The sequence below is a fragment of the Hylobates moloch genome, unplaced genomic scaffold (assembly GCF_009828535.3).
Source record: "Hylobates moloch isolate HMO894 unplaced genomic scaffold, HMol_V3 SCAFFOLD_15, whole genome shotgun sequence".
In the NCBI taxonomy this organism is placed as follows: Eukaryota; Metazoa; Chordata; class Mammalia; order Primates; family Hylobatidae; genus Hylobates; species Hylobates moloch.
This window is the reverse complement of record NW_026652290.1, coordinates 70,540,708-70,601,655: the sequence shown is the minus strand read 5'-3', so window position 1 is coordinate 70,601,655 and position 60,948 is coordinate 70,540,708. Positions and strand designations below refer to the sequence as shown.

General features: G+C 39.4%; 1 protein-coding gene across 1 annotated transcript; it reads left to right on the top strand.

Moving 5' to 3' along the window:
- Nucleotides 1-2,692: 2,692 nt before the first annotated feature.
- CUNH2orf73 (chromosome unknown C2orf73 homolog) lies at nt 2,693-32,196 on the top strand. The gene is made up of 5 exons (XM_032177922.2): nt 2,693-2,810; nt 6,618-6,825; nt 15,826-15,979; nt 30,615-30,730; nt 31,836-32,196. Exons 1-5 carry the CDS (start codon nt 2,785-2,787, stop codon nt 32,193-32,195), a joined length of 864 nt encoding a protein of 287 aa, XP_032033813.1. The 5' UTR covers nt 2,693-2,784; the 3' UTR covers nt 32,196.
- The last annotated feature ends 28,752 nt before the right edge of the window (nt 32,197-60,948 follow it).

The window sequence follows — 60,948 nt, the reverse complement described above, 5'->3', positions numbered from 1 at the left end:
TGCTCAAAGAGCATTGGTATTTTTAACTTGCACAATATTAGTAACTACTTTGAGTTATTCTTCATTGACAAGTATCCAAATATCTATCACAAATTAGAAAATTACATGTATTATTTAGTAATGTGTTCATTGATTTTTCAGACAAATTTTCCAGTAGAATTACTGTATTTTACATTTGGAAGAGATCATGAAGACAATTTAATATGAAGTTATCTTTTTACAAGTGAAAATCTATAGCACAGAGAGGTTTAAATGTCTCTCCTAGGTCAATGCTTAGTAGTAAAAACCACTAATGGCAGCCCAGTGTTTCTCCTGTATAAAAAACATCAAGTTATTATAAAATTCATATTTTTATGCAGCACCCTGCAGAGGATGCGCCAGGAATAAATAATTGGCACATTATTGTACTATTAGTACTGCAATGTAATACCTTTGTCTATCAGTTACATAATGTGTTCTTATATCATTGATGTTCTGGTCACAGTTTTTTTTTTTTACTGTATGTCTTATGTCTCTAACTAGATTGTGACTTCCCTGGGTTGGCACAATTTCTTTCCTTTTTTTTTTTTTTTTTGAGACCGAGTCTTGCTCTGTTGCCCAGGCTGGAGTGCAATGGTGCAATCTTGGCTCACTGCAACCTCTGCCTCCTGGGTTCAAGTGATTCTCAGCCTCCCGAGTAGCTAGGACTACAGGCGCGTGCCACCACGCCTGGCTAATTTTTGTATTTTTAGTAGAGACGGGGTTTCACTATGTTAGCCAGGATGGTCTCAATCTCCTGACCTCGTGATCTGCCCGCCTTGGCCTCCCAAAGTGCTGGGATTACAGGCGTGAGCCACTGCACCCGGCCCACAATTTCTTTTTTAAATGTTTCTCATAGCTTTTAATAAGTCCTAGACATATGCAAACTACTTAACAGAGATTGACATAAATATATTTAAAACTAATACCATACTGCTCAAAAGAGAGGCAAATGACCCTAATCCTGTAGGGATGCAGGTGAACTTGTCAGTCTGAAAGGATCAAGTTGAGAAAATGCCCTCATTTCTTTAAGCCCTGAGATTGTTCCTGAGGGTAAGTGGTTTTAGGACTTGAAGAGATTGGTGAAGGTTGAAACAGAAATTAGAGGGAATGATGAGGGAGTTGACTAACCCTCAAGGACATGTGGCAGCATAAGCAGATCCAATTGATCAATAAAAACAATGACAAGGCACTTACTAAGCATCAGGCCCTGCTCTCAGTACTCTGCCTGTATTAAATCATCCACATCTCACAACAACCCTAGGTATTTTCCCCATTTTGTGGATGAAAAAAATTGAGGCTCAGAGAGGTTAGGTCATTTGCCCAAGTGAACTAGCTAGTAAGTGGTAGAGCCAGGTTTCAAACACTGACTGCTCCCAGACCCTAAGCTCCTAAACACAGTGTGATGGTCAGGATAAGACCAGACAAGCAAGCGGTGTTTAATACAATGCCTAACAAATGCCTGGTCCCCCAGTGGAAGCTCAATTGATATTAGTTCCCCCTGCTTTCTGGTTTTCAACCCACTTGCCCCCTATTTATTTACTCATCCACTCCTTACTCACCGAACACACACACACACACACAATGGCACATTCACACACATTCAAAGTCCACACTCAGGTATTTAGGTCACTAGGTGTCAAATCTATACATATATTCTTCTTCCTGATAGAATTTCAGGTCACATACATAAAATGAGTCCTAGGACCAACCTCTGCTCTCCCATCACCCTCCAAGGTGAACGTAAATATACACACGAACACTGACTCTGGATTCCAAACATATGCCTATGCATAGCCTGATATAAGGCAGAATTCAACTCTGGACTTTTCTTTTTCCGTTATCCAGGGAAATGCATGAGTTACTATGACAGATGCCAAAGACTTCTGGCTTTGGTAGTGGAAATTGGGAGGCAATGGTGAAATGAAGTAAGAAATTCCAGGCCAGAAGGTGGATGCAAGTCAGCAACGGCTTTTCCCAGGAGCTTGCTCTTTTTGGGTAAGTGCTACACGTACAAGCCCCAACCCGCTGCCTAAGCTACCCTATTCTGAACCCCGCTCAGGCTGCAACAGATGACACACCGCAGGGAGCCTCATTTGCAGGAGATGAGTGTTCCCTTGCTCTATTTTAATCCTGGCAGCCCAGCCGGGGAAGGTTTTTTCAGAAATGGTGGGTAACAGTGACAACCAAGCTTTCCGGAGTAAAGGCTAGGCAGCTCAGGAGCAACGAATCACGACTCGCACAGTATTTAACAATAAAAGGGAAAACAAGTATCCTTCCCGCCGGCCCGCACTTTTGCAGCCAGCTTGGGCGGCCGTGGCAGCGCCTTGGCGACGACCTGCGGGGCTCCGTAGGGCGGGCGCGGCGGAGACGCGAGCAGCGCTGCCCCACAGCTCCGGAAACAGCCCTTCCCCTATCCTCAAGGACCAAATCAGCCCTGATAAACACCCGTCCTAGCCCTACAGTGGTAAGGGCAAGTTCAAACGCAGGGCGTCGAGCCCACACACCTAGAGACCCGGCCAGGCACCCTCGCCCTCTTCGCCGAGCAGTCGCGCACGGTGAGCGACAGTCCAGCACCAACCCGGCTTACTGCGCCTGCGCACTCCAGGAGTGCCCCCTCTCCCCCACGCCCCTTTCCGAGGCCGAGCGCCCGTCGCTTAGCAACGCGCGAGTCACAGTCGCCGCGCTTTGCGTGCCCTTTTCCCGGCAGGGCTTCGTCCCTGTTCTTCCCAGGAGGCTCCTCGCTGCCTGGTGCCGTAGAGGCCCATGGAGGGAAAGGAAGATAAGCATCAGTAAGTGCTGGGGTTGGGTGTCTTATTTCCCCTTCCAAAAACTATTTCCCTCCTTCAGGGGAAGGCCGGGGTCCAGCATGGACAGTCCAGGCCAAGCTCAGACAGCCCCCTTGCTTCTCTGATTTCCAGTTGGCTGAGCGGTTACAACAATAATTTTTAAAACGCACCGTTTACTGAGCACATACTGTGTGTCAGGGACTTGACTTACATTACCAGGTGTAAAATTCTTGAAGTCATCCACTCCTCCTAACAATTATTAGCAGATTCTGTAGGCTTTACCTTTAAAATTATCCAGAATCTACCACTGTTCATCACTTTCAGTACTGTCCCCACCCAGTCCCAAGTACCAGCTTCTCTTGCCAGGATGCTGCAACAGCCCTCCAGTTGGTGGCTTTGCTTTTCCCTTACCCCTCTGCAGCCTCCTCAACACAGCAGTCAGAGCGGTCCGTTTACAGCCCAGGTTACATCGCCGTTCTCCATCGGACATCGTAGAGTAAAAGCCAAGGCACCTCCAGTGGCCTTTAGAGTTCACACAACACGCCCCTTCCCGTTTCTTGCCTCCCTCTGACAGGACTCTGCTACAGCAAACAGGCCTTTCTGCTATCATCTGCAGTGATAAAGACCAGCATCAGCAGCACCTGGTTGTTAGGAATGCAAATTTTGGGGACTTCCCACACTGAATCAGAAACTCTATGGCTGGGGCTCAATAATCTGGCTTCAACCAAGGCATCCAGGTGATTCTGATGTACCTTAAATTGAGACTATTAATCAAGGTAGTACATACAGCTAGTTAGGAATGATGTGGAGCCAGGGATACCTTCTTCCAAAGCCTGTATTTTTTTCCTGGAACAATGGTTCTCACACTTGAAGGTGCATAAGAATCAGCGAAACAGCTGGTTAAAACACGTTCCTGGGAACCAGCCCCAGAGATTCTGAGTTTGCAGTGCTTACTAAAAACAAGTAAACAAAAAACTAGGTGCATAAAGGAAATGGGCCCCATAAATTTGTATTTCTAACAAGGTCACAATTGATGCCAATGCTGCTACTCCAATGCCCATACTTTTAGAAGCAGTGCGCTAAGGATGGTTACACTTCTGCTGGGAAGCTTTGGCAGTTACAGTTCACTCTGCTAGAATGCTTTTCCCACAAATATCCACTTAGCTCCCTCCTCCCCTCTTTTTTCAATTGCCACCTTCACAATGCAGCCTCCACCCTACCTGAAAATGCAAACCTACCTCCCACGTACATACACTCCCTTTTCCCATTCTCTGTTTTATTATTGTCCTTAGCACTTAACAGACTCTGTAATTTACTTTTTCATCCGCCTTTCCCCATTAGAATGTAAGCTCTATGAGGGCAGGAATTTTTGTTTTTGTCACTGCTTTATCATCTCAGTGCCTCCAACAGCACCTGGCACGCAACTCAATAAATATCTGTTGAAACAATGAATTATTCAATGTTATTCTCATATCTCTTACAATAGGTATTGTTTCTATCATGCAAATGAGACAAAGGCTCAGCTATGGCAGAACTGGGATTCCAGTCCCTGTCTGACTCACTTCAGAGCCCATCAGTGTTTTTATCTGTGCTTTTCTTCTAGCAAGAGATTGCTAGAGTCATATATTTCACACTTATTTATCAACCCACAGGCATTCATACCACAAGTGCTTAATCAAATGAACTTAACTATATAAGCAAATAGCCCTAGTCCTTTTCTTCAAGGACTTGATCACTACAAGTGTATATTGTTGGGTGATAACTATGAGAAACAGGTGGAAAAAACTGATGCCAGGAGTCTACAATAATAAATTAATTGACCCCAAAGACTCTACCTTTAAATAAATAATTGTATCTCTGGAAAGGTAATAGAAAAAGGTTTAGAAGTTTTTTACACTTTACCAGTAATCAGTTTTTCCAAATCCTTTGCAGAAAGTAATTTTGGGGAAGCAGGGAACTAGAATCCAAGGATTCTGAATGTTGTCTTTATGTGTACTGGAGAGGTGGTTGAGGGTATTCAAACAAAGCTGGAGTAAACAACTCCAGCAGATTCACCAGAAATGTAAATATTATAATGGCAGTCCATTTACCTTGGATGAACAGGACACTTTTCCTGATGTTGGGCACATGGTGAATTCAACAATCTACACCTTCATGGAACTTACTGACTAGTAAAGGATATTTGTAGTGCTTACCAAAAACAAGTAAACAAAAAACTAGGTACCTAAAAAATTGTGGTGTTAATAAAAGAAATGAACAAAGTACTAAAATAGAGAATACATGTGGTAGAGGAAGGAAATCTAGGAAAAGCTGCTGAGGAGATAGTTTTAAGCTGAGACCCAAATATCCTGAGCCAGCTGTGCTGGGAGTTGGGGAAGAGCTGTCCAGGCAGAGGGAACAGCATGTGCAGTTGCCGTGAGGGAAAAGAGATTGATGTGTCCCTGGAACTGACAGAAGGCAGTCTGGTTGGAGGGTCTTGAGTGAGGTCGAAGAGATTCACTGGGGCAAGTCACACAGGACCTTAGAGCTGCAATTAGGAGGCAGTATTTTATTGTAAATGAATGGAAAACTACTTGAGGATTTTAATTGAAAAATGATGTGGGCCAGGCACAGCGGTTCATGCCTGTAATCCCACCACTTTGGGAGGCCGAGGCTGGCCGATCACCTGAGGTGAGGAGTTAAAGACCACACTGGCCAACATAGCGAAACCCCGTCTCTACTAAAAAAAAACACAAAAATTAGCCGGGTGTGGTGGTGCATGCGCCTGTAACCCCAGCTACTCAGGAGGCTGAGGCAGGAGAATCACTTGAACCTGGGAGGCAGAGGTTGCAGTGAGCAGAAATTGCACCACTGCACTCCTGCCTGGGACAGAGTAAGACTCCGTCTCAAAAAGGAAAAAAAGAAAAATGATGTGGTAGAAGAGATGGACCTGGCATTCGTTTGAAGGAAGGCAGATGTTATACTTTAAGGGCTGTGTATAACGTTAAATGGTGCTACCTGCTTTCTCTGTGAATTTGGAGTTTCATTGACTCACCTGCTGTGGGATCACAGCTTTGATTTTAAAAGCTTCTGTGTAAAAAGTATTCAAATTCATGTATTTCATTCTTTATTTTTCAAGTATGTGAATTTTAAAAATACTGCCTTTTATAATTTCAATTTCTCCTTATTTGAAAGGAGAAAAATCTGATAAGCTGTTTCTTCCTATACATTTTTAAAATATTTTATTTTAGTAATTTTCATATTTATGAGAGTACTTATTAGAGGCAAAAAATGAAGAGATTTATTTTGACTGCCACATAGTGTTCTTTTCTTGAAAAGATAAATAATGGTGCTCCTTTGGTAGCTTTAAGTTTGCCAGACAAACTTTTAAAATTAGTTGGTTTATCCTTGTCCAGATAGCTGTTTACTAGGTAAACGGGAGAATAAAGCCATTCTCTTGGTAATAAAACTTTTAAAGAAGATGAGTTAACTATTGCGTGTAACTTATCCACACATGTAAGTACTGCAAACATGATATGGAAGCATAATCTAATCACTACTCTTTCTTTACTCCAAGCAAATAAGAGTTGGTGCACTGCACTGGTATATTATAATGAGTAATCATTATTAACACAAAGCCCTTTATCGCTTATATGATTTAGAATTAGAAAATGGCCTCCCAAATTTTAATAGCACAAACCCTTATAGCTATTAATACAGCCTAAATTGTCTTGACTGATGTTTGTAATATATTTAAATCTTATTTTACATAATTTGGCTAAATGTTTTAATGCTTACTGGGGTAAATGGTTTACTATTTATGTTTTTCAGACAGCATAAAATAGAGGATGCTGCTATAGCATATGTAACTGAAAATGAAGAAATTACACACGAAAAAAAACCTGGAAAAAGCATACAACATTCAAAACCACGTGTCGGAAGAGGACGTATATATTATGCTAAATTCATTAACACAAATGCAAGAACATACAATGAACCAGTTCCCTACATAGATCCCAAAAAAGGGCCAGAAATACAGGTTGGACAGATGTTCATTGTATACACATAGAGATTTAGATTCAGATGCTGTTTTGCAGAATAATTGGGTCACAGACTATAAAGGATGAGACACATCTCAGAGTAGTACTTATCATAATCCAATAGTTAAAAGCAGCAACCTGAAACTATTTTGGCAGCTGACTTTTACATATAAACAATACAGATACAGGGAGGGAATCTAAGTAATTGTTTCCCTAGATTGGGTCAGATTATTGCCACAAAGTAGTGCTTTGGGGTTACTACAGAAATTTCATGTATTTATGATATATATTCTAATATAAAAATGTCCCATGTTACTCAGTAATTCACATACCTTCTGTAAAATAATAATCACTTATTGAAAGCATATGAAGTTCTAGGAATGAGCTGTTTTATATAAATTATATTCTTTAATCTCTACAACAATTTCTATGAAGTCTTACTGGAAATAGTTTACAAATAACACATATTCCTTTGAGGTTAATTAACATATCTGAGATTAAGTAATAAGCAAATGTCACAGTCATATTTCTGACCCAGGGCTGTTGGTTTAGCCAAACCACACTTCATTGACTATCCCATGCTAAAAATATTCCATTATCTTTTTTATAAAGTCAGGTTTGTTGCGGTACAATTTATTGTATTAGTTTCCTATTGCTGATGTTACAAATTTTCACAAACTTGAAAGCTGGTTTAAAGCAGCACATATTTATTATCTAGCTTAGAAGTCCAAAATCCGTCTCACTGGCTGTTGCCAGGCCTAGTTCTTTCTGTAGGCTCTAAGGGTGGATCAGTTTCCTTGCCTTTCCCAGCTTCTAGAGACTGCCTACGTTCCTTGGTTTATGGCGCCTTTTTCTTTGAAGCCAGCAACACAGCGTCTTCAAATCTTTCTCTGACCCACTCTCCTGACTCTCTAAGGACCCTTGTGATTAGATTGCACCCACCCAGATAATTCAAGATAATCTCCCCATCTCAAGAACCTTAATCGCATCTGCAAAGTCCCTTTGCTATGCAAGGTAACATTCACAGATTTGGGGCTTAAATCATGAACATCTTTAGGGACAGAGAGAGGGAGCATTATTCTACCTACGCTTACGCAGTACATTAGTTACCCTTGTAATGTATAATTCTCTGAATTTTGGCAAAGGTGTAGTCATGTTACTCCATCACAATCAAGCTATGAATCATTTCTATCACCCTCAAAAGTTCCCCTATGCCCTTTTGTGGTCATCCCCTTCCTCTACTCCAACAGCCACTGATCTGTTTTCCATAGTTTTGCCCTTTCCAGAAAGTCATGTTAATGGAATTACACAGTATGTAGCTTATTGAACCAGTCTTTCAGAATAAAGCATCTGGGATTTGTCCATGTTGCTGCAGCATGTCACTAGTTCATTCCATTTTGTTGCTGCTACACACTTGCCATGTGACTTTGGGCAAGTCACGCCAAGCTTCAATTTCCTTATTTATATAAGGATAGTAACTGTCCCTCTCATAGGGTTTTTATGAGAATTAAAATATTTTTCTCAGTTACTGTTCTAGACACTAGAGATACAGCAGTGAACAAAGTAAATGGGGGAAAAAATCCTGTCCTTACATAGCTTACATTTTAGTGAGGGAATAGATCAAACAAGTAAGCTGTATTGGAATGTTACATGGTAGTAAGGGCGGCATGCAAGGCAGGATAAGGAATGCCGCAGGCAGAGCTGCAATTTTAAATTGGTGGTCAGAGAAGGCTTCACAGAGTGACATCTGAGTGAAGACCTGAGGGAGAGTGAGGGAGTGAGCATGTAGGAACCTGGCAGAAGAGCATTCATAATGCACAAAGGAAGCACTCACTAAACATTAGCTCTTAGTAGCAGCAGAATCCTAGTCTACTGCTCTCTGCACAGTGATGGGGACTCATTTGCAGCTGAAAGCAGGATTCTATGAGAGAAGACCTAGTACAGTGCTGAGCTAGGCAAGTGTTCAACAGATGGGATTCAAAATATGTCACAGCAAAGGTAATAATTTCTCATGTAGGTTTTTTCCAGCATATTTGGAAAAGGAAATGTGTACCATCTAAATGGTCTCAGGCCACTGTGCCAACGTCAGCCTCCTCCTACTCCACTTCTTTCCTCATCTCTCTGTGTGTTAGGTATAGTGATTTAACATTTAGATGGAGATTGCTTTTTGTGAGCTCTCTTCGTACTGATAACATCTGTTCTTGTCATAGACGGCACACCATGACTGTGAATGTGAGATCTTCTTGGGGCAGGAATTCCTGTGGTTAAATGTTCTTTGATTTCGTGAACTAAACCCCTTTAAGGGCCATATTGAGGGTACTTCATTTTGTACACTTGCTTATGCTCTCGTACCAATTATTTCAGAAAGAAATCAATTGTTATTGTTAGACCAGACCTACACTGGGGAAATTAATTTGGTACCAAAATCCAGATTAGTGAAGTTCTTACATTTCTTAAAAGGCTCATGAATGACTCTGAGCTCTAGTTCAGGGCTGAATTTAAAACTGTTCACTGAACTCATCCTTACATTGGCAATACTAAGAAAAAGAAGCTGGTTTGAGAATAGAAATATGAAACATAAAAGTTTAAAAACTTAATCCCAACTAATTTTCTCTTACTCCTACTCTATAGGTATGTTGGAAAAAAAGTGAACAAAGGTGTTAAGAGCTGCTATCATCAAGACTAGATGACAGAGTAGTAGCAGAATCATTATTAGTGCTGGACCTTTAAGAGATGGTGAAAGTGAGTTTGAGATGAAATAAGAGCTCAGATAAGGGAAGCTGTCAGTGAATATGAATGAGGAGAGTTACAGAGAAAGACTGAAGATACATCACTGAGTTACAAGCATGTCTGATTTGGGTGTGGCAGGAAGGGAGTGTGTATATTTTTAAAACATAGCCTGGGCAACATGGTGAGACCCCATTTATACAAAAAAATAAAAATAAAAGAGCTGGGTGTAGTGGTGTACGCCTGTGGTCCCAGCTACTTGAGAGGCTGAGGCAGGAAGATTGCTTGCACCTGGGAGGTCAAGGCTGCAGTGAGCAATGTTCATGCCATTGCACTCCAGCCTGGGTGACAGAGTGAGACCCTGCTCAAAAAGAAATAAAATTGGCTGGGCACAGTGGCTCATACCAGTAATCCCAACACTTTGGAAGGCCGAGGCAGGAGGGTAACTTGAGCCCAGGAGCTTGAAAGCTGCCTGGGCAACATAGTGAGACTAAGCTCTACAAAAATAAATAAATAAATAGCCAGGTGTGGTGGCAAGCCTCCGTAGTCCCAGCTACTTAGGAGGCTGAGGCAGGAGGATGGCTTGAGCTCAGGAGTTCAAGGCTGCAGTGAGCAATGATCATGCCACTGTGCTCCAGCCTGAGCAACACAGCAAGACCCCATCTCTAAAGACAAATTTTAAAATAATAAAGTAAAAAACAAAAACAATGAACTTCAATGTACTCATTTCTAACTATCCAAGGAATAATAATGTATATTTCACATATTTGTAAACTGTTCCTTTAAGATGACAGGTTTCTTTTTAAAGGTTAGCTTGGTTAAGAAAAAAACTGGTTGACAGTAATGCTGTCTTTATAATAAGAGTAAAGAAAATAAACTTGCCTAAATATTTTAAATGACACCTGTTGTTTTATGTGTTTTGCTAAGATAATATCTTTAGGATGCAACACGAGATTCGTTGGTTTTATTTACAAGATTTTTAAGATTTCTTACATTTCCACCTAGGAACATAAAATTGGGGATGCTAGAAAAAGTAAGAAGTTGTTTTAGCTCAGTCACTTCCAAAGAAAACTGGTTTGATTGTCTTATATTTTTGGCTGGGTGCGGTGGCTCATGCCTGCTATCCCAGCACTTTGGGAGGCTGAGGTGGGCAGATCATGAGGTCAGGAGTTCGAGACCAGCCTGGCCGACATGGTGAGAACCCCCGATCTCTACTAAAAATACAAAAAATTAGCTGGGCATGGTCGTGCGTGCCTGTAGTCCTAGCTATTTGGGAGGCTGAGGCAGGAGACTTGCTTGAACCTGGCAGGCAGAGGTTGCGGTGAGCCAAGATCATGCCACTGGACTCCAGCCTGGGCAACAGAACGAGACTCCGTCTCAAGAAAAAATAAAATAAAATAAAATAAAAATATTTTTAAATATTGGTACTTTAAAAGAGATTATACTAGGTTGCTATTTTCAAAAGTTTATTTTTCAGAGCACTGATCCTTGCCTACATGCTTAACAAAATAAATTTGCAAAGTCAAATATGTTTTGGAAAAGCTGTACTTTTATAAACCTTTCTCAGAGCTTCACAATTCACATTGGTATATAAAGGTTCTGAGAAATCTTGTGTGATAAACTTATTTAACTTTGCTTTTCTCACTATTTTCCAGAGTTATTTAACTGTGGACACCTCCTTTGTATAACACCTATTAATATGCTGGAGAACTAGTGTTCAACAGAACACAATTTTGGAATTTTTTTATGGGGGGGTGCATTATGAACTGCTTAAAAACAGATTTTTTTAAGCACTCATAGCATCTATAGCAAAATAGAGATGAATTTAGGTACAGTGTAACCAATGTGACCTTAGCTGCCCTAGTGTTTGCGATAGCACTTCAATTTTTTTAAAGCCACTGAGCTCTACCAACAAAATGCGATTGTTTATGTGTAGGTTTTGTCAAAAGGCCATATTTCCTTGGGAATCCACAAAGTATGATTTTATGTCCACAGATGACCACCACCAGCCATCTTGACTAGGCCATTGTGGCTGTGGAGCTTGGCTTACGACCTCTTGCATTCACTTAACTGGTTTCTCTAGGATACTTCACTTGCTTTTTACTACTTCTCGTCTGAGGATTCTCCCTTAATTTCTCAAAGAATGGAAAATAGGTCATCTTTACTAAAACATCTCTGAGAGCTTAGGGATACTAGGAGTATAACATAGAAACTGCCTTACACTGGCCTCCAAATGTGACTAAGGGACCCACAGCGCAACAGCCATTGGCCTTCCCAGAGCTGCAGGTTAGAAGGAGCCCCGTCATCCGGAATCTCCAGGCAACTCCTCACCATGGAGCCCAGTGACTATCATCCTGGGGCAGGAAAGAAGACAGGCCTTAGACTGGTAGGGATAACTCCTCTCTGGGTCCAAAGTTTGAGTTAGGCAAAACCCCCTCTACAGTCTGCAAGATATGGTCTGTTCCCCAGAGCCTGGACAAAGCCATCACGCTAGGTAACTTCCCAGCTTATTTTGTCATAAATAACTGTGTTAACCCCCCACGATCCAATGTAAGTGATGGTACACAGAACAGTAAATTTTTTGTTAGTCTTTCCCTTCAGTATGATATAAAGATAAAGACGAGCCTCCATATATCTCTTTCCTTAATCTCGTAATCTTTTATGAGTAAATGCTTGGGCCAAAAAGGCACGCACATGTTGCATGGGCACATAAGCACTTTCACTCTTCCAGGAACAAACCAAACTTTTTAGGCATAAGGAAGACTATCCAGAAACACAAAAGATAACCTTTTTTTTGGACTGTAAGATTTCACTTATGCTAAAGTGAAAGTTCACTTATGCTAAAGTTTCACTCAGCTAAAGTGAAGATGCATCCAATTTATAACACTCACCAGAACACTTTCACAAACTGCAGAGCCTTAAAGTCACCAATCACATTTTAGGAAAAACTGTTCTCTATTTCCTTTATATTTGTGAAACAAAGACTACTTTGGCAAAATTCTCAGTTTAAAAGAAGTTTGCTCAAAAGATGAAATTATCTCTCTGCTTTAAGGCTAGCTTTGCATTACGCTTTTAAGAAAATATTATAGCCAGGCATGGTGGCTCATGCCTATAGTCCCTGCTACTCAGGAGGCTAACGTGGGAGGATCACCTGAGTCCGGGAGTTTGAGGCTGCAGTGAGTTGTAATCGCACCACTACGCTCCAGCTTGGGTGACGGAGTGAGACCCTGTCTCAAAAAAATAATAATAATTAAAGTCCATCAGTCATTTCCTAGTGCTTCGCTTATCCCAGAGTCATTTTTCCAGTAACTTGGGTATTAGCAAAATAAGTTTTTGATCAACAAAAGTAGATGATATGAAGTGTTTGTGTATGCTTTACAATCTTATAGAAGAACTTTCTCAGGATATTTACTGCTATGGTTTGAATGTTTGTCCCCTCCAAACTCACGTTGAAATGTAATTTCCATTGTAACTGTATTAAAAGGTGGGACCCTTAAGGGGTGATTAGGTCATGAAAGCTCCACCCTCATGAGTGAAATGAATGCCACTATAAAAGGCCAAGTTTTGTCCCCTCTTGCCCTCTTTTTGCTCTTCTGCCTTCCACTGTGTGAGGATGCAGTGTTCAAGGTGCCAACTTAGAATCATAATTACCAAACCTGCCAGTGCCTTGATCTTGGACTTCCCAGCCTCCAGAACTGTGAGCCGGTAAATTTCTGATCCTTATAAATTACCCAGTCTAAAGTATTCTGTTACAGCAGCACAAAACAGAGTAAGACGTGCACTTACAGCCTCTATTTTCACTTCTTAAATAATTTCATTTGGTTTGTGCTTAGCTGGTTTTACATTCCACAGCAGGTTTGACACAGCAGTGCAGCACAGAATTTAGAGGTGTGCACAAAGAGGTTGGGGTTTGAATTGTGGCAGTGCAGCAGTCTGCTAGTGATATACCTTGGGGAAGTTACTTCATCTCCTGGCAGTTTTGTCATCTGTAAAGTGGGTGTGCCTGCCTCATAGAATTGTGATGAGCCTAAGACAAGACCTATAAATCCTAGACCTTGGGGCATAATAAGCACTATTATAATTGTGAAGTGGAGTGGAGAAGAGCTGCCAGAAGCAGGCGCTCTGACAACAGTAAGATGTGACTATTTTCAGCCAGATAGTGAGAAGAAACCATCTGTTTAGTAATCTGTTCTAGAATTTTCCTAGGATCTACATCAAGTAGACTTAATTTTTAAAATTCACCTTTTAGCCCATTCTGAAAAATGAAGCATTAGCCAATCTATTCTCCAAAATCCCCTAGTTCCTAAATTTCTGTCATCTCTGCATAAATTACCCCAGTTACAATTACCAATTATTCCATTACTCCTGCTTACAATTTGTCATTGGCCTAAAAACTGGCACTCTTATAAAGTGACAAAGTGAAGTCCAACTGTCTCATCAGCTCTTCGGGGCTTAGTTCTTTGGTACGTGTTCATCCCATCTTTTTCAAGTTAACTGTAATTTTCCTTAACAACCTCAAGTTGAGTAGTTCTTACTTTCCTGAACAGCATTCTTCTCTCCAAACTGTTAGCCAGAACACAAAAGATATCCTTTTTGGGGGCTGTAGGATTTCACTCAGCTATGAACAATTTTTTCTAGAAAACGTTATTTTTGCTGCCTTTGACAATTGTATAAATTATCAATTTATAAAACTTCATAAATTTATAAATTTCTTCTACTTCTAAGTTTCTTGACAATCTTCTGACAAGCTGACTCCATTAATTAATTTTTAAATCTAATGTTGTATATGTCTTTTATATATGCCTGTCTTTTTAGAAACTAAGCTCATTTGAGAGCTGACTCCCTAAGCAGCCACACAGGTTGTTTTTTTTTTTAAAGAAACATCTCCCTTTTTGCATCAATGTAGCCTCAATTGTATTGTCAGTATTTTATCTATTAGAATTGCATATTTATCCCCCTTGAATCATAGTTTAGAAGTCTTTGGCTATGGAATCATAGTTGATTTTCAAAAGGCAGACTTACTTCCTTATAGCCCACGGTAGGTGTTTGATTATACCAAAAGTTACTTTCTTACCCTAATTGTATTCCAGGAACTCTTAGGTGTCATAGGGTTTCTCAAGCGTTTTCTTACCACCACCTAATCAATCAGTTTTAAAATATTTGGTCAGGCCCGGCGCGGTGGCTCACGCTTGTAATCCCAGCACTTTGGGAGGCCGAGGCGGGCGGATCACGAGGTCAGGAGATCGAGACCACGGTGAAACCCCGTTTCTACTAAAAATACAAAAAATTAGCCGGGCGTGGTGGCGGGCGCCTGTAGTCCCAGCTACTCGGAGAGGCTGAGGCAGGAGAATGGCGTGAACCCGGGAGGCGGAGCTTGCAGTGAGCCGAGATTGCGCCACTGCACTCCAGCCTGGGCGACAGAGCGAGACTCCGTCTCAAAAAAAAAAAAAAAAAAAATTTGGTCAGAATTAAGTTGAGTAACAGTTCCCCTCTCTACTCTCTCAACTTCCAAGAAATCAAATGGTCATACATGCTAATGAAGAATCTCAGTTTTCCCTTTCTTGTGTACTTAGGTTTTAGTACCAAAATTCAGTAACATTAGAGAGATTTCCCCTTAGAACAAAGTTTATCAAACTGAGTCATTAGTGAATTACAAATCAATGAGTTGCAGTCAGCAATGTGAAATGAAATAGGAAAGCAATAAATAGAAGAGAAAAATAGCTAAGCACACTGCATATAGTAAGAATAAGTATTTTGTGAAACTTTTGTTTCAGTTTTATGTATGTGTAGCATTGTGTGCTCTTGTATGACATAAAATGTATTTCATGGTGCAGGCTAGGGACTAAAACCTCTGAAAACCACCATTTTTAGATGATAATACATTATTTGTATTGTCATAATGAAAAGTTTAGAACATAATTTTTTTAATTAAATATTTTATACATACACGTGTACATATATAATAAAATCATAGTATAAAACAAATACAGCTATTTTGCTGATTTTTACCATTTCATTTGTTGATAGAAGGAAGGTAGCTTAAGAATTCAGTAGCTGTATTTTAGCTAAAAATATATGACAACTCATTTTTCGGTGCCTTCAAAGAAATACATTTTTTGTGAAAAGATATTTCTAGATTTCAGAACTCCACATTAGTACTGGGATATCCACTAACTTGTTAAATTGAATTACTGAATATCCATAGACATCAAGCAATACATGAAAATGCCCTACAGTATCCAATATTGTGTTTCCAATTATTTTGTATAAAGGGTGACTGGTGGTCACATGGTAAAGCACTGGAACCTGTCTTCCTACCACCTTATGACTCTAAGAGCACCCAGAGGAGTGACTTCCAAAAACCAACGTGTCCACTGGTTTTGCCAGTCAAACACAGCAAGACGCAAAAGACTTCTTGTGGAATAGGTAAGGTTTTGCAGTGGTAAAAACCTTTTTTGTTATCTCAAATTATTGCTACCAAAACTAAGATGTATTAGATGTCCTGATACCTCCTGAAAATAATTACTTCTCTACAGAAGTTGAAAATACACACACAGCAAATATAGCGCTTGGGAAATTTGTTATTTCTTCCTAGTGGACAGTTTGTCTCCAAACACAGTTAATATGACATACTGAAAATTGTACTGATCATTAATAACACCAGCCTCAAAGTCAGAAACTTAGTAGCATTCTGCTCATTGTTGTTGCCACCACATTTTCATAGTTATAACTACTGTCACTTCAAGGAAGGTAGTTGATGAAGGGGGCTATTAGATAATCTGTAACAATGACCTGTCCTTTAGAAAGATAATAAAGTTTCCACTTCTGGTTCAGTATAGTAGACTGAGCACACATATCTAAATTCCCTGCCTTCCAAGACCCTATTACTATAAATAGTAGCAAAGCAATAAACTCTTAAGGGTGAAGAGAATAGAAGGAAGAACTTTCTGGAATGTAGCAAAGACTAGAAGCCTATTGATAGATAAAAGAGAATAAAGCAGCAATATCTAGAAGGAGATGCAGCAAAGAAGAGACAATCTGCCTGGCCAAAGCCCTGACTGAGCTACATGCCGAGCCAGCAGACATAGTGGAAGGCAAAAATGAAAAGCAGCTAGGAGGGAGTCAGAGAGTTACTTCAAAGCCTGTCCCTTAAATAAAGGCTCCAGTCATGAGCACTCCACCCTCTCCCAACATTAAGACTACTAGAGCCCAGTGTCTTAGCCAGATGTCAATTACCACACCAGTTATTTCGGTAAATCAAGCTGATCCCCCCGTCCCCTTCTTATGAATGGACAACCAAAGGTTAGAATTATGACATTTTAAAAAAAAAAGATTTGGAAGATAAAGGCAGGGAAATATCACACAGCATAAAACAACACAACAAAAGCTTGGAAAATGAGAAGGAAAGCAAAACAGAAGATCTGTTTGGGAAATCCAACTTTTCTGGAGCTCCAGAAAAGAGAAGAGTAAAAATGAAGGTAGATAATTAGCAAAACATAACATTTATTGAGCACATACTATTTGCCAGGCACTTTATGGAACTTTCTAAATATTAACTCATTTAATTCCCACATGAACTCTATGCAATATAATAGTGCAGTAATATTATTAATATTCTTATTTTTCAGATAAGAAAGTGTAGGGAGGCAAAATTTTACCTCTACCCTTTCAGTGTTTTTGGCTGGGCTTGAGAATTAAATTGACACAAAGATCAACAGGAGAAAAGCATAAAAATTTATTTAATACACGTTTTACATAGCAGGGGAGCCTTCGTAAGGAAATGAAGACCCGAAGACACAGAAAGAACACATATACTAAATCAGACAAAGAGTAGTACATTGTAAAAATGGGACAAGGCAAAGGAGTTTGGGCTAGGGTAATTGGGTAGAGATGACTAGAAAGATAAGGGAGAGTTTAACAAGGTTTCCTTGTCTAGATTTCCCCTCACCTCAAATTCCTGCGCTTGGTAAGAATGATGCTTTCCTTCTAGTATAGGATATCTTTTACATAGGAATTTCATCTCCTGCTTTTGAGAAAGAGAAGGAAGGTCAAACTGTTTTCTTGCATCTGCTGTTTTTCAAGTGCCTTTAACTCAATATAGTCAATATGCCAGAGTGGCATTTTAGAGTAGCATGTTCTAAACTCCTTTGAAAGCAAGCATGGAGTCGAAATAACGTGCCCCAGGCTAGAGTGAATAGTTGGCATTTGCACCCAGCTAGCCTGACTCCAGTACGTATACTCATAACTAGTACTGTATAGTACTCTACACAATCTCTAAAATAATAACAAAGTTTCCCTACATAAAATGCATTAAGAGGGTCTACTGAGTGCTTCTAAGTATGAAGGGGAAAATGATGCACACCCTACATATCATTACAAAATTGCAAAACAATCATCGTCAACAGAAGATTCTAAAAGTTTCCATAAAGGGATAGAAAAATAAGTCATCATCAAAGAAATAAGTATCAATATGGAATCAGGCAGCACTGATGCAAGAGTACAATGGAGTTAGTATCTTCAAAGTTCTCAGGGGAAATACTTCTTGACCTAGAAAAGGGAATTTATTTGGCATGGATACTAAATCTTTTTTTTTCAAGTGGCACTGGGCATTACACCCACTGAGAAGGAAATGAAGTCCTGGCACAACATTTGACCCTTAAATGAAAAAAACTGTATGTAATTATGTAATACTATGCATGCTGTTTAGTAGTTTTCAACTTTTAGGCTCAATCTATAGACACAATTTAAATATGGTTACAGAACAGAATGTATCTTAGCAGCTTTAATAAGAAAAGTAAGTGCACAACTGATAGAAGATGAGAAGTAGAAGAAGGGTGCTAACATCATTATTTGTGATATAGGTAATCAAGAGATACTATCCAGTGGGGGTGAAACAAGGAATAGATGTTTAAGGTGAAAGTCAAAGGAACCAGTCTAAAAACCAAATTTCTCTAACCCTGGCTTATTTACTGAGCTTCAAGTTCACATATCCAAACACCTACTTAACATCTCCTCTTGGATAGCTAGTCACCTTTTCAAACTTGATATGGCTGGAATAGAATGTTTCATTTCCCCCCATCCAAACTTATCCTCCACGAGTCTTCTCCATCTCAGTGAATGCCACCTCCACTGTCCCACCAGGTGCTCAAGTTTTGATAAGCTAGAAGGCATTATAAAACTCTCTCCTTTCACTGCTCGCCCCCACATTCAATCCATCAGCAAATTGTGACACCTGTATCTCCAAAAAGACCCCAAATCTATTCCTTTCCATCTTCACTGTATTACAGCTGCTATTAACCTGCTGCTTCTTTCTCTGTATGTGTTTTCTGCATCATTGTCAAACGATCTTTTTAAAAACACAAATGATATTCTCCTCCTTTAGATTCTCCAGTTACTTCTCACTGTTCATATAATAAATTTCAAATTCCTCACTATGGCCTACATGGCCCTTTTTGATCTACGTTTTCATTCTGTGTGAAAGAAATAGAAACTGGAAATGATGCATTAGAAGTGTGGTTTGTACAAGAAACACAAAGTGGAATTCCAGTCAGTGGACACCTCCTCAAAGAAAATGGCTTGGCATGCCAATAAAAATTTGATGAACTGGTTAATATATGTATCTACATATGGCATATGATTTTTTGCTTTAACTTTCTTTGGTAGCCAACCAGTCCCTTCCATGTAACGAGCAGTTATGGTACTTCAGCTACTCAAGTTGAAGGGATGTGGAAGAGTGGTGAAAGATGATACTGGAGAGATGGGCTTTGTTCTGGGTTGGTAAGGCAGGGCTCAGCCATTTCATAAGGGATCTCCCAAAATCAGGGTCTGTAGATCTACTTAATTTGCCCAGAGAGAATCCTCCAAACCTCTGCCTAGGATGGAGGACAGAAAATCCAGAAGTCCCTTAAGCGGTCCTCTGCAACATCACCTTGTCCCCCTGCCCCACGCTCCCTGCCTCAGAGGTATCTGATGCCTCCCGATTCCGAGGCACTCCTGGAATGCTGTGGCATTAATTGGTTTAATTTTTACCCCATTCCCTTCCCCCGTAGCACTTAACTTCCAGTTTTCTGCAGTTTACTTAAGTCTATTGCTACTTATCCATCTGTTTTCCAGCTTCCAAATGTGTTAAAATCTTCACTCTCATTTAGTTCTTTTTTTCCTTAAGGACGTAAGCCCTCTTAAATTTCTGTAGTGTGATTGTACTGGGGCTTGGGGAAGGAATGGGGGAAATGCACATTGAATTTGCCATGTTTAACTGGAAATCACAGCAACTTTGTCACCATCAACACTTCTTTTATAATATTGGTTCAGTATTAAACTTAGTATTGTGTGAACCTGAACCCATTAAATTTAATCATTCTGTTTTGCTCAATTTACAAAGTGAGAATAATTCCTACTTTGCAGGATTGTTGTGAGAAACAACATGTAAAGTGCCTAACACAGTGTTTGCTACATAGTAGACAATAAATGGTAAATGCTTCTATTATCAATTATTGCATTGTACTAGGTTATGTGTTGAGTTGAAATTTAGCTTGAGAACCTGGCATGATTCTCTCTCTGTTCTTTTATTGGTATTTCTTTTTCTCTCTCTGTTCTTTTGTTGGTATTTCTCATGGCCAAGTTCATTATTGTATCCTAGGGTCAATGCCCAGATTCAATAAATATTTATTAGTTAAATGATAATTACACATTCTTCAATAAAGTCATAATGTAATTTAAAGTAACATATACTGCACAACATAGGCCTGCAATTTATTCATATTTCAGATATTTGGATATTAGATGAAAATGATTTTTAAAAAACAAAATATTTTAATGTAACATTTAAAAATATGTATATAGTCTATATGTGCCAGATTTTTTACTATAAGCATATGAACATGCATATAAACATGCACTAATATGTGCATATAAATATGCACTAATACCAATTAAAAGTCATCTCATAGTCATTCTGTTCCATCAGCCCACTTAATTACGCCTGGACTTTGGCATTTCAGCAATGTTATCTTGTGCCGACAATTCAAAGTGCCCTTTATGTCTCCTACCACACACAATTTCCTGGCTGCCATCCACAGTCAGTTAACAAATGGCTATGCTCCATCATATTTGAGTCCCTGTAAGAATAAGTGTTCACATTTGGTTTTATATAATAAAACTTTATAAATTAGAAAGTCTAATCTAATATGTGAAGGGAGTATTTCGTACTTAAATAAAACCTTGCTGATTATCAACAACTTGATATTTCAATGTTCTTTTCAATTGCAAATTCAGATATAGTGGTAAAATTAATTTTCTAAAATAGGTTTTAGTTTGTGTTGCTTCTTTTGCACCAAAATGTAACAACAATTTTTTGCTACAGTTATGCTTTTTTCTTTTTACTGTATTTTGAAAATCTATACTATTATTTTTATATTAATAGTCTTTATATGTAAGATCAGAATACTGAGAAGAGTGGGATTTAAGAGAAAATATTACTGATGAATGATCTTTAAGCAGACATAAAGAGTTAAGAAAATAACATTTCTCAAAGGAAAACTGCTAAGCTCTCACCAATATAAGAAGCAAATTGTATGTTTGAATAAATCCTGGCTTTGTTGATAAAATATAAATGGTTAGATAGCAACTTGTTTAGAAAATTCTAATTTTAATTAGATCAAGTTTCCAAGAAACAGAGAGTGGATTTCAAACATTCTTCATGGACTTTGCCTTATTTTTTGCAGTTCTCATCTAACAGGGCTTCTTTCAAGTCATTACTTTGGGTACAATTTGAATTCTTAAGTAGAGTAACCACTAACAATCTGAATGTCTTCTTTGATGTTTTCATGTTTAGATATTCCTCACTATTGCGGGCTTCTGTAAATGTCTCATATGCTTGTATAAATGAACATAGTCGTTATGTCTAATTTTAATAGGTGTAATGTCTGAATAAGGAATTTCCCTTTATAATAACTCAGATTCCTTTCTCCCTCCTTTATTTCCATGAAGAAAAAGAATTTTTTTTTTTTTTTTTTTTTTTTTGAGATGGAATCTCGCTCTGTCGCCCAGGCTGGAGTGCAAGTGGTGTGATCTCAGCTCACTGCAACCTCTGCCTCCCGGGTTCAAGAGATTCTCCTGCCTCAGCCTCCTGAGTAGCTGGGATTACAGGCACCCACCACCATGCCTGGCTAATTTTTAAAAATATTTTTTAGTACAGACAGGGTTTTACCAAGTTGGCCAGGCTGCTCTTGAACTCCTGACCTCAGGTGACCCACCTGCCTCAGCCTCCCAAAGTGCTGGGATTACAGGCGTGAGCCACCGTGCCCAGCCGAAGAATTATTATTAAAGTTATTATTTGTGAGATTGTGGGAGGTTTTAGATTACTATTTAAAAGATTCATTTTAATTGATTTAATTGACTTCCTTCTGAAATATTTGTTTTAGTTATTTGCATAACAAGCTACCTCAAATTTAATTGCTTAAAACAACAATCATCTTGTTAGCTTAATGTTCTGCAATCTTGGCTGAGTTCAGCTGGGTAGTCATTGGTCTGGTCGGTGATGGTCACTTGTGTGGCCACATTCACTTGGCAGATGGACTGAGGACTGGACTCAGCTGGGATGCAGGAATGACGGGGCCTCTCCTTCTCCATGTGGTCACTCCACGTGGTTTCTCCAGCAGGGTAGCTGGACTTCTTACTACCAAGAATGCAAAAGCAGAAGCTATAAGGCTTTCTTAAAGTTTATGGCTAGTACTGGCATAGTGTTACCTCTGTCATATCCTGTTGGTTAAAGCTAATCATAAGACCAGCCCACATTTACGGGGAGGCGACTATACAAGGATTTGAATACTGGGAGGCCTGATTCATTGGGGCCACCAATTTAACAGACTACAATACCCTTAAATAGTCATTTAAATGAGAGTTTAGGAGTAGCCATCTCTTCACCTTTCATTGTCTGAAAATGTCTTTAAGTTGCCCACACTCTTTAATGAATGAAAGCATAGCTAAATGCAGAATTCTGGGCTCACAATTAATTACCCTTTACACTTTGAAGATATTACTCCATTGTCTCCTGGATTTTATTGTTATGTCAAGTCTGCAGGCAGTTCAAATTCTTTGAGAGTAATCTGTTTCAGTATAAGATTTTTAATTTCAAAGAGAGCCTTTCTATATAAAAAGGTATTCATAGTTACTTATGATTTAAATATTCCAGTTTGAACATTATAAATTTGAAAAACATTTCCTTGTCTTTAATTTTTAAATATTGTATAAAATAAGAATGGCATCTTTCACTTGTTTGACATTTAACTCAAGTTGAACAAATGAAATAAACCTTTACAATGACTCATTTACGAAACATAGTCAATTAACTTCTGTTAGCATTTTAAATTGCAAGTTTGTTGATTTAATTATGTTCTGTTTTCCAGAACTACCATTCAACCAGCAATCCCATTACTGGGTATATACCCAAAGGAATATAAATAAAGACACATGCATGCATATGTTCATTGCAGCACTATTCACAATAGCAAAGACATGGAATCAACCTAAATGCCCATCAACTGTAGACTGCTTAAAGAAAATGTGCACATATACACCATGGAACACTATGCAGCCATAAAAAGGAATGAGATCTGGTCCTTTGCAGGAACATGGATGGAGCTGGAGGCCATTATCCTTAGGAAACTAATGCAGGAACAAAAAACCAAATGCCACTTGTTCTTATAAGTGGGAGCTAAATGATGAAAACACATGGACACAAGGGAACAACAGACAGTAGGGCCTGTTGGATGGTAGAGGGTGGGAGGAGGGAGAGAATCAGGAAAAATAACTAATGGGCACTAGGCTTAACACCTGGGTGATAGAATAATCTGTACAACAAACCCCCATGAGACAAGCTTACCTATATATAACAAACTTGCACATGTACCCCTGAACTTAAAATAAAACTTAGAAAATAATAGTTATTATATTCTGTTTTCTTCCCAAATACTTTAAACATCTTTACAAGAAAAACTTAAAGCTTTGACAATCAAAACATTTCCAAATCCTTAAATAATTTCTATACATTCAATAAATTAAACCTAATAAATCTTATAAAACCTAATAAACCTTGTGCCTACTGTGGGCTTACTACCTATGGGGTAGCCATGTTCCACAAGGAGAAGAAAAAAAAACCTAATAAATCTTGCAAAACCTTGTAAATCTAATAAATTCAGATATCTTAAATATTTTAATACTGTTTATAAACTTAATCAGATTTCCCTAAAATTGTCAGCACAACACTAGTATTTGATCAAAAATTTTTTGACATAATGTACTAAATAACAAATTACAGGTTTAATTTTCTTTGCTTTCTCATCTCTATATTTAATCCCAAAGCTTCCCAGAATTAAAAAGGTTTACCAGCCACTTGCTTTAGTAGTGTGTAAATCCCAGAATACTGGTTTTGAGTATTAGTAAAGCATTAAATTTGTTTTATATTGGTTTTGAAAAGAAGCTACTCTATAACCAGTCTTTACTTGTTACCCTGTAAGAAAAATTGTCTGATATGCTATTTGTATTTAATCTGATCCATGGCTAGATATTATTGTGATTATTACAGACAGTTAACTGGCAAAAATTGTATGTATCTGTACAAAACATCATTACAACATGTTTTGAAATATACATTGTGAAATGGCTAATTAAGATGTTTATTACTTCACATACATTATTTTTTGTGGTGAGAACACCTAAAATCTATTATTTTAGCAATTTTCAAGAGTACAATACATTAACTATGGTTACCATGTCATACAGTCATCCCTTAGTGTCCAGCGGATTGGTTTCAGGACTCCTGTGGATACCAAAATCCACAGGTGTTCAAGTTCCTTATATAAAGTAGTGTAGTATTTGCATATAACCTATGCACAGCTTCCCATATACTTTAATCTCTAGATTACTTAGGATACGTAATACAACGTAAATACCATGCAAATAGCTGTTATTGTGTTTTTTATTTGTATTATTTTTCCTGAAAAGTTTCAATCCATAGTTGGTTGAATATGTGGATACAGAACCTACGGATAGAGAGCACCAACTGTACATTAGATCTTTTAAACTTACTGTTCCTTTCTAACTGAAATTTTGAATCCTTTGACCAACAAAATCTCCCCAGTCCTGCTCCCTCCAGAGGGCTTTTAATGATGACAGATTTTGCTTTATGCAGTTCACTTACTGAAACATCAATATAACTTAAATCCATCTTATGTAGATCTCTTTGCAGTAGGTAGATGTAAACTCTGTTGTCTGAGAATTTTTCAGGTGTGGAAATTGCTGTCATCTGATTTTAACCCAATAGAAAGCATAGCATATACATTTCCAGTTTGGGGCAGCTTATTTGCCCCAACTGTTACTGTCACCTTAGGCAGCTGTAATGTTAAACAACTGTCCCTGATTGTTTTGGATGAACACCTGGTCGTGGGGTGAGGCAGGGGCAGGGTGGCAGGGGTGCATAATTCACTTTCAGGGCTCTAAGTCATGTCTAAAAAGACAAACCCTGCAGGCCAGGTTAAATAATGACAGTTCTCTGAGTTGGTATTTGTGAGACACTCCAAACCCCTTCCGCTTCTTCCAGTAGTTGATAGGCTTCTGGTTTTCATCATAATTGAAGGGCTCTTGGTTTTCAAGGCTTCTGCAGAGGGGAGATGGGTAGGGGAGTGGGTGGAAACTGCATGAGTTAAAATGTCATCAAACTTGCTTTTATTATGAAGATTAAGCCATTTTTCTTGAATAAATGCTCCTTAGATTATTGCATGCCTTTGATTAATTTCCAGAGTTCTAAAAAAGTTGATTTTGATGACTTTTGCCAGTGTATTCATTGCTTTTGTGGAGGAGCAGCATTTTCAAAGGTCCTTAACTCTGAAATTACCACTGACGTTCTGTCCCATTAGTTTCCATGTTACAAATATCTCCTTCCAATCTGCCATCTTTGTTAGCTTTGCCCATGGTGTCTTTCATCGAGCAGTTCTCCTATGTTTTTTAATATAATCAAGTTTTTACCTTATGGGTTGTGTACTGGCTGTTTTAAGAAGGGTTTTTCCTACTCTTAGGTAAAGAATGTTTTCTCCTACATTTTCTTATCTTGATTTTATACTTTTACCTTCCATAATTAGGTCTTTAATCTTTAATGCATGCACTATTAAATAGGGAATCAATTCCATTTTGCAGCATGGAGTGAACCACTTTTCTGAATACCATTTATAAAATAATCTGCACTTTTCCCATTTACTTATAGGACCTCCTTAATTTTATGTTAAGTTTCCGTATATAAATGAGTTTGTCTGCAAGCTGTCTGTTGTGTTACTTAGGTTAATTTTCAGTTCTTGGATCAGTACCAAAATATTTTAATTATATGGATTTTTAGCTTGTCTTAATATCTGATATGGAAAGTCTCAATTATTCGCCCTTCTTTCAGAGCTGATTTGTGGGATTTATTTTTCTATTCAAACATTGAAATGTATAACATTCCTCAAAATATCCAGCTAGAATTTTGATTGGGTTGTGGTGACATTATATATTAATTTAGGAAAAAATCACCATTATAATAAAATACTGTCATCCTATTCAAGAGCATAGAATGTCTATTCAGTTCTACTTTTAGGTCTTTAACAGAATTTAAAATTTTTCTCCATAGTGATCTTCTGAATGCTTTCTTAAGTTCTAGAAACTTCATACTATATAGTTTCCATTTCTACTAAGAATGTATGTTATTTTTCATTGTATCTTCTAGTAGGTTATCACTATTGTAGAGAAATGCTCTTGATTTTTGATTTTTATACATTTATCCAACGTCTGTTTACTTTGCCATACTCTTGTTCTCATAATTTATGGACTCTCGTGGTTTTTCTATTCAGGTAATTATATTACCTACAATTACTTTTTTTTTCTCCTTTGTAATCATTATACTACTTGTTTCTTTTTTATAGTATTCACCAGGGTCTCCATTAATGTTAAACAATAGAATTTTAGTTCTGAGTTTTTATGGGTATAATACTTAGAATGTTCTGTTCTTTAATCCTTATCTTTTTCAGGAAACAAAAATTTTTGTTATTTTCTTTCTTATATCTCAGACATCCTCTTTGATTTATTTCTAGTCTTGAATTCTTCCTCTAGTTTTTCAAAGTAGGTCTGTTTTTTTGGGGAAATCATCTGAGGCCTTCCTTTCCTTCCCATATTTTTTAAATTTTGGCTTCACAGTTAAATGAAAATTTGGTTGGATATAAAAACTCTAGGCTTAAAGCGCTTTTCAATATTAAAAAATTAATTATCTTGTGTCCAGTGTTGCTATTGAGAACTTTGATATTAACCTGTTGTTACTCCTTCATAATTTACCTCTTTGAAAGCATTTATAATTTTTCTTTGTCCCAGATGATCTTAAATTTCTCTATTAAATGTCTTAGATGCAAGTTTTTCCTTTATCTGTACTGCAGGATCGAGAGGAGAGTGAGAAGCCCAGCTAGGGTGTAAAATTTAAGGAGGCACTCACTCCCAGGGTCATGCAAGTGCCTCCTTAAAGTTTTGCATCCTTTGTGCCTCATTGCCTCATCTTTCTCCTGCCCCTGCTACCTGTTTGGTATTCTGTGAGCTCTTTCAATCTGAGGTGTTTGATCTTTCTTTAATTCTTGGATACATATCATCATCATTTTCTCAAATATTTCCTTTCCTTCCCTCTATTTCTTCTTAGTTCTGGTGTTGATACTTCCACCTTCCATGTCTCTGAGCTTTTCTTTATTTATCCTTTCCTGCTGCCTTCTGGGACAGCTTCTCAGTCTGATTTTCTAGTTCATGATTCTTGTTGTCTAGACAATCTATTTTTTTGTTTCAACTGTTATACTTTTTATTTCTAACATTTTATGTTATTCCTTTTTATGACCTATTCTTGTTCATATTAACAATACCTTGTTCTGTATCTTTGAGGATATTTGTTATGCTTATTTTAAATTCTTGGTATATTGGTTCTGATAATTCTGCTTCACACAGTATATGTTTTAAAATTTCCTTTTATGGTCAAATTTATGGTAGATCATGTTCCCCTAGGGGAATCAGTAGCCCTGTGCAGGCAAAGGCTGAAGGCCAGGGTCTGGTTTGTGTGTCTCCCACTGAATTTAAGGAAAGAAAATGAGGCTCAGGCCAGAGAGCTTCTGATACCACAAAACCTATTTTGACCATTGTTAATTACTGTCACTCTACTAGGCTGGTCATGTAGTCAGGAATCCACCCTACCACCCTTAAACTGTTAAAAAAAAAAAAAAAAAAAAAAGGCATCACTGAGATAAGTCAGTATCTTGATGTTTTTAATTCACCAGCATTGACGGTTGCTGGGGGAATGTTGGAGGAAGACATGCCCAAGGGGGCAACATGTACCTGGAGGGACTTCTGTGCTCTTCTGATATTACTGTGTTGACAACAACTGGCTAGGCAGTTGCTGCCAGTTTCTGTGGCCCTGGGCAAGCATGATCTTCCCAAGGCAATGTGAGGGAAAGTCAAGAGCAGATTTTAAAAGCTCTCCCCCAACTTATTCTCTCTTGGCTACATCTGACCTTCCTACCCTCCAGTCCAAATTACCACCAACCCTTCGTACCAGTTCACTAAAGCCTTTGGGTTTCTCACAGTGTTTTTTTGATAAATCCGGTTCCTGCTTCCTTTTCCCTTCCGTGGTTTCCCCTTTTGTCAGGACAGAAAAGAGCTGGCCCTTTGCTAACTTCGAAGACTCCATAATTTGACCCTAGCATCCTATAGACTTCACAAACACTGCCCTTAATTTTCACAATTCCAAAAGCAAATTATTGTTTTATTCATTTTAGAGAGGAGGAAATAGAATTTCAATGAAGTTCAGTGATTTTTTTCAAAGTCACACAACTAGGAAATGTGGTAAAGCCAGAATTTGAAAACATGTCTATTTTATTCCCAAATGCATGCTTTGAATACTTCATTACCACCACCTAATTAATGCCTAAATTTAGAGCCGCTTCGTTCTGTCTATCCACGAAGTTATGAAACTGTGTCCAAATATACTAATGTTCTGTGAGCTGGACCATGCATGGTATTCATAAAAAAAATGGTCATCTTTTCCCACTTGGTGGAAAAAAATATAAATTATGGATAGAATTTTATCAGTGTCATGCTTATTAAATCTCTGCACTACTGTTTTCTGTTTTCTAGCAAGTTCTAAAAGAAACGTAATGATTAAGTAGAAAATGAGTTTTGAGCAGTTGATTGCAATTAGAAATCAAGAAAATGTTAACAGTTAACTTTTTTTATACTGCTAACTGGGAAAAGATTGCCATTTTGTATCATGTAATGTATAAGTATTTGAATATTCATCATTCTTGCTAATAAAATTAGTTTATAACAATGTCTGAATATCAAAGTGAATTCATGAATGCTTAATAAATGTAAATTTACTAACATTTTTTCTTATGTATTCCTCTAATTTTAAAGGTGTGATTTTTAAAAGTTAAATTTTATTTTTTAATAGTTAATATATGCATATGGCACAAAATTCAAATGGTACAAAAAGATATACAGTGAAAACTGAATCCACTTCTCCCCACCTCTGTCCTCCAGTCACCCAGTTCTCTTTCCCTAAAGTCACCACTGTTACCAGTTTGTTACATAGCATTTCATAGATATGTTAGTTGTACATAAACTCTTATGTACTTTTTTTTTTTTTTTTTTTTGAGACAGTCTTGCTCTGTCACCCAGGCTGGAGTGCAGTGGCGCGATTTTGGCTTATTGGAACCTCCGCCTCCCAGGTTCAAATGATTCTCCAGCCTCACCCTCCTGAGCAGCTGGGACTATAGGCATTCACCACCACGCCTGGTTAATTTTTTTTGTTGTATTTTTGGTAGAGATGGGGTTTTCACCATGTTGGCCAGGATGGTCTCGATCTCTTGACCTTGTGATCTGCCTGCCTCGGCCTCCCAAAGTGCTGGGATTACAGGCGTGGGCCATTGTGCCCGGCCACATACTTATTTTTTAAGGGAGAAATTTTTGTCCTTGATAGAATTTTATTTCACTAAACTTTTTTTATTGCCAGCAACAGTACTGAAAGTTTGCTCTGATTCTTTAAATAACATTCTCTGCTGAAAGTAAAACTGAGTTTTAAAAATTATTTAAGATGTTAAACATACATGGAGCTGAGACAAATATAATGAACTCATATACTCATCACCCAGATTGAAAGATTATTTAAAAGTGATTTTTAAGGGATTTCATACTCTTGCAAATTTTTCAGAACCCCTGTTATTGGGCGAAATGAAAAGAATTATGTGTTCAACTACAACTGCAGCAGCCCTAGAGTCTTCCAGTGGATTCCATTAGTGCTAGCTTTGGCATACAATGTCTACTCCGTGGCCATAGCCACTGGCCAAACTATAGATTCAACATAGAATTTCTCATATTCTTTCTAGTAGTGAAAAGTTAACGAATTATAGTTATACTTTCCCTAAAACGTATTGGTATCTGTGTAAAAAGCATATCTAACAATTTTTTTTTTTCTTAACGAGACAAGATCTCTCTTTCGCCCAGGCTGAATGAAGCACAGTGGTGCAGTCATGGCTCACTGCAGCCTTGAACTTTTGGTCTCAAGCGATCCTCCCACCTTAGCCTTCCGAATAGCTGGGATTATAGGCACATGCCACCATGCCTGGCTTATTTTTTGTAGAGGTGGGGTTTCACCATGTTCCCCAGGCTAGTCCTCAAACTCCTGGGCTCAAGCAATCCTCCTGTCTTGGCCTCCCAGGGCATGCTGGGATTACAGAAATGAGCCACCATGCCTGACCATATTGTTGTATTAATATTAATTTTAAAAATTACTAATAATTCCACATGTGGGGCTAATTTGGTTATTTTGATTTGGCTCTTTTCATGAAGAAAGAATGGTGAATCCATTCTATTTATTATTTAGATGTGTGTAAATAATCTTGCATACTTAAAGAATTTAGTTTTGTTACCATATTTTATATTATTGATACTGATTATATGTCCATAAACAAATCTAATTTTTTGTCCTGACTTCACAAAATCTTTTTTTTAGTACCACTTGCGTCTCCTGGTACATCAACAGAACTTCAAAACAATTTTATAGAATACATCTCCTTTATACATCAATATGATGCCAGAAAAACTCCGAATGAGCCTCCCCAGGGAAAGGTGAGGCAGTATTTAATACTTTAAGACAGAGTAGATTTGTAGAACTTTAAGCCTTTTCAAGTCATAATTATCTTTCTAAATGTCTATTTAAACAAACTACTTCAGTTATTAATAGGATAGACTCTTAGCCACACACCATAGTAAAATGTAAGGAAGAATACTATCCTGGTACGGTGGTGCCACCTGTAGTCCCAGCTACTCAGGTGGGTGCGGTGGGAGGGTTGCTTGAGCCCAGGAGTTCGAGGCTGCAGTGAGCCATAATTGCACCACTGCATTCCAGCCTGGGTGACACAATGAAACCTCATCTCAATCAATCAATCCAAACATAATAATTTGAACCAGTCTTTGGAATTTGGTCTACTTAAATTATTGAAATAATTTGTGTAAAATAATATCAAAGCATGCTGGGTACAGTGACTTGACACCTGTAGTCCCAGCTACTCTGGAAGCTGAGGTAGGAGGATCACTTGAGTTTGAGGCCAGCCTGGGCAACATAGCAAGGCCCATTTCTAATAATAATTATAATAGTAATAATATCAAAGCAGTTTGACAAATGTTTTGATATGCTTAATACATGTGTGTGGCAGGGAGATGCATATAAGGTTTATAAAGCCAAATAGAAATGTAATTGTCAATTATTGGGATTTTTTTCCAACTATAGATGTTTGCTTTCATATTTTATTATTACTTAGCTTTTCATTAGCATTAATAGGCATTTGGGATGCAATCATAAATTCTTAGGTCCATGAACTGTAGTTTTTGTTGTATCCATAGCAATCTTTAGAGCAAGAAATGAAATTTGATGTGAATAGTCTTAAACAGTCCAAATGATGAAAAAGTTGAGAACGGGAGATGAGCTGCTACTTCTTTGACTTTCTGCTTTTTTCCTTCCTGTTCATTTTCTGATGCACCCTATTTTATAATTTAAAAGGTTCACCCATACATGGTGGTGTCTAGTTTGGGACTGAGGTGACACCAATGAAGAGGCAGAGAAGCGCCTGCATTACTGACTAGGACTTGAGCTAACCCACAAACTCAGTTCACAGCTGCATCTTCCAGCAATCTGCGTTCCCCTGGTTAATGTCAACTTTGTTTTCTTTTCCAGAGACACGGAGCTTTTGTACAGAGAGAGATAAAACCAGGGAGTAGGCCAACAGTTCCTAAAGGAACAGAGGTATTACTGAACGCTCCAGGGTCACGTTCATCAGAACAGTCCAAAAAAACAGAGAAAGGAAACTCAGCGGAAAGCAGAATGATCTCACCAGGTCTCTGCCAACAAAATTCCCAAGAGCTGTTAGAGCCTAAAACTCACTTATCAGAAACAGACGTCAGACAGGCAGCCAAGGCATGCCCCAGCAGTCCTGGGAGCAGAGAAAAGACTGCAGGGGCCACTCAAACAACTGTAGGAGATGCTCTTTTCACTAGGCACAAGCCTTTAAATCCACCAATTAAAAAATTAGAATGAATTACCTTCTTCAGATAAAAATCTAATCCCTGGAATACAGGGAAATTTCACAATCATCATCTTGGCCCCACATTTACTTTTCTCTTGTGAGGAACTTCAGAACATACAATTTATGTAAATGGAAAAATAGAAAAAAGACAATTAAAATACAACCAAAGTTATTAATAAGAGTGGTCTCCAACAAGCGGAGACCTTATTTGTATGTTACATTCTTTATAAACACAACTTTGTTTTGCACAACAAATGATCCTAATTAACAAATATAATAAGACTTTTAGAAGAGAGGCCCTGTTAGACATGAGTGACAGCTTTGGAATCAAACAAACTGGAGCTGGAATGTTGGCTTCACTTCATTCCTTAAGCTGTGTGACCTTGGATAAGTAACTTAACCTCTCTAGACTTCAGTTTTCTCAACTGTAAAATTAGGAAAATAGCAACTTCGTAAGATTATTGAGGATGTGATTATGCACATTGATCAATAAGTGGTCAATAAAATCATATCACTGCTACTATAATTCAATTTTCAATTTAAGGATAATGTTCTCTTATATATTTAATTTTTCCTCATTATTCTAAAACTTAGAACTCCTCCATATATAATTAAAAGTGGGAAAATCTAAAAATACTTCTGCCAGTACAAGATGCACAGACACATACACACTTAATTCAAAGACGTATGGGTACTTAGAATATTGAAGTATTTTCTAAATTGTTTTCTATTTTGCTCAGGTCATTTCTAGGACCAACTCAACCTTTGCTTTTTGGATGAGTTTGGTAAGGATTAATTCTACTTCCAATTTGGTGTGTCACAATATATCTGTTGTAAGATATGTTATATTGCATACAAGTGAAAGTAGGTGGAGTATTCCTCTGTTATAAAGAGTATTTACAAATTTCCATGGGGAAATATCAGCTGCTCACCATTATCTGCAGTATTGATAAGACTACAGCTATATCTTTATCCCTTTATTCTTCATTAAAGAAATTGTGATAAACTGCAAAATAATGAATGTCATTATTTTTTTGTGTGTGTGTTGGGGACTTCTAGTTCTTGCCACATATATATCTCCAATATATATCTTGGAGATCTTTCCTTGTCAACACATGTAGGCAACCTTGTTATTTTAATAGCTCCATAGTCTTCAATAGCATAGGTATACTACTATAAAATTGGAAAAATAAAAATGCAAGTTTTGGTATGAGGGCAGGGAAGGGAGAGGTTGTTAGCATGTTTGGAAAAAGGTCTTAAAGCCTAGGGACTTGAATTTTTATCCTCACTGGAACAGGGATGGAACCTTATGTCCTCCAAAGTAGAAAGATAGAATTGAAATCTGCATAAAGCTAGAACTCTCGAATGGCAGGCCTGTCAGTAAAAGGCAGACTCCACTCCACTCATATAACCAGGAAGACAGCAATAAAATTTGCCTCTGCCTGGAGCTATGGAGAATGAATAAACTCCTTGTGAAAAAGTAAAACCCCAAGCTTATACCACGCTCCAGTCAGGAATATGAATTTACATGTAAGACTTCTCTTAGGACACAAAACCAAAAAAAATCCTCTAGTGATACCACTGAAGTGCCTGACAAAAGCAAATGCAAACCCCCCCTCTGGAGAGAGTTTCATGATCAACACAAAAAAGGAATCCCTGCTAAAGGTAGTCACAAACAAAAATTACAAATCACACCAAGAAGAAAACCAAACTAAGCAAGAGTCTGCAGTACAGAAGAATGACTATAATTTCAGAACTGGAGATAAAAGAATTAAAACATATAATTTCAAAACTGGAGATAAAAGAATTAAAACACTTTCAATTCGAAGATCCTTGGTTTTTTTCCACCTTAGAAAATTTTATTATGTTGCCTTTTCTGTTATTTCCATCCCTTTCATTCTTTCTCTTCCCTCTTTCTGGAACAGCTATTAGCTAAATATTAGAACACTTGGATCTATCGTCTATATCTCTCATTATCTGTCTGTGTGTGTATGTGTGGTTTTTTGTTTTGAGACAGTCTCTCCAGAGCCAGGCTGGAGTGCAGTAGCTTGATTTTGGCTCACTGCAATCTCCACCTCCCAGGTTCAAGCGATCCTCCAGCCTCATCCTCCCGAGTGCTGACATTACAGGTGTACACCACCACACCTGGCTAATTTTTGTATTTTTAGTATAGGCAGGGTTTTGCCATGTTGGCCAGGCTGTTCTCAAACTCCTGAGCTCAATTGATCTGCCTGCCTCAGTCTCCCACAGTGCTGGGATTACAGGCATGAGCCACTGTGCATGGCTGTCATTATCTTTCTCATGGTACTTCATCACTAAGTAATGCAAGAATTCCCTGACACTTTCTACTAATTTGCTTTTCAGCCTTGTCCATTGGTATGCCAGTCCATTTATTGAAACTTAATATTTGACCATCTATTAAACTTAGTATATAATGTCCAATCTGTATGTTTCCTCAATACCTAAGACTCTTGCTCTATTATGGATATGATCACCTTTCTAGGATATTATAGTTATGCTTAAAATGTTGTGTTTGCTCTCTCAATTCTATTAACGTTTGTTTGTTGAGTGCGAACCTCACACTCTGGGTATTGTACTTTTTCCCAAATGCTTCATGTCTCTTAATTGTCTACTCTTCTTTGGTTATATGGTTTCCAGGTTATTATCAGTTTCTGTTGACTACAGCCTGACTTTGGGACAAGTTTGGGATGTAGACAGGATGTGAACATGATTTGTCTGATGAACTCTTTGGTCTTTCTGGGGGTTGGTAGCTACTTGGGCATTATTACCCTGCTTCTCCAGCCCCAGTGTATGATTTGATTCATGCCACAGTTACCCTGGCTTAACATAGCAGGAGAACAGAAAGGGAATGACTGATTTCCTGCTCCACATACAGTTCCCTAATTTTTCAAGTTGATAAATGGCCCGGGGCCTCTTCTACCTCTTCATATTCATTGACTCTAGGCTTGTAGTCCTGTCAGACCTACCATTAGGTCATCTCTACACAGGTTAGGCTTTTGTTTCCTTTAGTTTTGTTCTTCTAAACATGAGTTCTTTGGTAATATCTTTCAAAATTTATTTTAAAATTTTTTTTTCTGATCATAAGTTTCCCTGTTTTCTAATTCTATTAAAATGGATTTCATTATCTATATTTATCTACATTTTATGGACTTTAGAGGGCAACAGAGAGTGGCTGTGTATCATCAGTCCACCATCTTGACTCAATCTCTAATTTTCTTTCTAAATCATTTGCAAACTTAGTACTTTAACCATTAGGAAATAACACATTCTCTGCAACAGACCTCATAGTTGACTGACAAATGTCACTGAGGATTGACACAGTCCTTGTGTCCCACATAATTTGGAGGAGAATGGTCTGGGGTCATAAGCCCAGTTAGTGGTTCAAACCACAGGCTAGGTTGGTTCTCAATCTTTTCAAACATGAGGGCATCTTTTCTGCATTAAAATAAAAAGTTTATGGTTCCTCACAATGACTGAAAGTCATTGAACTTTCAGTATGCATTGTGTGGGAAATGTATAATAAAATGCAATGATGATTTCCAGGTTTAAGTCTCTATTTTTTTAACTGCAAAGGGTGTGTCTCTCCAAAATGAATTCCATAGTCTATTAAAGTCATAACTGCCTGTCAGTACAAATAGTGCTCTTAAATTTCACAAGAATATTTGAATGTTTCCAAGTAGTTCCCTTATTATTTCCAAAGAATGATTGCCTTTACCAGGATACAAGATCATTTTTCAAATTACGAAAAATAAAAAATAAAATAAAATAAAAAAGAAAACCAAACAAAAACAAAAACCGTTATTTATTATTAAAGTCAAAAATACTTTAATGAAGGTGCCAATGATTTCTAACATTGCTGTTAATAGCATAAATTTGTATATGTTAAGTATTGAAGCATTTTAAAATCTATTATCTTATGTGACTCATAATAATCCTATGAAGCAGGGCAAATAATAATTGCATTTCACAGCTGTTTACAGAGAACATAAATGATTTCCCCAAGTCTGCAGTTAGAAAGCAACTAGGACCAGATCCAGAGTTTCTCAATAACTGGTCTATTAATTCCCAGATGTTAACCAACAGGGCAATGCTGGCCCATAACAAATGAAAAAACAAGGATAGTATAAAGAAGTATCAAGACAAGTAACTTCAATTCTTTTATTGAAGAGACTGCAACTTTATTGCATTTTGGGATTTAAAATACTCTTTGTTAGACTCCTTACCACCTTAATGGACTACGTTGATGTTGGAAGCACCCATCATTCCGAACACAGGTAAATGTAGGATAAAATATAACGGGAACATTAGAAATATACAACTAAGCACTAAAACAAGAAATTAAAATCCTCAGGTGCCAGAAATGGAGAGAACACAAACAAGCAATGAGCAAGAGGTGAGACTAAAAAAGCAATTGCAGAGTTGGAATCAGAGGATGAACTTGAGGGCTGAGATTTTAATGCCTGAGCTGGAATGGGAATGGAAGCCCCAAGTGCAGTGGAGTTGGAGCTGTGCAAAGAGCCAGGATCCTAGAAGAGCTTTGCTGCTGTGAAAATAATTCTGGGCTATCTCCTCCCATTAGCCTGGGAATTAGGGGAGGTAGTAGATTCATTACCACCTAGATGACACACCTACCAAACCAAGCTATGCACAGGAGTGGGGTCCAATGTGTCATGTATTCATGAAGAGGAAATGCAAACCAAGAAAGCAACAGAAATACTGGTTTGAACCAGGAAACTTGAAGAACCCTGTTAAAAACGAATAAGAAATTGTCCCATAGTGACAATTAATAAGCCTGCACACATGAGACAATGTGGAAAAAAAAAATCCCAAGATGAGATGGTTAAAAACAAAACACAAAAACACAAGAGGCAAGAACAAAAACTTCCCAGGAAAGCAGTTAGCAGAATTCATATGCCAAGAATTACAGACAATAGAACAAATAGACTATATAAAGTAAGTATACTTAAAATGACTCAAGACATAAAAGAATACAAAGTATACAGAAACCTCTTGCTTCTGCTCTCACCATGTGATATGCTGGCTCTGCCTTTGCCTTTGCCTTCTGCCATAATTGTAAACTTCCTGAGGCCTCACCAAAGCCAAGCAGATGCCAGTGCTGTGCTTCCTGAACAGCCTGCAGAACCATGAGCCAATTAAATCTCATTTCTTTGTAAATTAAACAAAAAGTATACAGAAAGACCAGAACACCATAAAAATAGGCACATTTGGGAGTGAAGCTATAGAGATTCTACAGTTTAAAATGTCTAATTTTTAAAAAACTTAATTCAGTAGATTAAACATAGCTTAAGAGAAAATCAGTAAATTGGAAGACAGGACTGAAGAAATCTCACAAAATGCAACACAAAAAGATTTTTAAAATACTAATAGGAAGACAGATAATAGAATGTTATTAAGAGTTCCAGAAGGATATAATACAAGGAACATGATAAAAAATTTGAAACAAAAATGGCTATGATAGAGACTACTACCTGTTTCCCAATAGCCAGTCATCCCCTCTTTCTTACTAATAAAATCACCCATTTTTAGCTGGAAATTTGGCTGACCAGAATAAAGACAGTATTTCCCAGCTTCCCTTGTAGCTGGGTTGACTATATGACTATGTTCTGGGATATAACCAGAGCAGCATGTGCAACTTCTAAAAATGTCCTTGAAGGAAGGATGTAGGCACTATTTTCTTTCTAGTAGCTGGAATTCAGCTGTGATAGTTTAAGGTTTTAGCCATCTTGCTGAAAATGGAGAAGCAATAAAATACAAGGATCCTTGAGCCCCTGACATCATCAAACACACCTGGATGGCCTAATCTGTATGAGAAAGAAAGAAACTTCTATCTTGCATAAACTACTCTGACTTAGGATTGTTGTTTTCTTTAATCACTTGTAGCAAATTCTACTCCTAACTTATGCAATGATTGAGCATTTTCTAGGATTAAAGAAAGATGTGAGTTTTCAATCTGGAGGGGAAAAATCAATTTTGAACTGGAAAATGAAATCCAGACATAGATGCATAATAGTGAAACCACAGAATATCAAATCTAAAGAGAAAAACCTTCAAAACAAATCAGAGATAAAAGAGCTCTTACCTATAAAGGAAAGACAACCATAATGTCAGCAGACTTTTCATCCACAACAATGGATGCAAGGCAGCAATGGAGTAATATCTCAAAAATACTGAAAGTAATAATGGTCAACACAGAACTCCATGCTAAAATATACTATAAGTCAAGAATGAGGGTAAAATATGGACATCGCCTGACATACACAGATTAATAGTAATTGCAAGCACTTATATAATACTTATATAACTGTACAAGGTACTATTCTTAGTGCTATATGAATATTTTAACTCAGTAACCTCCACAACCTCTGAGGTAGATACTGTTAATATAACCATCTTAGAGATGATGAAACTAAGATACAGGGAGGTTAAGGTAACTTACCCAAGGTCACACAGCTAGTAAATAGCCAAATTGGGATTTAAGCCCAGGCATTCTAAACTAGACTCCATGGTTTGATTAATCACTGTGCTTCATCATTTCCATGACTAATTGAGTTCACTACTCACAGATCTTCACTGAAATATTAAAAGATGTCATTTAAAACATTTATATTAAATCTAGACAGAAAAAGTTAGGATGTAAGCAGAAAAGCAAGGCAAATAAGTCAGTAAATCATACTGATTAACCTACATATTAACTATGAGGATGTTCTTTCATGAAATTATTCTGATAATAGATTCTAGGGGACTTTTTCCCTTATAGTTTCTTCATTTGGCAAAATATATATATTTGACAACCCTATGTCAGTTCCCACCTCCAAAAAAAATTGGTAATTTTCCTGGTCTGTGAAATTCCAAAATCTGGAAACTATTGGTTTGATCTATTGTGAAACAGGATTTTTTTTGAAAAAGCAAATTTGCAAGGTTTATTACTGTATCATACAAAAATATATATATTTATTGGTAATTGGGTATTTGTATTCATGATGTAGGGAGGACAGGCTGCATGAAACCATTAGTTAGAATTGCTATTCTCTAAGGAACATGGCCCTAGGAAAGGGTATGCTATAAATCAAATGTAAAAAAGGGGAAGAAAAACCCTTTCCACCACAGAACTTCATTGCCAACTTAAGATTTATGGAGAAAATGCTTTTGGTTGGTAAAATATATCAAGATGCTCTATAATATTTCAGCCAGGAAGGCAGAGTCCAGTGCTATTCTATGGCCACAAAGCCAAAGATGGATTTCAAGAGATAGAGAAAACATGTTACTTTTTACTTACTTGCAATATTTTCTCTATTACAAAAATTTCTTCAAATTACTCTGTAAACTTGTTAAAGTCTGTAGATTGAGAAAACATTAGTTTTAATCTTAAGTAACTTTATAGGTCATATAATTTCCTCATTATCTAGTCAACTTTACACTAGGAGACATCCCAAAAAAAATGGTCCCCAGAGTTCTAGCTCTGTTTCACAATCATAAGCAAAAACAGTTGGAGAAACTTATGACCTAACACAATTTTCATGGCTAGAATATTAATTGTAGCACTAACAGAAATTGAATTTCCACATTTGGTTCTTCTGTAAAAACAATTTCAGTTGTTTGCTTTTGCTTTTGTTTCTTTACAGTAGTTTCATCAGCAGCTTATGTATTTTATTGTGGTGGGAGTTGGGGATAGTGGGAAGGTATTTTTAAACATCAATCAATAAAGTTGAAATTTCTTTGAAAGCCGTTACATAGCCTTTGATGTCTGGTATACATGGCTTTGTGTACAGTAATTCTTATATGCACTAGAAACTAACACTGAGCTAGAAGTACAAAAGGAAAAGCCCTGTCAGATGTCTGCTTGCAGTCTCCTCCATTCGGTTTCAATATGAGATTTCCATAACCCCAGTGCATGCCTATGCAATAAAGGATTAATCTGGCCCAAAGAGAGGTCTGGCCTTTGCCCTTGGATCCTGTGAGGTAACTTCTAAGACCTTGGAATGTCCTGCGTGAGAAGAGTGTCTTTGTTTACTTTGGGGCATTGAGCCACGCCAGATAGTCTATACTAACAGTGTGATTTATGGTGAGGGGTCTTGGGCCACATGGCATCAGCTTGACCTCCAGAGGGACTGGAGACTGAAATCAGCCACACAGCTGTCAACCATGTCTTATATGACAAAGTCCAATAAGAACTCTGGACACCAAGGCTCAGGTAATTTCCCTGATTGGCATTACTCCATGCCATGTATCATCACACATTGTTGCTGACAGAAGTCAGCACTGTCCACAATTCTGCTGGGAGAGTACAACTGGAAGCTTATGCTTGGAATTCTCTCGGACCCTGCCCTATATGCCTCTTTTATTTGCTGATTTTTAATCTGATTCTTTTACTGTAATAAACCATAATAATGTATACAAGAGCTCTGGAGTGAGTGAATTCTGGGGCCTTCTAGCAAATTATCAAACATGAGGGTGGTCTTGGGGACCTCACACTTGAATTGGTACTGCATACCTCGTATACACAAAGCATACCAGGCCACAGGAGCCTGCAACCATCACACTGGGTCACAGAACAATTTTGCTCTCATGACAAGCATTTAATATCCTCAGTTACCAAAACACTGGGATAGGCAAAATGTGTCAGGAATTTGTGTGTGGGTGTGTGTGTGTGTTTGGTGTGTGTGTGTGTCTGTCTGATGTGAAATGAACCTGGACTTACAGCATTTTGACTCATACCATCTAACAATAATCTTAGGAGGCTAAAAAAAATCCTTTAAATCACTGGGGAGACAGCTTAGACCAAAGGCTGAAAAATCTGGTTTCTAACCCTAAGGCAGGTCTTGGAGCAGTTCATCTCATCTACATGAACATCAGTTTTCTAGTCCATGAAGCAAGAAAAATTAGAGCAACTCTACTTAGGTTGTGGGTCATCTTAAGGATCACATTAAGAAAGAAAATTGATTTGAAAGTGCTGTAGAATTTGTAAAGCAACCAGACAGATGTACAGTTTCATTATCTCTTCACGAGCCCATGAAAATTTTCACTGGCAAATCAAAATGGTTGTTTAAATAACCAGGACAATTCCTTGTTTACAGCAAAGCACTGTCTTGAAAGGAGGAAAAAGACTACTACTGAGTGCATTTCTTTTCTAATATGTAATTTCCCAGGCCACAAGGTAGTTTGTAAATCAGTGCCAAATGCTGACATTTTTCATCACACCAATCACACCAAAGTTGCTAGAGTTATTAAAAGAATTCAGTGAGGGGAATGAAGGGCATCCCCACTGCAGAACAGCCAAGTGAGATGTTCCTTCCTTCACCTTGCTTTCTAACATTATTGCTGGTGAATTCACACAGTACAAAAACATAGAATAATTCCATACTACTTTAGTCCTATATTTTGGTCTTGCCAACTATTGAGAAAAAGAAGTCAGCCAGGTGCAGTGGCTCACACCTGTAATTCCAGCACTTTGGGAGGGCGAGACAGGTGGATAACCTGAGGTCAGTTCAAGACCAGCCTGACCAACATGGTGAAACCCCATCTCTACTAAAAATATAAAAATTAGCCAGTTGTGGTGGCTTGTGCTTGTAATCTCGGCTACTCGGGAGGCTGAGGCAGGAGAATCACTTGAACTCAGGAGGTGGAGGTTGCAGTGAGTCAAGATCATGCCACTGCACTCCAGCCTGGGCAGCAGAGTAAGACTCTGTCTCAAAAAAAGAGAAAAGAAAAAGACAAGATAAAGAAAGTCAAAATTACATTTTCAGAGAAGGAAGCAGGAAAGAAGTTAAAGCTCCCTGCCACCTTTACAAGAGTGTTGTGGAAATTATAAAATGTTACTCATAAAAAGTACCTTGCAAATCCACTCAAAGGTGTATTACAATTATTTTTAGTACAAAAAAAAACACGTAAAGATGACTAGTAAACTCAGAAATACAGAACTTGCTGTACAGTTGACATGTTTTTTTGGTTTTGCCATCCAGAGTTCTCTCAGAGTCTGAATTGGGCGAGAACTGAAATAACTTCAAACACACAAATCTGAGTAGTTCTGCCTAGTGACTCCTAAGCTGACACTGGTTAGTTTGAACTGTGGGAAAAGTTGAAGCAGCCCGTTGGTCTTTAGGAGAAAGTTCTGTTGCAGGGGCCTGCTTCCCTTGTGACATGCGTGGAGAGGAAGCCTGAATGGAGGGGTGGGCTGTGACCCACCAAGGCCAGGATAGCAGAGTTCCTGACGTTCTCCTGAACTTCCTGGAAGTCTTGAGAGGTGAGACAGTCCCTGGAGGGGTAGTCTGCCCCCGTCAACTTTGGCCGTACCCAGGGTCTCCTGCCAAGTGAACTGTTTTTATTGTTAGCAAATGTCACTCCACCCAGGGCAGGATTTTCAAAGATTCCTTAGATGAATGGGAACTTCTGGTTGCTCCTTGTTTTCTGAAGTGTGTTATGACAGGCATTTGATCTGTTCCTTCTTTGTAATTCAGGAAAAATTCCTCAGGGCCTAGACGGTGACCTTTAACAGAAAGCAGCAGACACTGTTATTCCTTTCCAGGCAGTTGCAGGGCCCGATGGGTTGACAGATTAATTTTCTCACAGATGTGTCCATGTTTTTAGGCTGTTTAAGAAGAGGAAACATGTCACTGCTCTATTTCCTTGCTTGATTTTTGAACCACCCACATAAGAAGATGGGGAGGGTTGAGAGAGGGAGGTGAGGTACAGAGCTCAGTCATAGAGGAGACCCCAGTAAGCAAGAGGGTGTACCCTGCAGGTGCCACCACCGGGGCTGACACCCTTCACCAGGGTGCTGGCTCCTATTGGGTCTTTAAGGGGAAGGCGGGCCCGTCCTTATTCCACATTTACCCACAGTCATCTTGGGCAGGCACATCTAGGCCTGGGTTCTGTTCTGGTGTGGTCCCAAGGGAATGGCCATGCATTGATGAGTTTGGTCCTCGGCTCTGAGTGGCCCTGGGGAAAGGGCTATGCCCCACCCCCACTCCACACCAAAGGCAGCTGTCTGGAGTTTTCCAGCAGGGAGGCTGGGTGCCTGCAGGCATCACACCTGCTGTTGCAGTTGTCCACGTCTTGCTTCTAGTAAATTTCAGACACGCCAGTGGTGGGCGAGGGCAGGGGCAGCCCAGGCGGCGTCTCCTGGGAGGACAGCTTCAGTGCCAGAAACACAGTGGGTTGGCCAGGAAGCTAATCCCACAGTGTGGGTGGGCATAGGAGTGGTTCCAGGCATGCTCCTGTCTGGGGAACAGCTGCACAGCTGTGGGAAGAATTGAGTCTATGGAAGCAGGAAAGCAGGTTTCCGAAGTCACGGCTCTGTCACTTGCCAGCTGTGTGACCTTGAGAATGCTACCTAAACTCTCAGGGTCGGGGTCCTTTATTTGTTAAATGATGATGCGAACAGCTACATCAGACGTCCTAGGAAGGAATAAATGAGATAATGCATGTGGTGGTGCTCTGTCAACAACAGCTGCTAACGTTCATGGAACTATTCTATTAACTGTGTATGTTTTAGCTAGCATTCTTAGCAACCTTTTAAAGTAGGTCACTATTACTATACCCATTAAAATGGGATAGCAGATAAAGAACGTCGGGGGGAACAGAGAGATTAAGAAACTTGCCTGTGGTCCAACTGTAACTATGCAGTGGAGCCAATCTTCAAGCCAGGTCGTCAGATTCCATGCCCACCCTCTTCATCACCAGCAATGGTATTATGACGCGGGAAATGTCAGTGTTCATATTTATCATAAGGCTTCCTTCTTCCTTAGCCTCATCTTCAGTCGGTTGCTGGCATCTGCAGAGTGTACCTGTAGCCGTATTTGTCCACTTGTTTTTATTACATCACTCATGGTGGTGGTTGTAAAACATGGCCTCAGGCTTTTTGAGGCTTCTCCTGTTGAGAGGTGGAGTCTGTGTCTCCTCTGCGAATCTGGGCAAGCTTGCGGCTGTTTAGACCAACAGAGCAAGGCAGGAGTGATGACAGGAGACTTCTAAGGAGAGGTCATAAAAGTCCACCATGTCAGAAGGTTGACTACTCTGGGGCTGCTGTGCTGTGTGGTCATGCCAACCAGCAGTCCTGGCAGAGTCCAGCCTGCACTCTTCCCCAGGGTCCCAGGCACATGAGTGGAAAAGTCATCTTGGAACTGGCTCTTGCAGCTCCAGCTCTTCTTCAGCCCCAGCCACTTGAGCCCAGTCTTTTTAGCTAAGGCCCCAGATTAAGGAGGAGGGACAAGTCATACCTACTGCATAACAAAGTGGTGATGTTTGCTGCTCTGTTTGGGGTCCTTTATTGTACTGCAATAGCTAACTGGAACTCTTGGTATGTTTCAAACCAGGGTCATCTCTACCTCCTACGTTTCCCCTCGTATAGTTCTGCTTTCCAGTTAATGGTGTCTTAGGTCACCAATGGGTCCCTCTGAGTCCTCTTTTCCATTCCCACCGCCCCTGCCTTCCATCGTTCAGGACCTTACCACTCCGCTCATCCACAGGCAGTGGTCTCCTACTGACCCGACTTCACCTTCTCACACCCTGTCCCTTCTCTGTACTGCAGCTGGAACTGGTCTTTCCAGATGCACCTGAGTTGTATCCATCTCAGCCTTGCTTAAATTTGTGTAAGGGCTCCCCATGGCCGCCTGAAGGAGTGACACAACCTTCACAGTCAGGCAGCCCCTCTCCAGCCAGCCACACTCCCAGCCCAGCTCTGGCTGCTCAGTCTTCCCAATACCTGCCGTGCATGCTTGTGATTCTGTCCTTCCTCATGCTGCCACCTGGGCTGCCCAGGCCTTCACATCTCCCATGGCTGTAAATTTTTATTCTTTCTCCAAGGCCTAGTGCCGATATCACCCTCTCAGAAGCTCCCCCTCCACCAACCCCGCAGCACAAATAAATGCTCCTTCATGGCCGTCCTATCCTTCCCTAGTTTGTGTGTCGCTTTTGCAACACTTCTTGTTTCTATACTCAGTAGTTCCAGGGCTTGCCATGTTGCCTTCCTGGGATATGATACGTGCCCTACAAAAGCTTCTAGGAGCTCCTCTGCTGCTGCCCTCGGAGAGTAATCTTCACCCTAGTATAATTGGTCTTCTTAAAATACAGCCCCAACACTTTGCCTCCTCCTCAGAAACTGTAGGTGGCTGCCTATTCAATAAAGACACAACTCCTTGGCATGGCATCAGTGACCTCCACCTATGTCCTTGGGCTGAAGGAGGCTTGAGTAATGGCCAAACAGCGGAAGTCTCCCAAAAAGTCAGGTGAGTTAGTGCCTTGCCTGCTTCTGTGGTGCTTCCAGCCCTCCCTTCTCTTCTCTGCACCTGTTTATTCTCCAGCAGGGCACCTCCTTGGTTTATGAATTTCTGCTCACATATTTATCTTCCTAACAGTCTGTTTCTCTTAGACAGAGTCTATACTTCCATTCCTTTATTCTGCCATTGAGTCTCCACATCAAGTCCCATGAATGCCCATGAGGTCATATTTATTCCTGGCTATTAAAATGATAAGTTCATTTTCATTATTATGTACTTCCTAGCCAATGGCACCCAGACCCTTCAGGTCAGCAGTGCTGTTTCTTACCTCCTTAGCCTGTACCGTACTATGCAGCATGCCTGCCATGTTCCTTTCTCTCTTCTACTCCATATTGTCCATAGTAACTGATTTTCCCACTTTATCTGAGCATGTCTTGCCCTGCTCTATAATTCTTACAGATGGAATCCTAACATGCTGAAAATGGAAGTCTTTTTTTCTTTTCTTTTGTTCTTTTATGGGATATTTTAAGTACTGGAAAAGTGCTGCAAGTCCTTTTCAAAACAAGGTATTCTGAGTAATTAAATTTGAGTGATCTGGTTGAGAGATGAGATTATGAAACTTGTTTGGACTTTCCTTTAGTCATGGATGGCATTTTAAAGTATAAAGAACAAACTATCTCAGGGGAAAGGAGAATTAGGATTTTAAAATTTTAAGTAAAGGTAAAATAATGCTTACAGAACCAATAGTGAATCTTTCCAAATTAACAGGATAGTTTGACTCCATTTAAAGAACTTAAATATCAACCAGGTGTTCACATTTTGTTCCCTTCATAGGAATTTTATGCACATTATCTAAAATGGGTGTCGGAAAGAAAAGGCTGGGATAAGCGTGAACTTGGGTGTAACACAGAGGACTTAACAGATTTCTAATTCTCTTTTGTGTCTTTTTTCTTGGAAAAACAAAGGCAGAATCAGCCAGTGCTAAATTTTGCTTCTAGAGCAAATGATGAAATATACACGTCAAGACCCCCTTTCAGTTTCCCGCTGGCCCCTCGCCCCACTCCCCTGCGTGTTTGCAGTGCACAGAAGGCTCCACGCAGCCTTCCCCACTGCATTTTCTTCCCTGATCTGCAAAAAGCATTTATTACTCTCATTGGAGAAATATTTTTCTGTTTTGCTTCACACATAATAGAATATCTAGTGAAGTATTAATAAATGCTGGATACCTTTTTATGACATTAATTCTTCAAACTTTTAAGGCTTCTTTTTCTCAAAGGTTTCCAGCTACCTTACCAGCATTTAAAAATATCCCAAACAAGACTCCAAACTCAGAAGCTATGAAGGAACAGAACAGCAGGTTTATCTACAAAAGAATGTGAAGTGTTGACACAGCAAAAAATGTAACTTTAATAAAGTTAAAAGATAAAGGGAAGAATGGGAGAAAATATTGTAAGATAACAAAGTATTAATATTCCTAATATATAAAGATATTAAAAGTTTTATATAAAGAGCTCATACAAATCAGCAACAAAGTCATCAAATTAATAAGGAAAATAGCAAAGGGGCTAAACAGGCAATTCACAGAAGAAATACAGAGTAAATACTGTCAAGTAATTGCAAAGGATGAACAAAATACAAGTTTTCCCCTATAGTTGGGCAAAAACTGAAAAGATTGTTTATATACAATGTTGATAAGGGTGAGGGGGGAGGTAGGTACTTTAATGTGAGTATAAATAGGTACAACCTTTTAGAAGGGCAATTTGACAAAAGTTATCAAAATTGTACACGTGTATACGTTTCTAATTCACGATGGAATTCTCTACTGTGCATTTGATGCCTGAGCTAGATGTTCTCCAAGACATTTGTGAACTAACAGCAAGTCACAAAGCTATTGATATAGGTAGTATGTTCCAATTTTTTTGTTTTAAAATTTTCAAATCATATAGGGGGTGTGTGTGTGTGTGTGTGTGTGTGTGTGAAGTTTTGGAAGTTTACTCACCATAATGTGACTATCCCTGGAAAGTAGAGATAAAGAAGCAACTCCCTTTTTTAGCTTTATACTCTTCAATATTGTTTAAAATTTTTACAGTGATGAAAATTGTTTAACTTTTGGTTTTGTTCTTGAGACAGTGTCTCACTCTGTTGCCAAGTCTGGAATGCATTAGCGTGAACACAGCTTACTATAGCCTCAACCTCCCCAACTCAAGCAATCCCCCTGCCTCAGCCTCCTGAGTAGCTGGGACCACATGTGCATGCCACCACACCTGGCTGATTTCTACCTTTTTTTTTTTTTTTTTTTGGGCGGGGATAGAGACGGGCTCTTACCATGTTGCCCGAGCTGGTCTGCAACTCCTGGGCTCAAGTGATCCTCTTGCCTCACCCTCCCAAAGTGCTGAGATTATAGGCATGAGCCACAGTGCTCAGCCTGTTTTTCAATTTTTTCACGCAAACAGTTGAAGAAAAATAAAATCCAAAGACACCCTTAACTATATTCCTGTCATGAGTACCAACTCACTAAGTCTTAAGGGTCCCTAAAATATCACAGTCACCTTAAAATCTCAAGTTCACTTTGTGGCCCCTCTCTTGGGATAGAAATTCCTTCACTGGAATAGACATGATTTTACATTTGAGGCCATGAATTTCATTTCTGACCCTCATCCCAATTATTCCATCTTACTGATTTCCAGGCAATTATTCCCAGGGACATAAATCTGACCTTTAGTGACAGTCACCCAGGATAACGCACTATATGCTCATTGGTGCAGTGGGCTGGCAGTGCCCAGGATTAGGAGTAACATGGAATGAGTTAAAGAAAGCCTACCAGACACCACGTGCCACCAACTGCTATGAATGGTGTTCACCCACCTCAAAAGCCAGGGCCACCACTGCTTGGCCATTTGCACTGGGACCCAGGAAGCTGAAGTATTTGGAAAAAGTATTAGCTACACACCAGGGCTTCTCCCAGCTGGGCACTGTTAGCACAAGAAATTAGTCTTGGTTTTCCTCGAGGGCAAAGGCACTACCTTCCAGGATCACTGTGAAGTTCACACAAGAGTTTGCGTGCCAGAATTCTGTGAATGACCTAGTGTCCTTCTGAAGAACAGAGTCTTTACTTCTCACCTTAGCAGTCCGTTTTCCTGACTTCGGTTCTCTCCGCCAAGTCTCAAAGGAGAGGCTAGCACTCTTGGGCTTACAGAAGCTATTCATCAGCCCTTGTGGACTGTTTATTTCCTTACAAAGGGAATTTACGACTCCTGTCTGCATATTGTCCATGCTGTGCTGATAAATGTTTAACCTACGCTTCCTGGAAAACAACAGCCTGATTCGTAATATTGACCAATTTCCATCGTGTAGCTACAACTCCCATGGCTGATGTCAAGCTACCAACAAAACTTGACTGAGTATCAGTTGGGAAGAGATGTGTACAGCGCATAGCACCATTACATAGTATTTCTACCTCAAGAGCAGAGGCAATAATCAAGGGCAGTAAAATGATTAGGAAATAACTTGTGAATATTTACGCCATTTATTTTTAACATAATTTCATTTATATAATTTATATAATTTAACTTCTAAAAATAGATTTTCAGGAATTCTCAGCTGGTTGTGAAACCTAACAATTGGCTCTTGCAAGCCAATACAAGTCGGAACACCCCTGAGATTGCTACACTGCAAGATACTACAGATACTATTTTTCCCAGGAAAATCACAGTCATTATTTCCTTAATGAAAACCCAGCTCTCCCTGTGTTTTCAGCAGTCCATAGGTATGCTTGTGTGGCAACAGTAGATGTCTGTATTCACAGCTCTTTGGGCTTGGTGTCGGGGCTGGAGGGTGTGTAGTAGATGAGGAAAGGCACAGATGTTGGAGTCAAATAGACCAGTGACTGTTCTGGGTCAACGTGTAATTTCATTAACCTTTAAGCCTTCATTTAATAATATTTATTAGCTATGGGATTGTTGTAAAAAGAAAAAGATAAAGCCGGTAGGGAATACACTTAAAAATAGAGCACGTGTGAAGTATGAGGATTGACATACGTGAAACACCCAGCCCAGAACAGGAGCTTAGTACATGTTAGTGCTTCTCTTTAACATGCGACCATAGATTCCCCCGTTAATTGGTGGGAGCTATTTAGAGAGCCCTGCAAAGCCGGGAGCATCAGGACACAGCAGGCTGAACCCAGTTCTCCTTTCCTTTTCACCAGATTTGGGAACCCAGCTGGGAAAAACATTGACTTTATCATCCTGTTACCTGGGAACAGCCAGTAGTTTAACCTTCTTAATTAGAGTTGCCATTGTGGGGCAGAAGGTGAACAAAACTGACCTGGGTTTGTGGTAATAATATTCCCCTGGGTTACCAAGGCAAGATAACCAGTGCTAGACTTTCTTGCAAAAAATCCCAGCCTCACACGGCTTTGTGGCCTCCAGAGCTTATCCAGGTGCAGGCCTGCACCTAAGCTCAACCAACAGGAGTTTAACAACATTTTTAAACGGGAAAGCTATTGCAGCAACTTAAATTCTTCCCTAATTAATTGGCCAAATCAAATGTTTTATAAATGTTAATGCATTTTTTTAGAACATCAAAATTTTGTTTTGAAATGTATTTCGGAAAATATGCATGTGAAATTACCAAAAAATTGTCTTGAAAGGAAGAAACAGAAATGTCCAGCTTTCTAAGGAAACAGAGCATATTATAATTAACAATAAAATGCAGAGGTACCGGTGCTAACAAAAATAACTAAAGCATATATAACAATTCACAAAACAACACAGAAAAAGAAGAATTCAACCAAAGGAGAAAACTGGAATGTCATCCCCTCTACTCTGTTTAAATCAAACTCCCTTTTCAAGTCCCAGCTCAGTTCCCAAAAGCTCAAATAAGCCGCTTTGGACCCACATGTCCTGAATTCTTACAGCTGCAGAACTTGTTATCTCTACTCCTAAGTTCGTGCTTTCATGATGAAAGTACTGTACTACTGTCCTTTGCAGAGATTTAAAATGTCTTATTTTCACATCTTTGGTTTTTGAGGGCAGAGAGCATGTACTGTAAGCCTCAAGTGACAGGCATGCAAGCCTCTACTTAAGCTTCACACGCAGCAGGCACCCAAACCTGTGAATGAATAATAAACCAACGAAGAAACAAATGAACGAAGCAATGAATGAATGATATAGATAGCAGCAAAACATAGCTTCTAGGGCTCCCAGTTTCCTAGCCTGGCTTCACACAAGGAAATTACGCTGATTCAACTTCAAAACTAGGCTTTTGCTATAAATGTGGTTTATTGGCCTGATCCGCTGTGACTGACATCTCTGGAAAGTGACCTGGCTGCCCCTAACAATGCCTCCTCATCCACGCGGATCATAAAACAGCCAAGAAAGGACGTCTGGGAAGCATTTCAGATTTTATCTTTTGGCTTCTATTTTTTCTCCAGTTCTCACTCTTCTAGTGTTTCATAATGTGTGGTTATTAGATCACCTCATCAGATCACCTGTGGCCCTAGTTCCCATGCAGATTCCTGGGCCACACTTGCAGGCTTTTGAATCAGATTCTTGGGGATGAGGTGAGATCTGCATCTCCTAGGTATTTCTTATGTAGTCTAAGTTTTGAGAATCCCTTATTTAGGAGGGCAAAGAAAGGCCAGGCACAGTGGCTCATGCCTGTAATCCCAGCACTTTGGGAGGCCAAGGTGGGACTCCTTGAGCCTTGGAGTTTGAGACCAGCCTGGGCAACATAGGGAGACCTTGTCTCTACAAAAATTCAAAAAATTAAGTTGGCCAGGAGTGGTGACTCATGCCTATAATCCCAGCACTTTGGAGGCCAAGGTGGGTGGGTCACCTGAGGTCAGGAGTTCGAGACCAACCTGACCAACAGGGTGAAACCCCATCTCTACTTAAAAAAAAAAAAAAAAAAAAACTGAGCGTGTGCCTGTAATCCCAGCTACTCAGGAGGCTGAGGTGGGAGACTCGCTTGAACCCAGGAGGTGGAGGTTGCAGTGAGCCGAGATCATGCCATTGCACCCCAACCTGGGTGACAAGAGTGAAACTCCTTCTCAAAAAAAAAAATTAGCTTGGTGTGGTGGTGTGCACCTCTAGTCCCAGCTACTCAGGAGGCTGAGGTGGGAGGATCGCTTGAGCCTGGGAGGTTGAGGCTGCAGTGGAGCCAAGATCACGCCACTGCCCTCCAGCTTAGGCAGCAGAGCAAGACCCCATCTCAAAAAATAAATAAAAAATAAAAAAGAAGGAAGGAAAATAAATATGTTCTGTGCCTCCTATATGCTCAGTACTTGTATTTATGATACCTCCTTTGACGTTTACAATACCACTAAATGTAGACTTTATTATTCTCTTTCAGTGATGACTCTTAGACACTAATGTATTGATGGGACAAATTGCCAAAGGCTCTTCAGTGAGTTAGTACAAGCCTAGATTCCAAAGCAAATACATCTGACAGCCTCCCCGCGCCGCATCCCCCAACCCCCCTGCACTGCCTCAGTTCTTCCCATGACATCACACTGTCTTCTCCCACCTGGAATGCCTTCTCATTTGCATGTATTCAAGGTTCCGGGTTCCAGCTGATTGATAACTTTCTATATTGACCCAAAGCAACCTCTGAGATGCTACTCCACAGTTCATTTAGCACAAGAGTTAAAACACTCAGAAAGCTCCTGGGGATTCCTTATCCACCTGTGGACATTACAGGGAGACCTTCTGCTGATGCACTCTACCCTAACTGCAGGGCTACATGAGCCAGGGCTATGTGTCCTCCACACCTAGCTGCCACACCTGCCTCTGACATACACAATGTGTGCACGCACACACATGCACGCAGATATACACATACGCATGATTACACCCATGCCTTACCAAGCATTCTGTACAGACATGTGCTACCATGGGAACATGGGCACAAAATACGTAGTTGGTTCTCCTCTTTCCTTTATAGATATTTTCAAAACAGTGTTTCTGTGGTGATATCTTTTTTAGTCTTCTTGTTTCCTTGACTACAGGTTAAGAATGCTGAAACGCCTTGGGTGCTTTTTAGGAGGTCTTTCTCCACCGGGTTTTGTGGCTGAATGACTGTATTCCTATTTCTGAGTCTAAGTCTATTGTATTCATTATATCATTCATCTCTTTGCAGTGAAGTCTCAGAATATGCTTGCAAAAAACACCTCTCTGCCCAGGAATTTGTGATCACATTTCCCTCTTTCCTGCATCAAGCTCAAGCTGCTCTCCTGCTTTCAAGGCCTGGTCCTGCCCCACTGTTCTCTGCCCAAACCTTCCCCTGCCATCTCTGTTCCAGACCAACGTGATACGATATTACCAACATCTATGCATTTGTTCATGCTGGTTCTAATCTGAGGTTCTACTCCAATTCCTAATTGACCCCTTAAATGATGTTGAGCAAGTTGTTACAACTCTCTAGGCCTGTTTCTTTACTCACCATAAAAAGGCTCCACAAATCAAAGGCTACCATTTACTAAGGCTTACTTTGTACATTGCCCTAAGTAGTTTACCTATGTTTTCTCTCGTCTTCTTAATACCCTTTCAGGGAACGTTACTGTTCCCATTTTCCAGATAAGGAAACTGAGACTGAGAGACGAAATAAATTGCCCAAAGGCATATAGCTAATCAGGAACAAAGAAAGGATTAGAACCTGGCTTTGCCTAATTTCAAACCCCATCCTTTCAACTACTTGCTATGCTGTTCTTCAAAGACCTTTCCAATCCTGAAGTCTATGATTTTATGAGCCTATTGAGCCTTCCTCATCCTTTCGCTCCTGTGCCATCTGCCCCTTCGAGGCTTGAATAACTTTTCCATAATGGGCCCATTTCAGAATTCCATCTGATTTAACACTTCATTGTAAACCATCACACTTTTCCCCATAATTTTTCAATGGGTGTTCTTGTCTTCCTTCCAGATGAAACCTTGAGAAAAGGAGCCAAGACTATAATAGTGGTCCTGTGCCACAACGCAGGAAGAGAAGGAACAGAGAGATCACTGGCATTTTTTTTTTAGGTGGTTTCATGCCATCCTATTTTGTCCTTGAAATATGTTCACAGTAAGTATTAGCAGTTTCATTTTTATAATGAGGAAGCTAAGGCCCAGAAAGGTTAAGTAGCTTACTCCATAAGTGGCTGAAGAGAACTTAATAAAGTCAGTCTGATTACAAAGCACAAATTTCCTACTATAGAATTGTGAACAATGAAAGACAATAAACATTCTAATTTCCTTTCTCTTTTAGCCATTCCTCTAAATATCAGTACCATTTGGGTACTCAATACCACACAATATTCTAAATCACTATATTGTTATCAATGTCCAAAGAGCTCTAAGAGTAAATATTCAACAGAAATTGAGAACAATAAAACTGAGCCAGTGCAGTTAACATATTTGCTTATGAAAATCATTGATAATGTGGCCATTATAGATATGCCCTGAAAAGCAATATAAATAATGAAGAAGTAATTATAAAACATTGCAACTAATCGAAAGACTCCATTTTTACAGTTTCTGGTGGTCCCAGCATGCCTTTCCAACCTGATCTTTAGCTACTTCATTTCACCCATGCTACAGCCATCTCGTTTCCTGCCTCCATGCCCTTTAATTTTTCCATTTGAATATCCTCTCCAGTATCTCTACCTCTTCAAATCCTACCTATATTCAAATATCACTTCTCCCCTTCAGTCTTAACCTCCTCCTTCGCATCTACTAGCTAGACCCTCCAAATGCTAATAAACACAGATGTTTGCTACCCCATATTCCATTCTCCTCCCCTTCCTGTGCTCACAAATAAACCACATTTCACATTCACTTAATTGGACCATGTGGCGGATTTATGCCAACAGAATGCAGACAGAAGCGATATTCATCATTTCTAGACTGTAGTGGTTTGAAAATATGTTCACAAATTCTTTGATACTACTTCTTTCAAGAAGTGGAACTTGATTCCCCTTCTTTTGAGTGTGGGTTGGACATAGTGATTCTCTTCTAATGAACAAATATGGCAGAGGTGGCAGTATATGACTTCTGAGACTAGATCATAAAAGCCATTAAGCTTCTGCTTTATGTGTTCTCTCTCTCCCCTCCCTCTGCCCTCCCTCTCCCCTCCCTCCCTCTCAGATGGGGTGACTGGCTCTGGGGGAAGCCTATGGCCATGTTGTAGGGACACTCAATCAGCCCAGCGGAGGGGGCCACATGGCAAGGAACTAAGGCCTCCTGCCAACAGCCAGCAAAGAACTGAGACCTTCTGCCCACAGCCATGAGACAGTCCTCTTGGAAGAGAGTCTTCCCATCTCATTCAAGCCTTCAGATGACCGTGGCATGGGCAAACTTTGATTGCAGTCTCATGAGAGACCCAGAGCCAGAACCATCCAGTTAAGCTGCTGTCAAATTCCTGACCCCATCTAAATCATGTTAATACCTGTCATAAACAGATAACGAATGGATTAATAAGCAGCTTATATACAGGCTTAGCTACAAATCATTCCATACAGTATTTTACACAAACTGTGTTTTCCTAGTTTTGCGTTGAAGTGAATGAAGCTCTAGAAAGCCAAAGAACAGAAGGAGCCAGGACCTCTGAGTCATTTGGAGAAGTGCTACCCTAGAAAGCCACACCTATCATGTTAAACCACAAATTTGGGACTTGTTTGCTATAGTAGATAGTGCTACTAATTCTATGTAATGTACTCTCATTTTTACTTCTCATAGCATTTATTGTTCTCTACCATATATAATTATTTGCATAAATGTATTTTTTCATTTTAGTCTATTAGTTGCTTCAAAAAAAAAACTACATTGCCATGGTTTGACTGTGTCCTCCAAAAGCATATGTTGGAAACTTAATTGCCATTGTAACAGTATTAAGAGGTGGGACCTTTCAGAGGCGAGTAGGCCATGAGGGCTCTGCCTGCATGAATGGATTAATGCTGTTATTTCAGAAGCAAGTTTCTTATAAAAGGACAATGTAGGTCCCCCTCACACTCTCTCTGTTGCACACTCTCTTGGCCGTCTGCCTTCTGACATGGGATGACACAGCAAGAAGGCCCTCCCCAGGTGCAACCCCTCCATCTTGGACTTCTCAGCTTCTAGAACTGTGAGCCAAATACATTTCATTTCTTTATAAATTACCCAGTCTTTAGTATTCTGTTATAGCAGCACAAACCGGACTAAAACAAACATGAAATGAGAAATTACAAGATGCTTGGTGGTATGTACTTTGCCAGTGTATCTCAATTAATTCTCGCAATAAACATCTCAAGTAAATACTATTATTTCTCTGATTTTTCAGATGTGAAATATGGACCTGGGAGAGGTAAAATGACTTGCTCATAGCTCAGAAGAGGCAAAGCTGACAAATCTGATGATTCCTAAAGTCACGTCCTTAGCCACTCTGACACGCTCCCTCCCAGTTAGCCCTGTATCTTACATGGTGCCTGACAAAGTGTCTTACATACAGTTGTTGGTTAATTTATGTCAGTGACTGCATGAATAAGTGAATGAAGAAATAGCAATATGTTAAAAGGGGAAATGTCATAAAAGTTCACAAAGAATCAAAAAATCCTGTTGCTCTCAAATATTTTTTCCCCTCATACAAATGGCCCTTTTTACTTGTATGTCTCTGAACTTTAGGGTGCTAGTGGCTACAACACATAAAGAGACTCATTCACTAGATGGAAAGCGTGCTTACAGAATACTAAGAAATTCTTCATAACGTCTACTTTTAGATCAAGAGCCTCAAGTGCTTCAGGACATCAAACAAATTTAGAACTTTTCTGAAAAGCCGATTCATTAAGGAAAGCTGCTGAAATCCACAGGCACCTTTTAAGGAGAGGACAGGGACATAGCAATGGGTGCTGTTTCACTAGAAACCTGTGTCCATTCACAGCCAGGCTGGGGAGACTCAGAGCATCACAAAGACTTAATTGTTCTCGCCAGAACAACATGGTAATGGAGTGAAAGAGTGGGTGCCCTGTGTACCCAGGAAAAAAGGCAGTAAATGAGTCCCTGGCAGCACCGCAGCAGGTCAGCCTTAACAAAGATGGGGACGGCACTCTGCCAGAAAACCAGTCTCAGCAAACTTGCTGAGCTAAAACTATCAGATTTAAGCTAAAAACAACTGTATTTCCAAAATATGCAGCCTGTGCACCATGGGAAAAGGAAGACTATCCCTACCTAGGGAGTAGATAAGTAATAAATAGTCTCATACTCTTTTAAGGAAAGCAATGCCCCAGGCTTCCTTTCTAATTTGCTCAGAATTGGCATTAGCCTCCAGTCATCACCCTGTCTCAACTTCAGGTTCACATTTATGTCTGTTCCAATTCTCCCCAAAGAAAGCTTAAGCTTTCCTTACTGTAAACTTTTCTTTTTTTCTGAAATGAAAAATATTGTACTTCAACATTTAACTTTGGGGACTGAAGCAGAAGGAAGGAGACATTTGTTTCCTACGCTCAGTATTTTTTTTTTTTTTTTAACAGGGTCTTGCTCTGTTGCCTAGGCTGGAATGCAGTGATGCAAATATAGCTCACTGTAGCCTTGACCTCCTGGACTCAAGCAATCCTTCTGCCTCAGCCTCCTGTGTAGCTGGGACCACAGGCGTGGGCCACCATGACTGGCTAATTTTTTTTTTTTTTTTTTTTTTGGTAGACATAGGGTTTCACCATATTGCTCAGACTGGTCTTGAACTCCTGGACTCAACTGCCTTGGCCTCCCTAAGTGCTGGGATTACAGGTGTGAGCCACCATGCCTGGCTAATTTTACTTTTTTAATGTTAGAGGAGTTCATCAAGGTGATGATTATGACCACTTGGATCTTTGGGTTTTTTTTTTCTATTATTGTTTCAAATAAGTTAAATATTTTTTAAAACTTTTCTAACTATAAATCTCCACCCCCAAACAACAGTTATTTTTCCCATAAACAAAACCCTTACTTCTCAGGGGACAGTCCATGTGTGTTCCTTGGGGTAGAATATTATAGAACACCTTCACAAAACAAGAAAAGACCCCAGATTATTAGGGTTTTTTAAATTTTAGTATTGCTTAAAGTGGCATAACCATGTAATATTATTTTAAATAGATCACTGATTTCCAACTGAGGATGATTGCCCCCAGAAGACATTTGGCAATGTCTAGAAACATTTTTGGTTCTCATCACTGGTCCGGGATGGGGGAGGGTCGTGCCTAGTGGATAGAGGCCAGGGAGCCTGCTGCTAAGTATCCTACAGTGCATAGGACAGTCCCCACAACAAAGAATTACCTGGCCCAAAATGTCAGTGTTGGCCAGGTTGAGAAACCCTGACATAGATGGAATGACTCTGTTATAGAATATACAGAAGAAGTTCACACTAACGTTATGCTCAATAAGATGTTGGCGGGGGCAATCATTTCCTCACTGGTTGGATGACATATCAAGTGTGAGGTTGAAAATGGACAGATTTGGGGGCATAAGTTTGTGCCCTTTCTTCCTGGACATGCAAGGTACTTGATAAACACTGAAATAGAATTGAATCAATCCTTGATCCTTTTTTCCTTTAACTAATAAATATTTGTTGAATCTCTGCTATGCTATCAAATACATAAGGTTTTTGGGCTTTGTTGTTTTGTTTTCATAGCTCACTGCACCCTTGAACTCCTGGGCTCAAGCAATCCTCCCACCTTTACCTCCTGAGTAAGTGGGACTACAGGCCTGTACCACAATACCTGGCTATTTGTTTTTTGTTTGTTTGTATTATTTTTAGTAGAGACAGGGTCTTGCTATGTTGCCCAGGCTGGTCTTGAACTCCTGAACCAAAGCAATCCTCCTGCCTCAGCCTCCCAAAGTGCTGGGATTACAAGTGTGAGCCATCGCAATGGCTAAACACAGCTTTTAAGATAGATGGTGCCTCAACCATGAGCACATCTGTTCTTATTCACAAAGAAAAGGGCCCAGGCCATTTCTAAATACTGCAATCAATATTTTGGTCAGGATATGTCTCTGCAGAGCTAAAATGAAATGAGAACGAAACTGAAATATTAAGGTACTTTTATACTAAATGTACATCAAATTAATTTCCAGTATGGCTGATTTTGTTGCACTATAATTATAAATAAATTTTTACCCCTTTAGGAAAGCCAAAGCCTGAAAGGGCATCAATTCAGGAGACTTACTGAAGCTAAACAAGCCAAGCAAGTTAGATTTTAGGCCTGGGACATTGGTGGGAGGGCTTCTGGTACTTTCACTTTATAATATAATGTCTAACTTGTCCCCACCCTAACCAGTTGTCTCAGGACAGGAGGTGCTCTGGGACTTCCCTTCACATCTAAAATAGCCGGAAGGATGTAAGTGTGTGGTCCCAGGGGCTGGACTTGGCTCATCACTTGGAAAGGAGTCATTGGGAAAGTTCCCAAACTATCCCTCCCTGAGCAGTCATGAATCCACACTTAATTCACCCCATCAAAGTAGGCCTCATGAAAATATTTTCCCTGCAACTTAAAAACCTCAGCAGGATGAATTCTCTCAGAAGTTATAATAGTTGCAGCATTATTGATCCGTGAACAATCGAATTCTTTGAATTCGTGCCTAAGAACACAAAAGAAGCCCCTGCACTTTTTTCACAAGTCTCTGTGGAATTTCCCATTCCAACGAAAGCAAGTTACACTTTTTTATTTAGCAACAGTACCATTTCCAACCACCAATGTAACCACTTAATAGAGTTTTGTTTATGGTTTAGCAAGATGTTTTTTTCTAATAACAAAAAAAATGCAGCTACAAAGCACTAAGCTCAGAAAAATACATTTGCAAAAACATATTGCAAATTCAATTCTGTTTTTTAGTTGCCTTTAAGGAAAGCCTTAATTGGAAGAGCAGCATTCACCAACTACTGTGCCAAAACCAAAGCTAGTTCAGGGCTGGCTGAACCCACCGAGCTGAGGTCAGGGCAGATGCAGCCTGTCCTCCGTGCTGGGCAGGAGTCTGTGTAGGATTCTGCCTGTGTCGGTCCATCCTGGTTGTGAGTGCTCCTAGTTCACCCTGCCACCCACTCCTAACAGTCTTAGCTTAGAGCCCACCTCCAGTCCTAGGGGTGCCCAAAGCCCTAGTCAGGGTCCAGACCCTACAGTCTCTCTCAAGGTTTGAGGTGCTCTGGTCTGACCCAGATATAGCCCAGACCCTTTGGAGCCGTGGGAGTAGTTGCAGGGTCCAGGACCCATCAAATAGTCCCCGATCGATCCACTAGCTACTCACATCCAAGGGCTTTGACTAGAACCAGAGAAATTACAGGAATGCAGCAAACCATCTGCCTGGACGCGTTCAGCCCTGGGTCAGTCACAATAGGTGTTCCGAACCCCTGGTTCTATGTAATCAATCAAAGACAGACATCTCCCACTAAGAACTGAAATCTCGGCAGGCTCACTGGCTTTAAATCACGCCTGTGTCACTCCGGAGCTATGGAACGAGTTAAACCTCAGCATGCTCCTTGACTTTAACTCATTCCAGTTTCTCAAATGAGAACAAAGAAAACATCAGAAGGTATCCATCAACAGTGGAATACTCTCCACACTTGGCTAAGCATTGCATCTTCACACTTAACTCAGAATTTCCCTTCGCTTTCAGGTTTAATGCAAATCCCTTGTTTGGTTAAATGACGGCACACATATTTGGTTTTTTATTTATAATGTACTGGGTTTACTGTGGGGGAGGCAGTGTCTGAAGTTCTTTATAAATACTAATGTATTTATATGTGTATTTATGTGTATATTTATAAAGGTACATATAGTATGTACACTTACAACAAAATGTACATACACATCAAGGGGTTGCATACATTCAAACACTTTAGATTCTTTGTGACTGAATTTATTCTGTAATATTTTTAATTGCTGAATATGTGCCCATTTTAAGAAAGTAAAGAAAACAAAGTTTTATAAAGAAAAAGTGAATAATCTTGTTGTTCCCTTCCAAGTTCATCCTTCTGAGGTAACAGCAATGTTTTCTAGTGTCTACCAATGTGTGGGATAAGCCTTCTGAAAGGAGTTATTTTTTAAAAGTTTTAAAAGAGGCCGGGCACGGTGGCTCACATCTGTAATCCTAGCACTTCGGGAGGCCGAGGTGGGCGGATCACAAGGTCAGGAGATCAAGATCATCCTGGCTAACACGGTGAAACCCCGTCTCTACTAAAAATACAAAAAATTAGCCAGGCGTGGTGGTGGGCGCCTGTAGTCCCAGCTACTCGGGAGGCTGAGGCAGGAGAATGGCGTGAACCCAGGAGGCAGAGCTTGCAGTGAGCCGAGATCACGCCACTGCACTCCAGCCTGGGAGACAGATCGTGACTCCATCTCAAAGAAAAAAAAAAAAAAAGTTTTAAAAAGAAAAGTGTCAAAGCAAACTGAATACAACACAATAAAAAATAACATTATTTCAAGTAAAAAGAGAAAGAAATAAAGTGGGAGACAAAAGATTCATTTCCTTAACATAGAAAAGGGGTAAATAGCATGGCTGCAGTTGAATTTTTACATTAATGCAGTTGAGGAAGG

Bases quoted from the DNA above. Each gene is read 5' to 3' on its own strand.
- CUNH2orf73 (XM_032177922.2), top strand. From the start codon at position 2,785: ATGGAGGGAAAGGAAGATAAGCATCA. The intron at 2,811-6,617 runs GTAAGTGCTGGG...TATGTTTTTCAG, and splicing joins GGAAAGGAAGATAAGCATCA to ACAGCATAAAATAGAGGATG. The intron at 30,731-31,835 runs GTGAGGCAGTAT...TTTCTTTTCCAG, and splicing joins ATGAGCCTCCCCAGGGAAAG to AGACACGGAGCTTTTGTACA.